The 72,089-nt window shown below is 27.5% G+C and overlaps 3 protein-coding genes across 3 annotated transcripts; 2 read left to right on the forward strand and 1 right to left on the reverse strand.

Annotated features, from left to right (window-relative positions):
- Positions 1 to 22,904: 22,904 nt before the first annotated feature.
- Positions 22,905 to 24,056, reverse strand: LOC136083015 (TNF receptor-associated factor 3-like). Its single transcript, XM_065802426.1, has 3 exons — positions 23,973 to 24,056; positions 23,665 to 23,794; positions 22,905 to 23,575 (listed from the first exon to the last, which is right to left on the reverse strand). Exons 1-3 carry the CDS (start codon positions 24,054 to 24,056, stop codon positions 22,905 to 22,907), a joined length of 885 nt encoding a protein of 294 aa, XP_065658498.1.
- A 13,796-nt stretch (positions 24,057 to 37,852) lies between these two features.
- On the forward strand, positions 37,853 to 40,118 carry LOC136083016 (ATP-dependent DNA helicase PIF1-like). The gene is made up of 4 exons (XM_065802428.1): positions 37,853 to 37,946; positions 38,360 to 38,461; positions 38,531 to 39,273; positions 39,621 to 40,118. The coding sequence occupies exons 1-4, from the start codon at positions 37,853 to 37,855 to the stop codon at positions 40,116 to 40,118; spliced, it is 1,437 nt and encodes a 478-aa protein (XP_065658500.1).
- A 1,872-nt stretch (positions 40,119 to 41,990) lies between these two features.
- Positions 41,991 to 42,584, forward strand: LOC136083017 (uncharacterized). Its single transcript, XM_065802429.1, has one exon. The coding sequence runs from the start codon at positions 41,991 to 41,993 to the stop codon at positions 42,582 to 42,584; it is 594 nt and encodes a 197-aa protein (XP_065658501.1).
- Positions 42,585 to 72,089: the final 29,505 nt, after the last annotated feature.

Genomic DNA, 72,089 nt, shown 5'->3' on the forward strand with positions numbered 1-72,089 from the left:
TCGACTTCTTTATTATTCTGATTTTCCTTTCATTGTTTAACAAAAGGGTTTTTCAGAACTCTTTTTTATACTCTTTAAGTTATTCAACAGATGCTTATTTGAATCTGGCTTTCCTGACTGCTAAATAATAACATATGTGGTTACTCTTCGACAATCAATACAGATTTTCATCTTTTTGTTCTACTGCTGACTTGTTAACGGAAAGATTATACTATACATTTGATGGAAATAGTTTATACTACACATTTGATGAAAATAGTGCAGCAGCGTTTATTGCTCTAGGTATATCAAAAGGATTTAATAAGTCTGGATTACTGGTATTTCTAAGATCTCTTTATGTGTTCTTTATGAAAAGTTTAAATTATTGAATCATTCTATTTTATATTCAGTATTAATGTTATCAACACTTTTGTTTGCAGTTTTTTTCTTGGGTATCGCTAAATTTCTTTTTTTAACTCTTGTCTTGACAAAATGTCATCACTTTTTAATAGTATAGAAATGACACCTAATCTTTTATGTGTTAAGTATGATTCCTCCACTGTGAGCTTGTGGTTTGCACTTGCAAGTTAAATTTCACCCAATCAAAACTCAGTTTGTTCACTGCTAATAATTATTGTAGCAATGCTGATATTCTTATCCTGATAAATGAGTTCTTTATATTTATAAATAAAGAGTTCTTTATATTTATACTCGGATTATCTTTCACTACTGATCTCTTATGATGCCATTTTCTTTTTTTTTATTTTCTGTCATTTTTAATCTTATATTTGTCCTTGTATGGAATACTGTTATCATATTTAGACCTCTTATGTTGGTTCTAAGACTTCGAAAACTGATTCTTATATTATCGTCTTTCCTCTTTTTGACAAGCTCTAAAAATGCATTGCAAATGTAGTTAAACCTGCCCAGCTGCTCAGCTTGAGTCTCTGTCCTTCTGTTCAATCGTATTTTTGTTTTACTTTTATTATTGTTAAAAAAGTAAATATTAACAATGTTGGTAAGTGTGAAAAATTTAATTTTATTTCAATTTGAAATTTTTACAAATGTGATCACACACATATATTCAAACCTTCTCAAGAGATGCGTGTGGTTGCATGCTTTATATGACCACCATTTAATATTTTGTTTTAACAACTTGACCACGGCTTCTTGCATGTTAACCATCAACTGGAAAGAGTAATAAAAACTAAAAAGAAATACAAAACTAAACTAAGAAAATAAAATTCTTAACAAATGATAAAATTAATAAAAAATAAGCAAGAAAAAATAAAAGCAAAAAATTAGTATATGTTTTTATTTTAATTTAGAAGCGTTTCACTACAATGAATAAAAAAAAATCGAAGTTTTAAAGTTATCTAATCCATGCTTAATTACTTCAAAACTTAATTACTTAAAAATTTGAAACTTTGATATTTCCTAATATCTGCAAAGCAAATAAACATTGAAAAGTATCAGTTATTAGGATTCAAACCCTCATCCAATGCAGATATCGTGTTTCACAAATGACTCAAATAATCAAACTACGAGCTACTTCAACATGGCGTATAGGAAAAAATATTAGCTTTAATATAATAATTTATGAGTTTTTAAATTAGATTAAGTAAGTTTGAACTAATTGAGACGCTTATAAAGTTAAAGAATATATTAATTTTATGCTTTTGTTTTCTCTGGTTTCTCTCTATGTTTTTGCATAGGTTTTTATTTGTTCATTTTGTTTTTGGTATCAATGTTATTTTTCTTTTTTAGAAATTTTTCTTTTTTGCTTTAGTAAAAGTAAAGAAACTCGAAGTTCGTTTTTCTGTCTTTCTCAACAAACGTTCGCACGTTCATCGATTTGTCGCGCCCTGAGTATATATATATATATATATATATATATATATATATATATATATATATATATATATATATATATATATATGTATATTTTTATAATTATAATAGGATGTATAATATAATTCTTATAGTATATGTAATTTTTTGATTATAATTTTATTGTATTTTAATTTTTTTAAAGTATATATTGCTAATATTTGTGACTACAGTTATTTTATTACACCACTAAAAACATTTTTAGTTTTTCACCAAGTGGATTTTATTATGTCCCCAATAAAAATGGTCTTGAGACGTGCTGAATACACAAGAGCGCTTCCAATATTGTTTAATCCTGACGTTTTCAGTCTTCATGAAAATGCTGATATTACAAATAAACAAAAGGAACTCAAATTGAAAAAAACAAACAAATTCATTCGTTTTTAAATATTCTTTTTAAAAAAATCGTTTTTTAAATTTTGAATTTAGTTGCTTGACAAAATTCTGCAAAGTTCCCACAAGAGTATAATTTAGGAAGTGTAGTGAAAATGTTTCCTGTTTGTTATAAAGAGTCAATGAATACTGCTCTCAAACAAGAGTTGATTCGAATTAATTTTTTGATAAGGGTTGTCCCCACTTCATTAGTTGATATACAGAAGTGATGATAGACCTTTTATTATCATTATTATCACTGTTATTTTCATTATAAAACTTTTTTTTTATTCAGAGTTTAATTTTTATGTCTGTATTTTCTTTTTTTACACTAATTTGTCAATAATAATATGCAATGCCAATAATGATGATAACCATTATGATGACCATCATTTTAGTGATATTTTAATTTATTTAATTTGATAAACTTTTTTTTTTTTGTAATATTTAATGAACATCATGATGATGTCCATAATGATGATGATGATGATGGCAATGATAATCATGATCATAACAATTATGATGATGATGACAATGATGATGATGATTATAATGATCATAATCATTATCATCTTGGTAGTAATTGTCATCATCATCATAATTGTTATGATTATCATTAATGGTGACAATGATGATAACGATGATAATGATCATAATGATGATGATGATGATGACAACGATAATGATGATCATAATGACCATAATCATGATGAAGATGATCACGATAAAGACAGTGATGATCATTATCATTGTGATTACCATGATGATGATCATTGCGATCATTTTTGTCATCACCATCATTTTCATCACCCTGATCATCATCATAAAGGAATTCAAATATTACAAAAACGTAATATGTAATTTGAATAAATCTGTTATGTAATTTATATAAGTATTATTGATTAAATAATACATAAATAATGTGTTCATAATTTATAGTATAGCAAAAGGGTCTTAAATGCGAGAAGACTCAGATCTAAAAGAATCACTGGCTACCTCTTGATGTAAAAATCATGAAATAAACTACTTTTGAAGACAGACGGAAAAGAGAGGATCTTATTCAACAATAAAAGCTTCTCAAAAATTTAAACCTAATTGAATGACATGTAAAACCTTGCAGCTTAGCACCCAGAGCTCAACATCGAATCAGATTTCATCGCAAAATTGTCAGAAACTGCGAAGTCAGATATAAGTTTTTAATAACCGTTTAGTCAACGACTGGAATGCTTTGCCAGATAATGTCATCGAAGCAACATCAGTTGATTAAATTTAAACAGCTACTGGACAGTTTTCAGTCATTGTAGTTACTACAGTAAATGCCAAATATACGAGTTGGATATAAACGCGGATACGCAGCTGATAATGAGTTTAACAAGGCTGTGGCTTTGTTGTAACTTAATTAACTAACTAACTAACTAACTTTCTAAGCATTGTAATTAAAAAAAGCTAAATTATTTTTCTTAGCATTATAATTTAAAATATTTTATCGGATTTTTCTATTTCATTTAAGAAATCTTTTTACACAAAATGAAAGTATCATTTTCAGATTTTCTATTGTCTTTGATACTTGATTTGCTGTTTTGAAATCGTATTTTTGTCGGTTTCTTCAAAAAAGTCCAACTTTTAGTAGTTAGTAGTACTTTTAGTAGTTAGTAGTACTTTTAGTTTTTTAAAATGACCACAATGAATAACTTTTGGTTATTCATTGTAGTCATTTTTGAAAGACAGATTTAGTCATTTCTAAGGTTAACTTTTATACAGCTTGTAGTCCAGTAAAAAAATTCCTTTCGTCTTACAGAAGAATACAGAACTGTTCTCCAGGACTCTCTTCAATTCTCTCTACTATTCTATTATTTTATATTAACTATAATCTAGACTATTATAAATACTTGACTTAATCTTGTTTTTCTGGCATCTGTAGTTATTTTCAATTTTGAAAAATCTGGAGAACACTCTGACTATTATCCAATTAGACTTCTTAGTATCTGGGAGAGTTGCTAAGATTTTTAAATCCTTTCTTTTTCTAACGGCAGTAACAATGTTATTCATAAAGACCATCACTCTTTTTAATTTCCAACAATTTTAGGGGTACTGCAAAGTTCTGATCTTCAGAAAGATAATTAATCGATTGCAAGTAATGATCTTCCTGGCATCTTTACATCTAAAGTTGCTCTACTTTTTGATAACTCAACCATACTCTTGTTTTGACAAAAGACCTTTACTTTTTAATCATTTAGAACAGAAGGTCTATTTTGAATCTGACCTCTCTTCTGTAACAGCTTGGCGCTTGTAGTGGTTTGAGAGTTTTACCTTAACCACAGTTCAGTTATTACTGCTAATAACTATTTCACTATTTTTAACATTCCTATATTGATGATTATCAACCCTCTCACTGAGTCCTCTTATTTACGTCCTCTTAGATAGATCACTACTGACCACTTATGGAAACCATTTATACAATACATTGCTAAGTTAACATCTATTAGTTTATAATTTGTTTCTCTCTATTGTGCTCACCTTTTCATTTTTTTCCGATTCTTTATCTCTATAAATCTCATATTTGTCCACGTATGGAATACTAATGTCATATTTAGGTTGGATCTCTTAATGATGCTTATATTCTTTTAGCAATTGTTCAAAAATGCATAATAAATGTAGCTGTACCTACTTTACTTTTCAATTCTAAACCACTGTCTCAATGTCAAAAGGTTGCGTTTCTGTCTCTTTTTTACAAATAATCATAAACAGTGCTCAACTGAGCTATCATCTGCAGTATCAATCCATCAAAAACTCATTCTTGCTTCACTCAATACTCAGCTAAGATGCATACTTTTACTGTATCTATCCCTTCATGTTCTAAAAACTTTCATGAATCTATTTTTTTCTTGTTTATCAATGCCTTGGAACTTACTCCTATGTTTGCTCTTTAACGTTGTTCTTTGTTTTTCATAAACACTCAATTTATTAGCGGTTGCTTGCAGCCTTGTTTTGAAGAGAATTAGTTATAAAAAAAAAAAACTCCCAAAATGAGGAGTATCTGGAAATTGAGTGCTAAAGAGACCATGAGGTTTTATGTTGTGCCAAGCAAGCAAAACTTTTTTTATGTAAGTGTATTTATTATAAAATAGCAATCTCAACCTTTCTGATATTGCGACTCCTTAATAACATTTGCCAAGTTTTAACGACCCCAACAATAAAATTAATAACTCCTAAATCAGATAATAGGGTTGCTCCTAAGTCACTGCACTTTTACAGTTGACTACTTCGTTTTATAGTTCAGTATATGAAAAAATTCTGTAATAGTTAATAATGTGTGTTTTTGTCAAACTCTCCCAAGTATAAGTTAAAATTTGCTTTATAATAAAAAACCTCTTCCTATCTACCAAAAACCTATATATCATGTAGGTTTAAATTTAGAGTGTGCTCTAAATTTAAACCTACATGAAATATATTTAAAGGTGTAGAATAAGCAAATAAATTTCTATCATCTAATCTTGAGTCAAATAACTCTCAGACAATCAATATGATTTTTATCTTCTCCCTCTACAGCTGACTTGCTAACTAATGTGACTGAAAGATTTTATCGTGCATTAGATGGAGACGGAGAGACAAAGGCTTTTGCTATTGAAATATCTAAAGCTTTTTATAAAACTTGTCATGCTGGTATTCTCTATAAGCTTGCTATATACGGTGTATCTAAAAAAGTTGTCATATCTTTTCTTTCTAACCACTTTATTAAATTCGTCCTCAAAGGCTATCACTCTTCTTCATTTCCAGTATCTTCTGGGGTACCAAAAAGTTCTATCCTCGGTCTTGTTCAGTTTCTTACCTACTTTATACGTGCTTGCCACTTTCTTACTCCTGATTCCATTCTCTATCTCTACAAACCCCTTTTTTGTCCGTGTATGGATTACTGTTTTCTTATATGGCTCTTCTAATGATTGCTCTTATACTTCTAGACAAGGTCCAAGAAAGCATTGCAAATGAAGTTAAACCATTCTCTTTGCTACATATACTATCATGATTGTTTCTCAAAAGAACTATAATTTCTAGTTCCATCTAGCAAAACTTTTTCTCGCTTGAGTTGTTATTCAGCAATGCCTTACCCTTTTACTTTATCTGTCCCTGCATGCTCCAAAAGTTTTTATTCGTCTAGGTTTTTCTCTGCACTTCAACCCTTTAGATTTCTTTCCCATCTTCATAGAATCTACAAGGTGTTGTATACAGCTTAATTGTGTTTGCTTGCAGCTTTTTGTTGTTTTTTTATTTACTTAGACATAATAATTACATTGCCTACTTAAAAAATATTTATTAAAGGATCAGTTGGTACGCATTTAAACAGCAACACAATTTATTCATACATCATCAGAATGATTCTTTTATCAAGTATTAAAACAATTAAAAACCGTAATCGAATTTAAAATTTTGGTTTTCAGGTTTGATTATTACAACATTTGTGTCATTTTATACCAGAAATTTTTTTGCATTAATTTGCCTCAAGCAGGAGTAAATAGTTTATAAAAAAAAAAGTGTTGAATCAAAAATTTAAAGTAAACTAATAGCTATCTTGTTTAAAAATAGAGAAAAAAATTCCTTGAGTTAATACTAGATAAAATAATTTAATAAAAGGCCACATTTCTTAAAAAATGAATAAATAACCAAAAAAGTTTTGTTGCAATTTTAAAAAAAACGCTTTTATTTTTTTCACAAAAAGATTTTTTATTTAAAAAATTTTAAAAACTGCTTAAGATGTAAAGTCTCTCTTTGTTATTTATCTCAAAGCTTTGCTCGGAGGTACCATTTGTCTATTGATCACGTTTGTTGTCAGTTTTTCATCATAAAAATAGATGCATGTTTAAGTAAAAAACATGATGATAGCGTTTATGCAAAGAATTCTCTTTTTGTTTAAGTTTAGTTTTTTTTTTGTGTTTACCCCCTGCAAATAGAAGAGAATAAACTCTAAGAGAATGGTGTTGATGTATTTTCAAGTATATCTTTAGTGACATGAGTTTATTACTTCTTTTTCATCGCTAATTGGATTTTGTAATAAATATTTCTATAAAATAAATATTTCTATAAACTTCTCTATTTTTTTATTATGAGAACTAAGAAAAAAAACTGGATTGTCAAGATAATTTGTTTCTTTTTAAAAAATGCCCCACAAATAAATTATTTTTTACAAAAGAAAAAAATTAAAATTACAATCGTATAAATATTTTTTACTTAATAATGTTGGATATGATATGACCTAGTCAAAACAAATTTACTAATTTTTTTTAATAAATTTTAGATTTGATAAATGCATTTTTTATATATTTTTTACTTTCTAAAATTTGTAGAAATATATTTTATAAATGTTTTACAGGGTTTATAATTAAAAACTGCACGATGGAATCATGAAAAACACAAAATAGGAGAATCGTTTTTCAATGTTTTGTACGATAAAATGCCAACTGTATCTTTCATTTTTATTTTATATATTATAAGATTTATTTGAAAATGCTCAGTTTGAAAGTGCTTTTTGTTACCAGGTTTTTAGCAACAAAAAATTTGAGGATAGTTTTACATTTTTTTGCTATGAAATATAATTTTTTATAGTTTAGCATTAACATGCATTTAAAGTATTTATTTAAGTCTATTTTTGTGTTTTTTTTTTTTTTTTAAATAAACATAAAAAAATTCTTTTTACGAATTGTGGCCATTAACCATAAATAGAGGAGGAGAAAAAGCTCACACTTTTTCTCCTCCTCTATCACTTTCTTTTGCTAAGATATTTTTTGCAAAAAATAATTTTAAATTCCTGTGTAAATAAAAAAAATTTCATGCGTGTAAGCTAATTTTTTTATTTAAATTTATAGTAATTTATTTTGCATTTTTATTTTTATACATCTTATATTTATATATCTTTTTATTTTGAACGGAATGGGTAACTTATACAATAAATATTTTTGCATACAATAGTAACAATATTGTTTGCAATATGATGGTATAAAAATCTATTTCTTTAGTTCTAGTCCACATCGCTGCATTAGTTTGTAGTTATAATACAAGAAGACCACACAGGTAAAACCACAGATGCCCACTTTTTGAAAATTTTAACTTTTAGATATTTTTTTGATATTTTAGTACTGAGCTATTTGAATAATGTTCTATGGTCGTTACAAAAAAAAGAGCAATTTTCAAACAACCACTGTTGTCCTATGTTAACCTGTAAACACAGTTGTCAAAGCTATTTATAACTTAACCAATGATAGTAAAAGGATAAGTCACACAACTTTTATTCTTAAAATAAATATGTTGGATGATGTAAACAACGTTACATTTACAGAAAAATATATTAAAAAAAAACGGTTAAAGGAGGAAAGAGAGAGAATATTTTCAAGATTTAAGATTAAAAATTTGACTGGAACTGTGTTAATTTAAAGTGTTTAAAATTACAACAGAAGATGACAGAATAAAAATAATATCTTATTTTACCAATTTAAAAATAATGATGAGCAGGATTTGGATATTTCTTCTCTTATTTTTATTATGGACGAAGCAGAAAATTAGTGACAAAACAATCTTAACTCCATAGTTATTTATATAAGTGCGACCAGAACATTTTAAAAAGTTTTATACAAAAATGTGTGTGTGTTTATATTTGATTTGACAGAAAGTTGCGTAATTTATTCATCTATAGGTATGTTAAAATCAATATTTCAATTTTAAGTAATATTTTCATATGTAATAAGGATTTTACATTAAGAGTTATTTAACCCCTACAATATATATATATATATATATATATATATATATATATATATATATATATATATATATATATATATATATATATATATATATATATATATATATGTATATATATATATATATATATATATATATATATATATATATATATATACATATATATATATATATATATATATATATATATATATATATATATATATATATATATATATATATATATATACATATATATATATATACATATATATATATATATATATATATATATATATATATATATATATATATATATATATATATATATATATATATATATATATATATATATGTATATATATAATATAGTTTTTTTTTTTATATAATGAAACAAATTTTGTTTTAAGTTATTTTAATTATTTTGTTTTTAATCATTAGGTGTACCTAGCAATTTGGATATCCTACATAGGATGCTTGCTTATTTCGTGACCTATCAAGGTAAAGGTAGACTCAATAAATAGTCTGATTCTAATACTACTAAAAGTATTTTACAAAATGAAGGGTCGTTAATAAGATACATCACGCTCTAGGAGGAGGAAGAGAATAGTCATTTGTGACGATTCACACGGGATTTGTTATTAAAGTGTTACAATGTTGTGATGAGGGGAAGAGGGATTCAAAAACAGTCAAAAATTGCGTGGCGAATTTATAGACGACCCCTAAGAATGCTTTGAATGCATCACTCTAGCTCCATCTGAGAAAAGCTGATGCAATTTATCAGAGAAAAAGAGCTGCATGTCTTCAAACTCAGCATTACTGGATTTAAAAAAAAATTTATTCAGCATTACTGGACTTTTAAAAAAACCCTGTAATGCTGAAAAAATATGTACACTGTTACTTTTAACTCAAAAAGTATATTGTTTTTGCTATGATAAAACTGTTACCAATAAATGGTCTGATGATGTATGCTCTATGCTGCATGAATTTTTAAATTATCAATAGCTTCAAATGTAAAGCATATCTAATTGGTTTGAAATTTATGTGCATCGTTAAACAATTTCATATTTGTTTAACGATGAATGATTTATAAGCAGTTAAATTTTAATTAAAAAATAATCATTTATTTTAATAAATGTTTATTTTGTGTGTGTGTGGGTTAATACATTGTGTTAGGTTGTCTGTAACAATACATTTTATTATGAAATCATTTGTTTACTTCTGTATTTATTGTTTTTACAATCAATTATTGAGAACGTGAATACTTCAATTTCCTCCATTTTCATTTTTAAAGATCAAAAAATGGACATTACCGTTCAAACAGTACTGTTCAAAATGTGTAGATGTAGAAATTATATTAAACATTGTACAAAAATTGTTCTAAATTTCATTAACTGGTTTAAAGAGCAGACATTTACAGTAATTTTAAGTTTGTTTACAAATTTTACGTATGACATTTAGTAGATTCTTCTATTTTTTGAAATATATTTGACTTTTTAAAGGGAACGTATAACTTTGCACGATGATCTCACTACATGTTTTTGTGTGACTTGCGAATGCTGTCATATTGTAAAAGCTCAACGCAATTCTGAAGTAGCGGGTTGGTAGCATATAATGTAGTTTTTATTATATTACAAATTTATCAAGGTTTTTAAAATTGTAGTCAGTTTTATTTGTTCATTCGACTTAAAAATTAGATATTATTACGACTGTTCAAAGCACAAAAGAAGTAAAAATGTTACTTCTTGACATTTTGGCAATAAATACTATTAAAAATAAATAATTAATGACATTAAAAATAAACAAAAATTATAATTTTACTTATCTTCTAAAATAATTTATAATTAGTTATTTAATTGAGGATCTCAAACTTGAAAAACGTGATTTCCTGAAACTGACAAATATGGACAATTATTTTTTGTGCTTTAAACCATTAAATTGATTAAACACAGTCTTTGAATTATTTGAACTCTTTGACTTATTTGTTTTATTACTTCTTAATGACTTGATAGATGGTTGCTTCCCAGTGAAAAAAGATCGAGTCTTATCCATGCCACAATTGCCCTCTCTGTAAAACAAGTGCAAGACGCAGAGCTTTGTCAACTACAGGACACTCTACACTCTAATTTTGTTATGTATATGAAATTGCAAAGCAACAAAGATGAAAATCATTGGGTTAATCGAGGTGTTGCATTATATCAACTAGACAACTAAAATAACTTGTTTTTTAAACCATTTTTTCAAAATTTATTTTTTACAATTAATTTAATGTAATAGTGGTTTGTTTATATATATATATATATATATATATATATATAAATATATATATGTATAAACAAACCACTATATATGCATAATTATGCACTATGGCACATTATGTACATATGCATCGAGGTGTTGCACTATTGTGTTGGCTAGATAACTACAATAGTTTGTTTTTTAAAACATTTTTTTAAATTTATTTATTATAATTAATGATTAAAATAGTGTAATAGTGGTATATATATATATATATATATATATATATATATATATATATATATATATATATATATATATATATATATATATATATATATATATATATATTAATTTTTGTTATTTAGGTGCCGCAAGAAGACCTAACGGTCTTGTCATAGAGCACTTGCCGAAGTGCATTTTACCAGGAAGTTCACACCTCCTTCCTTACCATGACGCAACAACATGTTCAGTGCTCATTTGCTAAAGCAAGCTTCCCTTGCGCAAAATTGTTAGTATGTTGTTCATTTGGCTATTTATTTAACTTATCGCTGTCTTTCGAGAGTTCTACTTGAAGAACAATGTGGTTTCAATATACAGCTTCTTGTTTTTAATATTTAAATCAAACTTCTTATATATAAATATACAGCTTATAGCTTTTAATATTTAAGTCAAACTTTTTGAGGATTGTTAAGCAAAAAATCAAGGTCAATTGTATTTTGGGTTAAAAAACTCCAAGTCCTTTTTGCTATATAGTGTATAGCCTATATAAAAAAATTACAAGATCTCATCATTCAAATATATAGCCTTTATATTATATTGCAATAAAAATGCCTTGTAAAGAGTATTTTGACTATGGTTTGTCAACTTTTTTAGTGTGTATATATATATTGTTTAACAATCTTAAACAATATATGTACATGCTAAAAAACTAATGGCATTATATCAGCATTTATGTACGCAGATTTTCGACAAACAAATGAAATGGAAGTCTGTTTGGCATTATATCAGCATTTATGTACGCAGATTTTCGACAAACAAATGAAATGGACGTCTGTTTGACACATGCGCTCTAAAACAAAAATTGATATAACACAAGAAAGAGTCAACGTTTGGCCACTGCCAAAACAACCATAAATCTTTATGGAGGAATGAATCATATTAGGCTTTTCGATACCATTAGCATAGCTAAACCCCTGCAGCCAATCATTTATTTCTTGCAAAGTAAAAAAATTGTTCTGAATGGCGTAAAACAAAAATAACTCTAACTGAAATAGAATGAGACCTTCCAACAAATCATGCATTGGATCAAATTAAAGCTGTTTTGTCACATCAAATCCTGGAATGTTTGACAGTATACTTTTTGAAAACAATGCCATGGTATTTAAACCACTTTAATTTATCAGTTTTGCTTAAACCAGAGTTTAGTTCATTTAAACGTATCATATGTTCAGGAGCATTGCGAATACTGCATTCTTCATGGTTAGAAAAATCTTTCATTTGTTGTCTGGTTGACTTCTGCAACAGCGCAATGTTATTTCACTAAAACCTTCTTTAAAACCTCCAATTGCATTAACAGAAAGAGAGTCTCCTGAGAAGTTTACTACTTCAACTGTAATTTTTTTGGAAACACCCTTAACTTTAATTACCATTCCATTTTCCATCTGACTTATCAAAGAAATAAAATCATTGAAAAGAATACTGTAAAAATTTATATCATTTACCCATTTAGTTAAAGTAAAAATTAACGGAAAGATAGACATTCTACCATTCATTCAAAATGTTTGTATTTTACTTTCAAATTTTAAACTTTCATTGTATCGCAGTTACAATGAAGGGATGTTTAAAATTTGAAAGTAAAATACAAACATATTCTGCTTTTTTACGCGCCTTTCCTAAAGGATTTGTTATTCCAAGGTTATCACAATATATTCCAATTTTTATGTGGTTTGTATCCCCATTCACTACTGCAAAGTTATTAATTTCTTGAGATTGTAATAGAAAAGACAATATTTTAATGAAAGGAATAATACAACCTTGGTTATTCAGACCAATCACTTTTGCGGTAGGAGTCTGTAAATAATTCTTGTAATACTTTTCCCGTAAATATTGTGTTGACAGTTTATCACAAGTTGCTTTTAAAGCCTCTATGTCAACATTCAATACAGAAAGCATTTTCTTTAAATTACTGAAAATTATGTTTAAAACATCCTTGTAAATGTAATGCCAAAACTCCTAAATAATCTTCGTTAATTTTTGTAGTACCAATTTGAACCACAAACTCATTTTCTACTTCATTTTCGATAGTACAGGTATTGATCTGGTTAATCGAACAATTTTTGGAATGTTTCAGGAAACCTGAAAGACTTTTAAATTTTGACAAACAAATTTCACAAAAAACGGCTGTTTGGTTGCTATGCAGTTTTAAGCAATTAAGCATAAAACTATAAGTTGTAGTTTTACAATAACAAACAAAACAGTTATAGTTTATTACCTATCGTGGTGTTGGGGGTGTTTTCAAATACGATGAAGATAGTTGTCTCACCAGAGGCTAAACAACATTTACTATACATTCTTCAGCCATATATTGGTTTTCAGAAATCAGATTTATTTTCTTTGATGGTATCACAAAATCTACGTAATCATTTAAAATGGATGAAAATTGGCATAATGGTGATGATTGAGCTGTGTCAACTTAATTTAAATTAGATAAAAAGCCAACTTGCTGAGAGTTGGAAATATTAACAAGTTGTGGAGCTTGAATCGTAAGCTCTAAATTTTGTTCGTTGAGAAGAGCAGCAAAACTACTATCAGTTACTTTACAGCCGTTCCACTTTTTCTTCAATTATGGGCAATTTCTTCATTTTCTTCAATCTTCCATTTCTTCAACCATTGGCAAATTAAAGATTTCACGAACTAAAACATAAAATAGTGTAAATATAGCTTGATATCATTGAAAATCGTCTTTTACATCTCTACTAATTCAAATTATCATACAAAAAAAGGAGTGACAAATTTTTTGGTGCTAAAGTTTTATTTTAACAGTTTCAAAAAAGTTACAAAGTATTTTTAGATTTTGATTTGAGATGATACTACGACCAGGATATTTGACTTTATAATAACATATTAACATGTTATTATAAAAGCAAGTAAAGTGTCGTAGTGCTATTATAAAATTATTTCGAATAAAAATTTAACATAACATATAATATAAAATTAGAATGTTATTTAGTTATAATAAGATGCATGAGCATTTTCTAATGACAATTTTCAATTTAAATTAAAAATTGTTAATGATACAATAAATTTAAATGATAAAATTTTCACATAATGTAAACAAAATAAAATATACCTACCAGATGCACAAAATTCTAAAAAATTACTGGTGATGGCAATAAATATTTCAGCATTTTCTTTAAAATTAACTTTAATTGCTTTCATTTTTATTTACTTTGTACTTTTATCAGCTCGTGCTAACGCTTTAGAAACTAATTTTTTATTCATTATTTAGGTGCTTCAACTGTGCTTGTCTCCTGTTGTTACTCCCCTTTTTTTATCTGATTTAAAAGCGTTAATTCAAAATCATCATCGCTTATTTTTGTATTTGTATAAGTTCATTCCAAAGTTACACTTCAATATTCACTACCCTGCTCGAGCTGAACGGTTTGGGGCTCTACGGGAACATATGTGTATGGCTTATGAAAGAAAACATCAGGTTGTGAAGAATTTTAGACACTTTAATTTCAAGAACATTCTCTTTTCAGCATGTAAAACGATGGTTATTAATACCACAAGCAATTTTTTTGATGCAGCTGAGGAAAGACGTGGTGATGTATACGGACAAGTGGATGAGTTAAAGTTTAAAAAAGTCACTTTTATTTCTGCTAAAGTAAATGGCATAATTTACAAAATTAATAACATTATTTTATGCCTGCATGAAGAAAAGTTGATATTCTACAAAATCAACTTTTGATATTCTACAAAATCAAAATGTTTCGAAAAAAAATCAAAGAAGACTTACTCTTATATTACATGTATAAACAGTTAACTTAATTTTTTAATAAAGTAATTCTTTAAATTTTTTATAAAATATTTCATTTTATATTTTATTTTTTTATGCCTAAAATTTAAGGGATATAAAGCTTTTTTGAAATTACACAAATAATAAACTGATTTTATAAACTTTTGATACGCCATTAAAAGTATGACACCTAATCCTTGGTTTAAGCTCTTACACAAATTAACCAGATTAATTAGTAGACCATTGATCTAAAATTATTTTTACAAGGTATATTTATGGGTTTTTTTTCAATTATATTAAAATGTCATTGTATTATTAAAAATATTTTATAATATATATATTATGCCTTACTAGTTATAATTGCATTGAAAGAACTCACAATGATAAATAGATCAAATAACTGCTATTAATTATATATAATTATATACTAATTATATATAAATATAGATAATGTATTAATTATTAGTTTAGATCTTACTTAGATAAAACAAAACATGTAAAAAAATATATATTACGACAGACTGTCGTTAGCTTTGTTTTTGAATATAACACCAAATATAACATAATTGGATAACGATATAACAGCATTTTGCTGTTATTTATAAAAATATAACAGCTTAAGTGAAAAAAATAACAGCATAATAACACCATAACGATACAAATGATGATATAGTAAGTTGGAATTCTTTGCGACCAAGACGCCATCCGTCCGAGGTCAAAAAAAAGCTCAAAAAAAACGAGAAACCGGTCAAAACCGATAAACTGATAAACCAATAAACCGAAAGGATCCGAGAAAAAAAAAGGTCCCGAGTAAAAAAAAGAACGACGTCACGCGTATGCGCAGAAATAAAATAAAGGATAAGGTGTAAAAAATTTTTTATATAAAAACTGTTACAATTAAAAATTATTCTGTTCCCTGAAAATAGGGTAGTGTTTTTTCACGAAATTCTCAAACGTTATGTTTGGGTGACGTTTTTTTCCAAACGTGACGAAAGAATTATATATATCGAATTCTTCAATGAATGTTTTGTTATATATTTTAGACATTTCCACAACGAATATTGCTTCTTCAACTGTCAAAACAATTTTTTTCACCAGACAATTTGAATTTTCAATCATTGTATTAGTTTGCTAAAAAAATTAAAAAATTTATTCATAATAATATTTACAAATTTATTTATAATAATATTTACAATTTAAATTAAATGGGGGGGGGGCGTCACATATCCATTCTTCTTTGAGCTCAAATGGGGGGCGTCACATATCCACTCTTCTGTTTCTTCTGGTTGTTTTTCTTCTTTTAAGTTTTTTAGTTCCAGTCTCAGGCATTTTTCATAATTAAGACCTCGGAGAGGTCTTTTTAACTTTAATTGAGGTGGTTTAAATTCGTAAGCTAGAGCGTTACATTGCCAAACATCATCATAATTATTCATTTTTTATATCTAAAAAAAAGAATGTTAGTATAAAATTGTATAAAAAAAGAGGAATAAAAAAAATAAGGAATAAAAAAAAGACAAAAGTGTGATAAAATATATATTTCTAAAATAAAAAATACAAAAGTTTTTTTTCGCAGTTCACACGACTGACATTTTCCACAATTTTGTACGCAGAAATAACGCTTATTTGTTAACTGCGAATGCATCATTGTTTCTTTTTGAAGCCGAAAAAAGTAGGGATACATTGCTAAAAAAAAAAGGATTAATAAATAAAAAAGTGTTTTTTTTTAAAAAAAGAAAAAAAGAAAAAATATACCTCTCATTTCTTGGCGGACTTTTTTTGGTATTTTTGTTTTTTTAGCGTATCCACTTGTTTTCATTTTTTTTATTTTTCTAGCTATAAATATAAAATAACATCATTTCTATTTACAAATTGATGAGATGTAATAAAATAAAATTGCTCTAAAGCCCAATGAATATAATTTTTTAATAATATATAAAAATGATCATATTGTGTATTATTTAAAAAAGGTAGAATATAATGTGAGTTGAAAATTTCAACAGTTGTATATATAAAAAAAGCTTGATCGAAAAAAAATTCTAAATGTTCTCTATATAAAAATCGATGTCCAATTTCAGTTGTCTTGTAAAAGGTTTGAGTCCAAATAATATATTTATCCGAATCGTAATATTCAATAGGAATGACTTTGCCAAGTTCTTTTAAAAATGTTTCTATTTCAACTTGTATTCTTGCTAATCCCATTTTTCTTTTGCATAATTGTTTTAACGTTGGCACTTTTTCGTATTTATAGTTAAGTCTTGTTTGTGGACAAAACCATACCCATTTGTGATAATGCATGTTGTATTCTTCAAAACTTTTTCTTTCTACTTGCATTTTTGGTTCCATTTTTTTTAATAGTTTAGCTATAAATATAAAATATTATTTTTGTAATGTATAAAATTATTTTCAATAATATAATAATATTGATCTACTGCCCATTGAGCATATTTTATAATACAATTATAAAAAAATTGAACTTCTTCATCTTTAATAAAAGGATTAAAATAGTGCGATTTAAATAATCGGTGTAAATAAAATATAATTCTTCTTTGCATCCAAAAAAATAAATTACGATCATATAAAAACGTCAATTCATAACTAATAAAAAAAAAATCCTCAGAACTGAACCGAGGATATAAAAATCGAAGCTGTTTTTTTAATAATTCTAATTCGATTTTAGTTCTTCTAATAGCTAATTTTCTTTTACATAATTCTTTTAACGATTTTATGTCTTGATCCAAGTTATTTTTTGATTCAATTATAAACCAACTGACAATGTGGTTGAACTTGTATTCGTAAATGTTTTTGCTTCTTTTGTAATTTTGCAGTTTTATTAGTTATCTAAAAAAAAATTAAAAAAATTGATTTACAATTTGAACACGAATAAAACAAGGTTCAGTAGTATAAAAATATTGTAGTTTGGCCCACTTTATATATTCCATTATTAAATGATATAGTTTTTTCATTAAATTTATTTCTAATTTTTTACGTGGATCAGCAAAATACGATATTTCTGTAAAAAGTAAATGAAATAAATTGTAAAGATAACGTCTTTGAAGATGAAAAATTAATAAATGTATTTTTTTTTGACATTCCATTCGAAAAAGATGTGTTTATGAAAGGTGTAAAACAATAATCTAATATTATCTTTATTTTTCCATTTAGAGAGTGGTAGTTTGGTTTTATCGAATACAGAAATGATTTTATTTTGTAGCTGTTCAAACTCAAAACGATTTCGTTGATGTGCTAAAGTTCTTTTACATAAATCTTTCAAGGTGAGTTTGGATTGATTTTCAAGGGTAAATTTGTTGATGTTATCTAATCTTTCGTTATCGTAATGAAAAACATAATCAGAAAAATGTCGCTCGTTTAGATAAAACCAGATGAGTGTTTCTTCTTCAAATTTTTTAATGTGAATGAATGTTTTGCAAATAAAGGCAACGATCTCTTATTCTTTTGTTGTTTTTGTCCACTTTTTCGACTTTTCTTTCTCGTTCCATTAGTCGTTCCATTTGTTTTCCACGTTTATGCAGAAAGTAGTGAAATGAAGTAAGTTCTTTTTGAAGTATGTAACTAATATTACCCAAAAAATAATGTTTGGGAAACAAGTTTTTAGAGGAATTCAGGTTCTTGACCACATTCAGGTGCTTCAGGTGGTTCACCATTAAGAAAATGATAATAATTTAAAAGTTCTTCTTGTTTGCCTTCTACGACAGCACTTGGATAAAATGTGTTGGACGGAGAGTAAACAGGTGGTAAATCTTTCACTACGCTTTCTTCATAAGTAGGTAGTTGTGGTATTTGATTTTTATATTTATTGACAATATCCATTCGATGAATAGCTTTACATAATACAAGTAAATATTCTAATTTGCTTTCTAATGATTCGTAAATATGACCTTGTTCGTTTTGTATAATGTTGTCTTTAAAATACTCTACAATATCGAAACCATTTTTTAAAGTTCTTTTGATTCCAAATGGTATTTTGAGCATGAATTTGATAGATTTCACGTTGGTAATGCACAGTAGGTGGTAATGCACAGTAGGTTGGTAATGCACCAGTAGGTGGACAAAATGGGAAAAATTTAGTTGTCTAATCTTGAAAACCTATTTAATTTTAGTATCTACATATATTAGGAGAAATCTATTGATAATTTATTTATATTAAATCCCTTAGTTACCAGGACTCTAAGCATTTGAATATTGAGATAAAATAAAATAAAAAAAAATTATAAATAAGTAATTAACGGTGACATCAACGTTGTGTTATATTTCAATTACATCTACGTTTTTGAAACAAAAAATTAGTACATGTTATTCTAGAGTATTTAGAGATAAGAAAAACCAATGTGTGAAATAAATTTGTCATAGCATGTTATCTCAGTTATACTTTGAAAATCACAGATTAAAAAAAAAATTTCTTAAGAAACTTATTTTTTACCGCACAATAACTAATAATTACCACAATTTGCCATGTGTTTTCTTATATTTATTTGAGCTATATAATGCTTCAATCGAGTTTTAATTGATTGCTCGTCCCCTTAAATCCCCGTTCAGATTTTATGTATGTTTTAACTTGGTTGCTATGGTACTAAATTTTGCATAGCAACAACTCATTTTTACATTAACGTTGTTTTAACAGTATTTTACTTGCGCTAAATACACAATATTGGGGGTATGTATTAAAATGAGATTCAGAATTCTTATGAGGTTAACTTTTTTGGTTACTATGGATACCTTACTTTGCATAACATAGCAACAACATATTTTCGGTAGTTGTTAGTAATTTAATTACTAACACTGACAGTAATTTAAGTACTTTTAATTTTAAATACTAACACTTGTAGTAACTTAATTACTAACAAGTATTAGTAGTCAAGGCGGCATATATATTATAACATTTTACTTTTAAATACAAAATACTTGTTACAATAATTATTTAGATATGGTTTTGTTAAACTTAGACATTCATAATTTTCTCCAAAAAAACAATCTTAGTATTTCAAAACAAAATATTACTGAAGATATATTAAAATTTATTCAGCCAAAATTTGCTGATTTTAAAGACATTGATTTTAGGCATGCTGTTCAACGATTTGTTTACTTGTATAAAAAAAAGTGGAAATCTGCAAACTATACTGTGAAAAATTTTGAAAAGAAGTTTGTGAACTGGCTTAATGAATATTTAATTGTCAGAAAAAAAGACAATGAACCAACTGCAAGTAGACGTGGTCGAAAACCAGTTGCATTTGGTAATAGTTCTAATAAAACTGAAAAACGGCGTGTATCTTGTTTAATTGAATCTCATTCATCCAATGAATTATTTTTTGCTGCTAATAAAAAATTTAGGGATGAATATGTTGTTATTGCTGCCAAGAATGTTTTAAATATATCAAATACAGATAAAGCAACTAAATATTCAGCAGACGAAGCACTGGCTTTAATAATTGATGCAAGTCTGACAAAAGCTTCCTATCAATTGATTAGAAGCGGAGCCTTGGAGAAAGAATATAACATCTACCCCGCTTACAATGATGTCAGAGATGCAAAATTGAAATGTTATCCTGCAAACATAACAGTGGAGGACTATTCAGCTTCAGTTCCTTTAAAAGATTTAATGACTCATACTTTGCAAAGAATCTGTGCAGTTCAGGAACCTGTGCTAAGGCACTTGATATTGAACGACAAAGCAATAAAAACAATGACACTAACGTGTAAGGCTGGTTTTGATGGTGCTACTGGCCAAAGCATTTATAAACAAGTTTTATCAGAACCCGACATTAACAGAGATTTAAAGCGTGAAGAATCATTATTTATTACTTGTCTTGTCCCATTGGATTTGACTGGATTTAACAACAGCAACGAAAAGGTGCCTATTTGGAGAAATCAAAAGTTGTCCTCCACAGCCTATTGTAGACCCATAAGATTTGCATACAAAATGGAATCCAAGGAATCTGTGATTGAAGAAGATCAGTACATTAAAAGTGAGATAGAAATCTTGGGTATAATTTTATTAGAGGTTTGCGGATCTTCTGTTGAAGTGAATTGTATTATTGAACTTACAATGATTGATGGGAAGGTTCAAACAATATTATCTGAAAAAAATAACTCATACCAATGCTGTTCAGTGTGTGGTGTCTCTCCAAAAAATATGAATAGTCTTGATATCCTTAATATAGATTATACTAACAGAGAGTTCAAATATGGTCACTCCAGTCTTCATGCATGGATTCGATTTTTTGAGATGTTATTGCACATTGCATATAAAAAAGAAACAAGAAAGTGGCAAGCAAGATCTAAAGAACACAAAGAAAAGGCATCTGTAGCTAAACAAAAGATTCAGACTGATTTTATGAACAAAATAGGACTTGTTGTTGATTTCCCTAAAAGTGGTGGTTCTGGAACAAGTAATGATGGCAATACCTCAAGGCGTGCTTTTGCAGCATATGAACAAACAGCTGAAATTCTGGGTATTGACCAAAACCTTATGTTCAGATTTTACATTATCTTGGTAACGCTCTCTTCAGGATATAAAACAGACTGCTTAAAGTTTAAGGATTATTGTTTTGACACTTTTAGACTATATATGTCTCTTTATCCATGGTATTACATGGCTCAATCAGTTCACAAAGTATTGATACATGGACATGACATAATTAAAAGCCTTACATTACCCATCGGACTTATGTCAGAGGAAGCTCAAGAGGCTAGAAATAAAGACTTTAAATCTTATCGCGAAAATTTCAGCCGAAAAACATCCAGAAAAGCAACAAATACTGATCTTATCAATAGACTCCTAGTTTCCAGTGATCCTGTTATTTCATCATTGCGTAAATCAACATCACACCAAACAAATCATAAAGCATTTCCTTCAGATGTTTTACAATTACTTAAACAATCTTCAAACGATATTATTGTTTTATAATTTTTTGATGTAATTTAAAATTAATAACGTTTTCTTGCACTATTTTTTGCTTTTATTATTCCTAAAACATTATTTACCTAAATACTCAATTTTTATTCAATATAGGTGGGTCAAAAATCCGATAAGATATTCAAATATCAGTTTACCACTTTGTAACTAAGGAAAGTATCCGGTAACTAAGCAATATAAGTATCCATAACAACTAAATTTAAAAAATTATCACTTTTGTAAGAAGTGTGATCTCATATTGGTACTCATGCCAAATTTAGTGAATATAGCACTTATAAAATATCTGCAGATAACAAAAGTAGGTTGTTGCTGAGCAAAATAAAGGTATCCATAGCAACGAAATAAAAAAATATTACCTTTATAAAAAGCGCAGACATCATATTAGTACTCTTACTAATTTTAGTGAATATAGCTCTAATATTAAATTAGTTATGAATTTTGTCTAGTAAAAGTGCATTCTGGCCCACTGTGCAATGGTGAGTTCCAGACTAATTTCTCTGAATATTTCTATTGCATTCATTTTTATTAGTTAATCTAAAAAATAAGGTATAACAATGATAGATAAAAAAGTAGAAATACATATCAAAAAAAAATTTTTTCTACATAAAATATATTATTGAATAGTAATCGTAATAAATAAATTATTATTAATAATAAATTGTTTTAGTTCTTCGTGCGAAATGAAATTGTTAAATCCAACAGCTACATTTTATTCTTCGGTAGGTTTATCAAAAGAACTAGCGTCTAAACTTTGGAGATAATTATCATTCGTAATAGTGCGAGCAAAAATCGATCTTTATCTCTCAAGGTACAAATGATTTTTTTGGTAAAAGGCCATTTTAAAGCATCATCAAGTTCTCCTCGTAACAATTTAAAGTAAATGGCTAGATTGTTTACGTTGGTACTTCGAGTATAAATTTTTATACAATAACGATAACCTTCTGATGTGAAAATGGGTTCTAAATAAAATGCTTCATCTGATAGTACTCTGAGATTCATTTGATCCAGTTTGATGATTTGCATGTCTTTAAAGATGTGTTGTATTACCTTTACTTCTTTGGGTTGTTGAATTGTTTTTTTTAGTACTAAGAATTCTGTGCTGCTTTCTTCTACGATTTGATTGAGTTTTGTTATTTCTTGTTTGAGATTTTGTACATCTTCTTGATTTGTTAACATGTCATAGGTAAGTTTTTTTAATTCTAGCATTTCGTTGTTGGTTTCTTCCAAGGTTTGTTGTAATTTAGCATCCTCTTCTTTTAGATTTTTAATGCTATTCATGTTGTAGTTGAATGCAAGATTTAAATAGTTTAAGTTTGTTTTACCATCTTGAATAATTTGCTCCATATGTTGATGTTGTTGATCTTTATATTGACAAAAACAAATAACAGAGTGTTCGTAGTAATCTTTATCATCTACTTTGGTATTACAAAAAAGCATATTTTTTGTATGTCTAGAAATTCATAATCACATTCGTGGTTTAACAAATCTTGTACCTTTTTCTTACAAGTAAAACATTCGTGTGAGAATTGCTCTGTAGAACAATCTTTTTGATGATCCATAAGTTTTTTTGCAGTAAATTGTTTGTCACAAAAACAGCATGGATATACGTTGTCTGCCATTTTTTTAATTAGTTGCTGAAAAAAACATTTATATAAAAAAAAGCACAATAATAAAAAAAAATACACTAGCCTTTTTTTAATATAAAAGAATGAATAAATAAATAAAATGACTCAATAGAATAGACAAAAGAATTAAAATTAAAAAAATGTTCATTTCGTTGTCTTTCTGTTCGTTTAAATCGCAAAAAGTCACATGTTCTACTTTTAACTCGTTTTCATCTAATAGATCTCCAAAACCAGGAAACATATCATCGAAATTTTCATCATTATTATTCATTTTTTTTATTTATCTAAAAAGTAAGATATATTTACAAAAAAATAATTAAAAATTGAGTTCAGGCAAATCGTCCATTTTATTCATAACATCAAGGATATATTGTTCCAAGTGTATTTCATTTCAAATTTCGTGCATTTTATTTTCTATTTGATCTACTTCTTCTTCTATCATTTGCTTTTTCAGTTCATCAATGTAATCTGTTTCTTCCATATCTTCTGCTAGTAATTGTTCCAAGTATATTTCGTATTCTTCCTCTGTCATTTCTTCCCATTCCATTAATTTTTCCCATTCCTTTTCTTCTTGCTCTGTGAATAACAACTCGTGGTAACAAATACTCTCCTCGTTGATATATTCTCCATAACTAAGAGAAATAAAAATGTATAAAAAAAATATATAAAAATAAAAAGAAAATAAAGTGAATATGCTTACCATCCACACTTTTTGATGCATTGTTTCATTTTTATTAGTTAGCTAAAAAAAGTACAATAAAAAGTTACAAAAAAATTATTGCAATATAAAGTGTGTAGTTATTTCCATAGTTTCTTTATATTTTTTATTAGTTCTGGATTATTTTCTTTTGTTGAAATGTCAATAGTCCAATTCCATAAAACATCATATAAAGCAAGAGCTGCTTCGACTTCGGTTCCTTTTTTTGATATATTAAAGTTAAAAGTCTCATCATTCTTTCGTTGGTATTATGATAATCACATTGATACATTCAATTTCACGCTTTTTGTAGCCAAGATATTCTGCTAAAGTTTGCCATTGTGTTTGCAAATGTGCTGCTGTTTTTAGTTTTATTTGCAAAAATTCATTTTTTTTATTCTTGCTAAAAAATATTACAAAAAAATAATTAATATAAATAATTGAATATAAATAATTTACATTGATATATTTTGTATAAAAGTTCTTTATCTTCCCATGTTGATAAAAAAAATACAAATGTTTTATTGCCAACTTTTTGTTTAGTTGTCTTAGTATAAATATAGTTAAAACGTTTTTTATTTTATCAAATGTTTTAATGTAATTCTTTTTGATTTTTTTTATTTCGCTTCTTTTAAAATTTAACAAAAACGTCAATTGTTTCCATTTGGGATAGAGTTGTTTTGTGGTATGATTTATAATTTCTTTAATCATTTTTTTCTATTATATATAAAATAGTAATATAGTTGTATATAAAAATATTAATGTATATAAAAAATATAAAAATAAAAAGACAACTATAAATTTTATTTTCTAAAAAAAATATTTATAAAATAATATAAAATCTATAAGTTTTCTGGATCTGGACTCTCTAAAAAAAGACCTATTTCTCTATTCGGTAGTGGATACGGGCTTTTTAAAAAAAAGTGAGAGGGAAATATTAAAAAAAATGTATTTATTTCTTATTATTAAAAAAAGGAGTAAAGTTAAACTTACGACGAGTGTGGGAAGGTCTATTGTCCATTACATTTCTTAAAACTTGGCGAATATTAGTTAGTGTTAATAATTTTTGATCTATAAGAAAAAAATAGTATTATAAAAAAATAATATTTTTAATTTTATACGTAAACTATAAAACAATTACCTCTTTTTGCATTGTAGGGGAAGTCTTGGTTAATCATTTTTTTGGTACCATTTTGTATGATATAGAGTTGATCAGAGAGGCTATCATTAAATACTTCGTATTCAATTTTGTTTATAGTAATATAATTCATTATAACTAAAAAAATAGTTTATTTAATAGTTGTTTTATTTTCTGTAGTTGTTTTATTTTCGTTAGTTTTATTTTTTATTTCAAAATGAGCTTCTTCTTTGTCGTATATTTTAAAGCATTCATCATTATCGTCTATCAGGATGATTTCATTTTTGCTAAATTCCAACTCTTGTTCGCTCATTTTAGTTGCACGTTTTGTAAAGCGTGTTCTTGCCATTTGATTTTGTTAATAAAATAACACGCTTTTTATGTATAAAATTTAATCTCTACAGATTAACGCGAAATAAAAGCTAAAGTGATGTAACTTTATGCAATGAAAAGAAAATGCCGTGTCATGCTAGTTAAATTTAGAAAGTTTTAATACCGCTTTTATGAACAAGATTTAAAGAGATTAAAATACGGAGTAAACAACTTTTTAAAAACTCTGCGAAGAAAAAATCTCTGTGTAAAGTGTTAAAATAACAATTTAAATAAATTCAAAACTCAATGAACCAACACATCGACGTAGCATAGTGCATTCGCTCGTCGCACTATGTTTCTAACGCCATGACATTAGACCGTTGAGGGTTCGATTCTTGTTGAAGGTAGTAGAAAATTTAGAGAGTTTAGAAAGTTCAATGTAAACAGGGGGCTGTAAATAGAGGTCATAGATCTGCTAAAAGATATTTTTTTGTTCATCAAAAATCGAGAGCTTATCCTAGACCTTATCATTCTTTAATTGGTAAAGGACGAAAACGTATACTTAGAAAACGTGGTAAAGGTATCCTTGGTAACCTATTAGGAGGTATTCCCTTAATTGGTGGTGTATTTAAAACTATATTTTAATCGGATTAAAAAACATGTACAAAAATGCTCAACTCTGTAAAAACGTTTATTTACAAAAATGAATTCAAAAGTGTGTAAACATGTAAAAAAAAAGACGCATATAAAAAAGTATTGCGAAAAATGTTTCGTTCAAAAATTTCGAGAACACGTGCAAGAAAATTTAAAACGGTATCAATGGTTGTTTGAAGACATGAAAAGCACAAGAACGATGAGTTAAAAAATTTACGAACTGATAATAGTGCGTTTGGCGATTATATTCTGACTTATGAGTATAAAAATGGCATTATCGAAATCATATCCGGCGACAAAAAAAATGGACACACGAAAACATCCACTTTTTTTGGCGGTTTTAATTTAGATTTTGAAGTTTCATGTCGGTAATAAAATACCGAAAATGTAATGATAAAAAAAATATTTAATGGTGTTTTTTCTGTTTTTTCTAAAAAAAAATACTATAAATTTGGTTTTTTCGAAATAAAAAATACAATTGAAATAAAAAATTTATTTAAAATAAACAAAAAAAAATGGAGTTTAAAACTTATTTAAACGATTTTTATAAATCGATTAATAATTTAGAAACTTCTTCCTTTACAACGGATGATAGTTTAAAACAAGTTCAGGGTAATTTTGAATTATTTTTTCGTTTGGATGGAAGTAAACAAATCAAAGTAACTCGTGTTAATAATAAAGCACATATTGATTTTATTTATGGTGAAAACAAACACGAATTTGAAATGGTATATGAAGACTTTGTTGATGTTATTAAAGAGTCATTTAGCATTTGGTTACTCGAAGAAGCAGACATAAAAAATGAGTTTTGAGACTTATGCAGCGATTTGTTATCCATTTCCGCAATTAAAGCAAAGGGAGATTTTTCATTGTCACATTGTTTAAAACAGGGACAAATTATTAAAGTAACTCGTTCCAATGAAAGTCTCACTATTGTGTTTATATATGAAGATGGAAAAGAACATTCTTTTAAAATTCCTTTGAAAAATTTTTTATTGTATGTTATCGAATCTCAAGAACAATGGTTTATCGAAAAAGGCAGAAGAGACAGTATTGACGTTGGATACGTCGTAAGAGAAATAGGATACGCAGATTGGTAAGAGGAAGGGGATTAGCTGATTTTATAACCCCTAAAAATGTAACCAACGCATTGCAAGTGGGTTCGCTGTTATACGGTATAAAAAAAGCGTGGAAAGGCAAAAAAACAAAAACGGCTCCTGTTCCTGTTGTTACAAAACCCGCCAACCCTTATATGCCTCCGGATAAAGTGTTTGAAGTATATTAAAAAAACAGTTGTAAAAAAATATTATATTCATTCTTTTAAAGAATAAAGATTTAAAAATAAAAAATTGTTTTGTTTTTCTTAGATTTTTTTCTTTTTATATCGTTTGATAGTCAATGTTTTTTTTCCTTTGCAAGTCGAGCAACACGTTTTGTGAAGATGTATTTTTGCTGCTCTTTTAGTTACGGTGTTAAAAATCCATACTTCGTTATTTAATAGATGTATCGTACAATTTTTTAATAAAGCGACATTTTTTTTATCTTTTAAGACCAGGAAATAAAGTTCGCCATAACCATTAAACGTAGCACATTTCTCTTCTATAATGTCTTCAAGCAGTTTGTGTGCTGTTCTCTTCATGTTGCATTATATTAAATTCAGAGCAATCTGCCTTTTTATTTCTTTTTTAGTCATGACATCATCAATGGGTACATCTAAAAATTGATTGGCAGTCTTTAAACGAGTGTATTTGTTTGCATAAATTCTATCCATTTCATTTTGGATCATATAATAAATATTTTCCTCGTTCATCACAGATGGAATAGCTTGAATATCTAATAGTGATAATTTATCCCACGTAGCTTTATAATTTGTTCTTAAGAATCCTGCATCTTTTAAAAATCTTTTAATAGCATTTTGAGCTAATATTTGTTTTTCATAAATATCATAATGCAAAGGAATTTGTTTTGTTTTCATAGACAATAGATCACGTTCCAGATTTTCCTGTTTTTTCATATATAAATGCAACTGCATGTCTTTTTCAAACAGTTGTTTAGCAGTAACATCAAGGTATTGAAAGAGCTCTTTTTTGATAAATTGGAAAAATGAATAGAGATTTTTTTGAACTTGTACAGAAGCATGAAGCGGTGTTACTTCATAAAAATAATGGTTTAACAGTCTGCACAATGAAGGAAAATAGATTTGATCAGTATATAATACATTTTCACTGCGAAAGACTAGAGCTACAAAATAAGCGGCAAATGCTCCACATAAACTACTATCATTCCATTGAAAAGGAAATTTATTGTATGAAAAAAATACGTTTTAATTGCCACTCATTTCGCTGTATTTTAAAATAAATTTAGTAAACCAATAAAATTCGCGACTTTCTGCTGTCCATTCTGTAGGAAAATGATTCGATTATCGTAAATAAGAATTAATTTCAATTTCGTTGTAGTTAATGTTAATAGTGTTGATTTGTATATTGCTATTGACTTCTTCTACTGCTTCAAACAAATATTTATTAAATCTTAAATGTTTTGGAATTTATTGCAATACACTTTCTTCTCCTAAACTATCAAAACAAAAAAAATGACCCTTGTCTATTTTCATCAACACTCCCAATGTTGACCTGCTTCTTTTGTTGTTTCGTTGTTGTAAATGATAAAGGAGCCGTTGTTTTTCATTTGATGAATAATATGAATATGAGTTTTCGTTTGACTTAGCTCGTCAAAAGCATATAATCCTATAAAATAATTTTTAAATTCTGAATTTTTAAAAAAACGAGACAAAGATTCATCAGTAGCCATTTTTATTCTTCTTCTTTTTCTAAATTAAAAAAACTCGTAATAAATAGTGTTACAATAGCGTGTAATATATTAACAAATAAAGTTTTTTTATCGCTGGTTCCTTCCTTTATAATTCCTTCAATGTTTCTTTTAACAGATTTCTTTTTTAAAGCACCATCTAGTTTTTCTATCAAAGAAGAGAGGGTAGGTATTACTTTTGTAGTAAACGTATCCACAAAACCGTCCGTTTGATCACCATCTGTTAGATCCATTGTAGGTTTGATATCTCTGTCTAGTAGCAAAACAGTAAGCTTGGCTTTATAAAGTTCGGCTACATAGTTATCGCCGTGTAGTTCTTTCACATCATCAAAGTGGTTGAGATGAATAGGACAAAGTTGAGGATTTTCGAGTAAGTTATTAAATTGACTGTTTTTAAAACATTTTGCCATACTGTAAGAATTTAATGTTATCCTCTTAGAATCGAGTACATTTTGTAAAAAATCAAATGAATTTTTATCTGTAAAATGTTCTTCTTCTACGCGATCAGATGAAGGTGAAGAATTTCCAGACTTGTGTTCATAATGTTTGTATCTTTTAGACACTTCATCAAGCGCGCACACTGCGCAATTGTTGCGAATTTTTTTAATGATGCTATCAACGCGATTGATTTTTTAATTAAAAAAAATGTAAAAAAATGTTTTAAAATTTGATTTTTTATACTTTTTTATTCATTTTATTAAAAGAATACGCTTCTTTTTTTAATAAAAAAGCTTTTTTTTTTCTAGTTGTGGTTGTTAGATTTAGAATTTATAACAAATCGAGAGATTCATAAGTGGGGAAGAAACTGTATTAGAGAGTTATGTTTACGTTCACTTAGTGATAAAAAGTTTTATCACGTGCAAGTCATACCGTGCGAAAAGTTCGAAAACTTGGAGGAAAAAGATAAAAAAAGTATTTTTTTATTGTCGAAACAACATACATGGGTTAGAGTACTATCCTAGTTTTAAACACACAAGTGAAATCATATTTTGTACTTCCGTAAACGACTATTTAAAAGAACAATTAAATAAATATAAATGGAATCTTGTATTTTACAAAGGGGGCGAAATCGAAAGAAATGTTTTAAAATCAATAAAGACAGAAAGCAACATTTTTAGTTTTGATTTGAATTGTTTACTATTTCCTAAAGTATGCAAGCTGCCTACCTATGTCATCAGTGAACCGTTGTGTATGGAACCTTTCAGACATTCTTTTACAAAAACACACAATTTAGAGCATTGTCCTCGCTACGAAACATATATGTTTTCTTTATATTTAGAAGACTATGTTAACGAATTCGTGTATACAGAAACAAGTGTTGAAGAGTATGCAGGACTTATCAAATTGATAAAAGATAATATACAGTGTATGAGACTTTTGAAAAAAGACACTTGTGAATGTTTTGAAAATATATTTAAAATAAATAATCTTGTATATCAACTTTTTGATATGGAAAAAAAAATTCAAAAATAAAAAAAATTGTCTTGTTTATAATCCTTCTTTCGCAGTCACATAATATTTGGTATAATTAGTGTTTTTATGTATAGGTTGTTTCGATACTATTTCGTTAGTATTGTAATTATAAACTTCGTCCTCTTTTCTGTATAATACCATTGAAATGTTAAAGTTCCTTTTAAAGAAAAAAAACCATTGAGCAGTGGGGAACATTTCTATTAAGCTTTTTTCGTGAAAATTGCAACGTTCAAAGGCTTTGTAAATGTAAACTTTATCTCCTTCTTTATGTACTTTTTTTGTATAAAATATTCATAAATTGGAACTGGTGTATAAATGGTGAAATAGGCATTATGAAAAACTTTATCGTCGAACAAAAACCAAGGCAATTGGTCCATGCAAGCTGGATAAACGTGATTTAATATTTTACAATTTTTCTTCAAGTTATCATACTCCCATTTGTTAGATAGATAAGGAAACAAAAAATATTACTTTAAAGTCGGTTTAAGTTTGCTTTTCCACGAAGTACATTTCTTTTCCATGTTTTTTGATTTGTAATAAAGTTTATATACTTTAATAAACTCTTCTAGTTGTCTTTTTAATTCTTCGTGTTGTTTTTCTACTGTTGTTTTGGTTACATTTAAAAAATCATCGTTTTTCATGCGACATACTTCTAGCATGCTCGTTCTCCATGATGGTGATTGTTCTGCAAAATTCATATAACGACGAGAAGGCCATTTTCATAGTCTATAGCTATAAAGATATAATATAAATCCTTGTATTTTTCTTCTTCCAAGTTTAACTTCAAGTTAAAATTTTTTAAATAAGTAAATATAATGTCTTGCCATTCTTCATACGAGTTATTTAAATCGTGAAATTCAAACAACATAGGATGTAATTCATTATCTGGATAAAAAAGTTGAACAGCTTTGATGAGACTTTCGTCGAGTTGTTTGCTAATCATTTTCTCTTTCAAAAATGAACTAGAATTTATTTTTTTACCCTTTACATAGGAAATAGAGATAAGAAAAAACAAGTTTTTTATTAATAAAACAGGTTTTTTTAATTCAATTGAAAAAATTACAAAAAAAAATTATTCTTCGTCTTCATCTGGTACTTCTGGTACTTCTGGTTCGAAGCTCACCACAAGCTCTCTTCAAATTTTGATTCAAATTTCTTGGAACACCATTTTTAATCAACGTGTTGTTGAAGTTCGGTTCTACAGCCAAAAATCTTTCGTATTCTGTAACATGAATTTCGTCCTCTTCTTTTGCTACTCGTATACCATAATTGTTAAACTCGACCGTTTTTAATATGTGAGTTTTAGGGTACGCCACTGTCATATAGGCTTTGTTTTGAGCAGTTTGTATACTATTCATCAAACTTTCCAATACTTTTTTGGTCATTTTGTTATGATTAAATTTAAACACTACATTATTAGTAACTTCGCCTTTGTTCATTTTAAATTTGTTGTCGTCCTTAGTTATTTTCAGTTTGGATCTAAACAAATAATTTGTTTTGTTGAGATCGCATATTTCTCTATATCTCCATGGTAACAAGATTTCACAGCCCTCATTTTTTGGTTTGTAAACCAATTCTTTATTAATATAGTTAAATTATGCCAATGGTTTGAGGGGAACAGTGGAATATTGTTTATCTTTTATATTTTTTTCTTCTTTAAATTCAATAAGCCACAAAGTAGCAGCTGCTAAATCTGCAAATTTCACATAGGTGTTATCGTTGCAGTAAACAGTTTCAAACTCTGCCATTTTGTTTCGTTGTGTTGTGAATAAATTTTTAAATGAAAATGAACTCCTTTTATACTGTTTGAGTTGAAAAGAGAGATTAAAAAAACAAGTACTAAACAAGTTTTTTTTAAAAATGTTAATTCTTGATCTAGAGTCTAAAGTTCAATGTGGTGTGATGTACTTTAAACTTTGTACTTTGATACTTTTAATTCTATTTTAATGATAGAGATAATGTTGTTATGACTACCATTTTATATAAATGGGTGAAAAAAAACTTGTTCAAATCATCTCTGGTCAAGTCAGCGAGATATATAAAAAATGTGTTTGGATTGTAAAATAATGGAAAATGAAGAAAATAGTTATTATGAAAACACAAGACTAAAAATTGTAAAATTAAAATACAAACACTTTAACGGTAATATTCAATTAGAAAAGTCTTTAGTTGTAGAAGGGCACGATAGAGAACTAGTAAAAAAAATAGATGATTTTTTTTTAAATATGTGGATAGATACTGAGTGTAATACAGGTGTAACGTTATTACCTTATATTAATGAACTTTCTAATAGACCTTCAAACAAAAACGATTTGGAACAATTTGAAGTTTATTATTATTGGTTTGGTCATTGTGAACTTTGTGAAAAAAATATTTGTTTTGTTTTAATTGTTTTTTTTTGTAAATTAAGTTTTTGTAAAAATTGTATTGTTGCTCATAAGGAAAAAAGAGAACATGTAGTTTATTCTTGAAAAAAAGCACAATGTATGTATTTAAATTTTTTTTAGATAATTAAAATAAAAGATGATCAATGGTCTCTTTATGAAGTAAAAGAGTTTAAAACACTCAAAATTACAGATATTCAGGAATGGTCTTTTTATGAAACAAAAGAGAGTGCTTGTTTTGATCTAAGAAGCAGAAAGGATTATATACTTCTACTACAACAACGTATTTTAGTAAGTACTGGAGTGTATATCGATAAAATAGATTCAAATTTAGCAGGACATGTATATTCAAAATCAGGTATAGCTTATAAAGATGGTGTGGTGGTGTTCAATGCTCCAGGAATAATAGACGCCGATTATAAAGACGAAATTAAAGTGCTATTGATTAATCATTCTGAAAAAAATTATGTTATTAAACGTGGAGATGCTGTTGCTCAAATGGGATTTGTGAAAATGTTTAAAGCTGTAAAAAATGTAACAGAATTCGATGGGTGTTGTTGTCGTAAAGTTAAAAATGACAATGATTAAAGACGTAGAAAGAAAGGGCGGTTTTGGCTCTAATTGGAAAATAATTTTTTTTTTGTAATATTTTTTTATTTTTTATTTTAGATTAGTGTATACAGAAACAAGTGTTGAAGAGTATGCAGGACTTATCAAATTGATAAAAGATAATATACAGTGTATGAGACTTTTGAAAAAAAACACTTGTGAATGTTTTGAAAATATATTTAAAATAAATAATCTTGTATATCAACTTTTTGATATGGAAAAAAAAATACAAAAATAAAAAAAATAAAAGATGAAAGCAAGGCTTATTATAGTGTACCCTTTTATTTTAAAAATTATCAATTTTTAATGAAATTGAGTATCAATATGAAATGCGATAGTCATTAGAAAGAAGAAATTGGTTTATATATAATGATGCGATCTACACCTTATGATGAAGTATGAAAATGGCCTTTTATAAATCGTGTTGATACTTTTAAATTATGTGGTCCTCATGGTAAACAAATAAAAAAATGTTTTATGACTGAAAACAATGTGTCTTTTCAACGTCCAGTCAAAGATCAAGAAAATGTTGGTTATGGATATTGCAATTTTATAAAAACAGCAGACATTAGCGATTATTTAATTGAAAATAATTTGTATATTAAATGTAAAATTAAGTAATTTTTCAGCTTATTTTCATCGTTTATTAAGAAGAACAATGTTAACAAGTATTAATTTTGATGATAGTGTTTTGATTTTCTAATTTTTTTATTGTAACTTTTTTTAGACAACTAATTAAAAATGAATAATGAAAAATGGTCTGAAGATCGTATTGAATGGATTACCAAATATTACAAACTACATCATTCTGAACAAGAGTTGTGGAATATTTTGGAAGAATTATCATCCGTTTTGTATTTTCATTTTGTTATCGTTAAAGAATTTTTAACCAATGATGATCATCAAGATGGAATATTGGGAGAGTTTGAAAAAATAACAGAAATTATAAATAAAAATAACGAACAGATAAAAAATAATCTCAATATACGTCATTTTTTAATGGAATTATTAAATTTCATGATTGTCATTTGCAATGTTGCAATTGAAGAAGACAAACTTATCGTAACAAAAGAAAAAGAGGAATTTGCAAGAAGAGATGAAGTCATGTTCTCTTATATGAAATCAAACGTGGACATGAAAGATTTTCATTATATTTCAAAGCACGAAGAAAGATTATTGTTAAAAAAAACAATTAAAAATTATTTTATGAGTACTTTAATAAATATTTTTAACGAGTAAAATTTTTTTTTAACTTTGTCTTTTTTTAAATTTTTTTGTACTGTAAACTTTGTATTTTTCAGGTTAACTAATTAAAAAAATGGAATGGTTTCACAAACATGGAAAATTTGCGGAATATTGCGGAATGCAGAATATTTACATTAAGCTCGATAAATACAATCCTGATATGGCTGATGAATATCGAAAAGTAAAATATTTTATTAAATATGGTAATCATGCTGGTCATTTTGATAAAAGTTTGGATATAAATAAAGATGGAGTAAAAGAAGCCAATGAGTAAATGCATAAAATAATTCGAAAAGATTCTGAGAAATATGTAAAAAGAAAAAACTTTACACATTTATATTCAGTTCATTTTTAAAAACAATGGAATATTTGAGTACTTTTTTTGATTAAATTTTTTGTTATTTTTTTCTTTAGATTACATAATAAAAAAAATGTAAAAATAACAGTACGAGCCACCAATAGTTTTATGACACCTGTTGTAACCACAACACGTTATATAGAACTATGTGCAAATTGTCAAAAAACTAAAATTGTTTATGTAATGAACGAACCAAAGAAAAAAATTTTATAATTATATTTTTTTAGATTACATAATAAAAAATGTCTTTTAAATTTCATGTCAATAATCTCATCACACAACTTTTACTAACAACAGCTGCTATTCATGATCAAACTCAAACGATAGGAAGGTTATTGGGAGAAGCAGAATCTTGTCCAAATGAAACTTGTACTGGCTTTAGTCGTTGCGAATCTTGCAAAGGAACATATGATTTTATTCAACGATATATTCATAAAGAAAATGTTAAAGAAACTGTACTTGAAATGTTTGAAAATTATACTTTATTATAAATTTTTTTTGTAATTATTTTTTTATCCATTTTTTTAGGTTACATAATAAAAAAATGGATGTGGTTTACAAATGTGAAATTGTTAAAAACAAAGATGGAAGCTTTGGCGTTGTTGAAGATATTGATAATGACAACAATGTTACTAAAGAATTTACAAGACTAACTTCTTTGAATTCTAAAATTTTTTTAAGATTGTCGATGATAAAACTGTAAACATGGGTCTTAATGTACTGGGAGAAGATTATCATCATAAAGAAATGTGTCAAGAAGAATTTGACGAATTTGTAAATCAAGTGCGACAAATCAAACCTGAAAAACTACGAGTTGCCAAATATTCAGAAGAAAAAACTTTTAAAAGGGAAAAAGAACATTTATTAGAATGTTTTGATGCATTGTTATTTTTAGATTGGCGCATGAGTGAACAGGCTTCTGAAATGTGTGAAAAAGTAGCAAAAAAAATAGGGATTACAAAAACATTACTCCAATTTGTTTGTAAAAAACCTAATTTTGTTTATGAAGCTCTATGTAAAATAGCTCAATGTGATTGTTCCCCTAATTGTGTATTTTGTAATTTAAATGCTTTTTTTATTTTCAAGAAAAATTTGACAAACCCAAAAGATTTATATTTGTCAATGATCTAGTGAAGAAATATCAAATGGAAAAAAACAAATAAATTGTAAATTTTTTTATTTTTTAAAATACATATTTTTTTAGATTACATAAAAAATGGAAATAAATATAATGTTGTCATCCAAAAAATTGGGATTGTCTAAAGAATTGTTGAGAAAGACTTATACATATCATAAAGATGAAATTATCTGTTTTGCTTCGTGTCCTTGTGAACCGATCCATATGTGTTTGAAATGTAAAAAGATCAAATTCGAAATTATACGTTCGGAACATAACGATTACAAAAAAATTATTTTTTATATATCGACTAAAGTCAAATTACGTTCAAAAATTAAAGACTTTAAATTTTCTTAACAATGATATCTTATCTATTTTGTTGATTTGTTTCCGTTTTCTCTAGTTTTTTCTTTAATTTTTTTGTATATATTGTAATATATGTTGTTGTTTTTTGATTTTTTAAAAAATGCTTTTTTTTGAAATTTTTTAAAAAAATTTAAAAAATAGGGATTACAAAAACATTACTCCAATTTGTTTGTAAAAAACCTAATTTTGTTTATGAAGCTCTATGTAAAATAGCTCAATGTGATTGTTCCCCTAATTGTGTATTTTGTAATTTAAATGTTTTTTTTATATATATTGAGTTAAGAAGAATTTTAAGAATATAATTTTTTGTTAGAATTTTTTAATATGTATTTTAATATGTAATTTTTTAATATGTTTTTAAATATGTATTTTTTTAGATTACATAAAAAATGAAAAATAATATAATGTTGGCAGCAAAAATATTTGGATTACCAGAACATTTGTTAATAGACAATTTAGGATGGGCTAAAAGTCAAATTTTGAGTTTGGCATCGTGTCCATGTAAAAAGAACAATATGTATTTAAATTGTAAAACGATTGAAGATGTTATTGGATTGCATCGCTCTTTTTTTGATAAATGAGAAAAGTTTTGAAAATTTTTTATTGTAATTTTTATATTTTTTAAATTTTTTTAGATTACATAATAAAAAAATGGAAATGAAATTAAATGACATTATATTGAAAGCTTCAAAAAAAATGGATTTAACTAAAGAACAACTCTTGGAAATTTATGAAAATCAAAAAAAAAGAATTGATTTTTTGGCCGAATGTCAATGTCAAGAATAAGACTATTATAATTTTCTTTGTTTGTGTTGTGGTTATTCTGTGGATACAGTGAAAAAATTTTACAATACGATAGTAAAAGCTTCTAACAAGTTTGGTTTATCGATGGATTTATTAAACAAAACTTTTTATATTCATAAATACGAAATACGTGATTTAGCTAGTTGTAATTGTGTTTTGGAACAAATGTGTGATGATTGTAAATTTAAAAAATCTTTGGTTTATCGATGGATTCATTAAAGTAACTACAACAAAAGACATTTTTTATAAACGTGAAATAAAGATAACGTGATTACTTTAAACGTGTTTAAAGTAATCACGTTAGTATATTGGTTGTAATTTTTTTTAGATGAATAAAATAAGAGAAAACGATAATAAAAAAATGCTCAAGTTGTTAATCAAACAAAACCTATTGACAGAAGATGAAATATTAACTGCAAAGTTTTTTTTGACGAAACATCATCTTTGAAATTTTTGTTGAATTAGAATGATAGTGACTTTTTATTTAAAATACGAACAAATTTAAATTTTAAATTTATTTTTTTGATCTTTTTTATCAAGTATACTTATATGTACTTTTATTCAAAATAAAAAATGTTTTGTTTTTTTCAGTAAATAATAAAAAAATGTTATCTTTGCAACAACAAAAAGCACTTCAATGGCTTGATGAAGGAAAAACATTTTTTATTACTGGTGGTGCTGGTTGTGGAAAAAGTTATATTGTCAACCAAATTGCTTAAAGTGTACAAATTTATAAAACAATACATATTACTGCGAGTACAGGAAAAGCAGCTTATTTGATCAATGGTGTCACAATACATGCTTTTGCTGGTATAGAAACTGGTGTTAAAAGTGTAGATTATTATAAACGTCATATGCATCCAGACATTAAAAAAACGTGGCTGGAAACTGATGTTTTAATTATTGATGAAATTTCAATGATTAACGCTCCAACATTTGATTTATTACATTTAATAGCTTGTGAAATTAGACAATGTTACGATGAATTATTTGGTGGTGTACAAGTTATTGCTTGTGGTGATTTTTTTCAATTGCCACCTGTCACAGGAGAATTTGTTTTTAAATCAAAAATATGGCAACACTACATGACGGAAGTGTTGGTTTTAACTCAATGCTTTAGACAAAAAGAAGATGCACAATGTTTTGGTGCATTAAATGAAATACGTTTTGGTCAAGTTTCAGACCAAACTATTGATTATTTTATGACGCGTTGTTTTGAAAAAGATGAAAATTTAAACTCTAAATATACAAAATTATTTTTTAGAAATATTGAAGTCGATTGTTATAACAAGGAAAAAATGCAGACTATAAAACAAGAAGGGTATTGGTTTTATGCTAAAGATGATGTTAAAAATCCGAATATTCCATGTACGTTTCAAATTCCTGCAGCTGTTTATCTTAAAATAGGTGCTATTGTTATGCTTGTAAGAAATATTAATGTGGAAGAAGGTTTGTGCAATGGTACTATTAGTACCGTCATTTTAATAGAAAATAATGCAGTTTGGGTGATTATGAATAAAAAAGAAGTTTAAATAGAATGTGTCAAAGAAGAAATACATTAGATTGCTCTCATGCTGCGTAGGCTCAAGATTTGGTTTACCTTTAAAATTAGCTTTTTCTTTTTCTGTTCATAAAGCTCAAGGAAGTACAATGAATAAAGCCGTTGTTCAATTTGATTCAAAGGCTTTTATTAATAGTCTTTTTTATGTTTCTTTATCACGAGTTTGTAATATTAATGATATATTTATAATTATTTATAATAAATTAGAATTGCAAAAAATATTTAAAAGTATTACTTTTGATTCTGATGTTTTGGAATTTTATAAAAAATACATGTAAATTTTCTTTTTAGATAAAAAAAATGAAATTTGAATATCAAACTGAGGAAACTATATTTAGTAATAACAGTATATACACTGAACATTTTTTTTTCATCAAAGACGATTATAAAGATGAAGATATTGTGGAAGAATTACAACTTTATTCAGAAACTCAGAGTCCTGATGAAATTGTTTATCACGTCGAACAAAAAACAATGGAAGGATTTGAAACACAAATGAAAAACAGTATTTATTTCGCAGACTTGTTTCAAAATTTCTTTATGGGTTATAATCGTTTTATTCAAGATGCCAATGTGCGAGCTGTTTTTAATATTTTAGAAAATGATAGTGGATGGAGGTTGATACGAATATGTAATATTAAAATTAAAACTCTATCCAATTTAACAGAAAGATCCATGATGAAATTACAAGATTTTGAATTGTCTGGTTTTAAAAGAAAAATGTTCATGACAGATGAAGAAATTGAAAAAAAGAAAAAACGCAACAAAACCTATTACGAAAAAAATTAAAAAATATTAAAACAACGAAGCAAAAGCAAAGATGTACAAATTCGCAAAAAACACCGCACATATCACGAAAATAAACTACAAAAGAGGAGAGAAATTGACGAATGGTTTGGTGAATGGTATGGCTTGAAAATTTTAAACTGTTCCTTAGAACAAGCCAGTAGTATGTTATCACGAAAAGCTCAAAATCAAATTGTCAACACCATGTTGCATTATTTACGACCTTTTCATCCTAAAGTGAATCGTTTAACCGACAATCAAGAGTTTAAAAACTGTTTTATTAAAAAAACATTATTTTCTTACTCGCAAATAACAAACGAACTATTAAACATTGAATATAAAATTTTTCAACCTATTGAATTATTTGCTCAAAACGATTTAATGAAGTCTAAAAACCTACAAGAAGAAATTAAAAAAATCAAAGAAGCTTATGAAGGTGTTCAAAAATTGTGTAACTTTTTAAATTTAAAAACTTTAACATCCTTATTGCATATCTATACTGTGCTCGACACGGTCGTATTAGGTTCTGTTATGATTGACTTTGACGAAAGAACATTTGAATTTACAAAACTTAATATTCTTAATCATGTTAGCATTTTTAGCTATACAAGCAAATTAAATACTGCCATCAGTTTAAGTCCTATTCGTTTTCCTCCGACCAACGAACATCAAAAAATGATTGAAAAGAGTATTCGAGGTGGCATGTCAACCAACGGTACACAAAAATTCGCCATTGATACAGGTTACTTTGAACCTAAAATAAAAGAACTCAAATTAAACAGCGAGTTGAGAGGATGTTTAATTTTTATGGACGAAAATGGACAATACGGAGGAGCTCAATTAAAACCTTTACCTTTTCACATGAAATATTCTTTTGATTTGGAATGTATTACTTTAGACGATGTGATTCCAGGGCCGGTCTTAGGCCGATTTGACCGATTGCTCCAATAGGGCCCCGCGCTTGGTAGGGGCAACGCAATTTATAGCATATCATTATAAATGGCAGTAATTTTTTTTATAAATTTCTATCAATCTTAATATAATTCGTACAGTTAACGTTGAACGTTTAATTCGCATGGTAATGTCTATTGTTATTTTTAGTTTATCTTAGTTATTGCGGTATATAGTATAAAATATATTAGTTTCCAATCTACTTTCAAAAGTTCCAGAAGTACTTATTTCCGAAAATTCACGTTGATACATTAAATGAAAAATTATCAAGACAGGAAACAAAACGCTGGAATCAAGTCTTTGAGCGACTTGTTGCTTCTGTACAGTTTTTGGCAGAAAGGAACTTGGCATTTCGTGGGTCTGAAGAACAAATTGGAAATCCACATAATGGCAATTTTCTAGGCGTCATTGAATTGCTAGGAAAATTTGATACAGTTATGCAAGATCATATACAGAAAATTATTAACAAAGACATTCATGATCATTATTTAGGCAAGACCATACAAGATGAAATTATTGATACTATAGGCCAAGCTGTTCTACAGGAAATTATTGGTAGAATTAAGTCGGCAAAGTATTTTGCAGTGGTTCTTGACTGCACTCCTGATATCAGCCATCAGGAACAGATGTCAATGGTGCTAAGATATGTCGCTGATGGCACACACTCAGATGTCCCAGCTGGAATTTATGAACATTTTATAAAGTTTATTATAGTTGAGAGCAGCACTGGTGAAAAATTATTTAACACTCTTGTGAAAGAAATTGAAATGCTAGGAATAGATGTTGAAAACATCAGAGGACAAGGGTATGACAATGGAGCTAATATGAAAGGGCACAATTCTGGAGTGCAAGCACGACTTTTGAAATTCACGAGCTTTCTATACTCCTTGTGTGTGCCATAATTATAATCTTGTTCTAGGAGATATGGCTAAAACATGTTCAGACGCCATGACATTTTTTGGAACCCTGCAGCGTATTTACACTCTTTTTGCTTCATCTACAAAAAGATGGACTGTTTTTAAAAAGCATGTGAAATGCCTGTCTATTAAACCATTATCAGAAACGAGATGGGAATGTAGAATGGAAAGTGTTAAAGCTGTACGATTTCAATCCGCAGAAGTGTGTGATGCTTTAGAAGAACTAGCAAAAAGCACAAATGATGCTCAAGGGAAAAGTGAGGCTGAATCATTAGTAAGCCAAATGACAAATTATAGGTTTCTGGTTGCACTATGTTTTTGGCACTCTTTATTGTTTCAAGTAAATTTTACTAGCAAGGAACTTCAAAGCAATACCATTGACATTGCCGCGGGGCTGACATCTTTTGAAAAATTGTTTGATTGGTTGAAGACATACCGAGAGACAGGCTTTGTAGCAGCATTGATTGATGCCAAAGAGCTTGCAAATGAGTTAGAAGTTGAACCCATATTTCAACAGAAGCCCTGTTACAAGAAAAAGAAAATGTTTCTTTATGAATCTTCTAACGAACCAATTATAGACCCCAAGACAGAATTCGGGTAAATTTTTTCAATCAAGTTGTAGACAAAGCATTGCAATCTCTTCAACCACGGTTTATGCAGCTGAAAGAACACCATAAACTTTTTGGATTTCTATATAATTTTCAAAATATGTCTAAAGAAGATCTCAGAAAAAATTCAGCCGACCTAGAAATTGCTTTGACAGACAATACAAAAGATACAGAAGGGTTCATGCTTTTCGAAGAAATGGAGGCAATTAAGCCAATACTGCCCGTTCAACAACAAAAACCCAAAGAACTCTTTAAATATTTGGCTTGTAATGATAGGTTTGTTCATAGCCCTAAAAATACTGATGATAATTCCAGTTACAGTCGCTTCCGCTGAAAGAAGTTTTTCAAAACTAAAATTAATTAAAACCTACCTTAGGTCAGTAATTAACCAAGAACAACTAAATAATTTGGCACTAATATCAATTGAATCTCCTATAAGTAGAGAAATTAATTATGAAAAAATTCTAAAAGATTTCGCAAGCAAAAAAGCAAGAAAGATCCACTTTGACTTATAGATTATTTGTTTATTATGACAATAACAAGAACTGTTTTGTTTAAATTCATTGTAATATTTTTATTATTGTTTATTGATTCGTTTGTGGAGTTATGTTTTTTTGTATAATAAATGTGTTTCAATAATTTTGTTAATAGTAGTTATTGTGAAAAAAAAATCAGGTGGGCCCCGCAAGCATTCGTTAAATTGGGCCCCGCAATTCGTAAGGCCGGCCCTGATTTTAAAAATGTATCAACCTATTGGAAACAATCCTATGCCTTATACTTTACTTTTACAAAGAGATCAATACAGTTTAACTCAACAAATCAATCCTTTTGTTATGCAAGTCGATCAAAATATGACCAACGCCATGTCACTAGATTTTAAAATTCAAAAAAAAAGACTAGCTTTTTTAAGATGTGCTCTCGTTCAAATTAGTAACTTTAATAACAACATTTCCAATTTTCCTTCAACTACAGACACTTACATTTTTATTAAATGTGATCAAGCTGTGCAATGTGGAATGTATATGAACAAAATTTATGTTCCTGGAATTGTTGCATTTTTTAATTTATTACACTATACTAATTCTACTCAAGTCACCACCAATATTGATTTTACAAAAGATCGTAGTACTTCTATTCAAGGACAATTGACCATCTTTGATATCAACGATGTTGAAGATTGGAAACAAACAAGATGGTCGTTTCTCAATTCAAAATCTTAACACCTCACCTTTAATAATCTCAGTTCTACTGTTTTTTTTTAATCCTACGTTAAAGATTCAAATGGTTCCGTTTTACAATTAGCTAGTTTGATTAGTATAAAATAATGTCTTTTATTTTTTATTATGATTAAGAAAATATAAAAAGGAAAAAAAGTTGTTATTTTTTTTCTCTTTCTATTTTACAAAAAATGAGTCTCTTTTGTGCTAAAGGAAGATATCATAAAAATTTAGTCAATTTAGAAGAAAAAATGATGCAAGAATCAAAAATAAATCCTAAAGATCAAATGAATCAAATTAAAAATCACATGCAACAATTACAAAATCAACTTACTCAATACTCTACTAAATCTGAATTACGAAACATGAAATCCGAATTGGATGAAATTAAAAAAATGAAAAATAAAAAAGAAGAAATACAAGAAGAAAAACCTCCCAAAAAAATGAAAAAAAATGTACAAATCAAAACCAAACCTAAAAAACGAAAATATTCAGAATCTGAAACCGAAAGTTCAGAAGATGAAGAAATTGTTGAAAAAAAACCTAAAATTAAATCAACTCCTTTACACATCTGTTCACAATGCTTTCAAGAAGTCAATGCAGTCGACAAAATAGACGGATTATGTAGAAACTGCATTATTCAACAAAGAGCCATTTTATCAATTCCACTCATGCAGAATAACGAAAATAAGAAAAAAAAATTAAATAAAAAAAGTTTAATTGAACTTGGTTACACTCGCGCTTTAAAAGACGTTAAAAATAAAAAATTACCATTTAAAAAAAGCACTTCAGAATCAGAAGAAGAATAAATAAAAAAAAATTATTTTTTTCTTTTTTTAAAAAAAAATGGGTTCATTAGCTAAATATATGAGAGATGGTGACGGCAATCATTATACGCCCAATACAAACGGTCATGTTACTATTAAAGATGTTTTGGCACAAGCCGACCACGAAAATCGTTTAATGCAAGAAGCAACAAGTGGTAATATTAGCGCAGAATATAAAGCTATATTAAATGAAAAATATCCTAGTTTTCAAGCAGCTCAAGCTCAAGATGAAGTCATTGCTGTTAATAATCAAAAATTTTCTTATGATCTTACTTCCGACATGGTTATTTTAATTTCCTTTACCACTATACTTAACGAATGGACGTACCCACAAGATTGGTATTTGGATTTTGATTTATTTCTTTATAAAAATTTGAGCACACAAACAAGCTTTACACCTACAACAGACGATGAATTAGAAAAAAAAGTGTCTTTGCAACAACTTTATACATGCTTTAATTAAAACTGTCAAATTTTATCCCAATTATCAAAAAAATAATACTACTTGTGCAAACAACGTTATCTTTAATCGTTCTTATGATCGTTTTGGAGGAATGCTAATTAAAAAAAGTTATATGAAACCTTTTAGAGAGTTGATGATTAATCCTAATTTAGGTTTAACAGAAGACACTGAAAATGCTACAAACCCTATAAATTATACTGAAACCAAAACGATTATACAATCCGTCCGCTCAACACAGCAAGCGGAGCTGCTCCTGCACCTGCTGGTTATCAAACAGCGCTAAGAGATAGATATAATGCTTTCATGACTGGAGAAAAAGGTTGTAAATTTAGAGTGCCTTTGAGTTTATTATGTGAAGTTTTTCAAATGAAGGAATATTTTGGAAAAAATAAACAAATTAGATTGGAGCTTTATATTGAAAATGATATGAATCAACTATTAGAATGAGTAAGACCTATTACAGACGCTGACATAACAGCGCTTGCTAATGTGGGAGTGGCTATAAAAAACCCAATGATTTATTGCAATACGTATAGATTCAAACCCAGCTTACCCTTGGATATATCTCAACAGTAAAAAAGACGAAATGTATACTTTACTACGTATCGCTCACTACGAACAAGTTGTAACCAATGTAGAAAATGTCGCAGAAGTGACTGTCAATTTAGGAAGTATAAAAACAGCAGATCTTGTACCCCACAGCATTATATTTTTCGTTAATTCGAAAAAAAAAAGTGATCATTTAAACAAAAATTGTTGTACACCCGTTGAAATGGCATGCAACATGATTAAAAAAGTCACCCTTTATAATTACAGAAGAACATTTGTTAATTCGTCGGGTGATACTACCGAATACGATATGAGAAAGCAAGACGATCAATGGTCGATTTGGAGAAGTTATGCTTCCTGGTGTAAAGGAAATACACCCTCTACTTTTAATATTAACAATTTTGCAGATTTTTATACTGCAGACGATGACAGTTTTTTGAGACATCCTAGTCGATATTTTAGTACTACTAACACTAACCTTTAGTCATTGACACCACCAGCGATTATAATTTTATCAACGATAAACCTCCTGCTACCATTGCTGGAAATAATTCGTTTCAAATCAATGTTCAATTTACAGAACAATTTAGAGGAATACTTACTATGTATTTGCAATATCCAGCTCAACTTGTAGAAAGCGGGTCAGGAGACGACACTGAAATCAACTATATTCCTACCAAATTTAAATCGTCTTAATTTGTTATAAAAAACATTTTTAATTTTATTAAACGAACCCTATTTGTATTCATTATTTTATAAGCAAACGACTATTTATTTCTAAAAAAAATCTTAAAAATATAAATCTTGCTTTTTTTTATTTCTTGTGTTAATGGCTCGCAGGCGTACAAGAAGAAGCGGTCACCGTCGTCGACATCATAGAGGTAGCGCACGACATCATAGAGGGAATGGAAAATTTTTTACCAAAGTTAAAAATTTTATAAAACGTCTACTAAAATCAAACGTAGGAGGTTACGCTTTGGATTATCTTTAAAAACAACGCAATGCGTAAAAAGTTTTGTTGCACCGCTTGTAAAATAAAAAAAATTCATGTAAAAAAAGACGAAAAGGTAGAGTTTATTTATCTCCTTTAAAAGGCGCAGGTAGAAAGCGATTCAGAAGACATAGAAAAATAATTCGAGGTGGAGAACTGTTTTATCGTGTTATTTGTTAAGCATATTGATGTTCGTTGCCGTAGCAAGTTTTTTTTAAGAATAAACATTATTTGCACCCCCATCCTTAAGTTGGATGGCGCATTTGTCAATATTTATTAAATTTGCCTACAAATTACTGAAAACAGTAAAGTTGTATATAATATATATTATCTGTAAAAGTATATATAATGAAATGATAAGTTATATAAAATACAAAAAATTGTATATAAAAAGATTTGATTGAATATTTAAATATTTTTACAATTTTTTATTGAGTCAAAGATGTTATTGATTAATTTAAGACAAAAAGTAAAGAAAAATTATTTTAGCAAAATTTAAACTATTTAAAAATATAGCTAACAATAAAAAAAAACTAATGATTTTGAGATCATAAATTCCACAGTTATGTTTCAATAAGTGCTTTTAAGACTTAAGTCTCACTTGCCACAACCGCGCTAGGGCACTTTTGACTTTGCGTCAAATAGCCGAAATCACCTTCTTTGTAAGGGAAAAGCACCCCCTCCCCACAAACCTTCGCCCTAAAATCGTCTTTGCATGCGATCTTTACAAAAAAAAAAATTTGTTTCTTTATAACACTCGTAAAAAATAATACACCATAAAATTTGTTAATCTTAAAGAGATTTTATTTTTTGTATTTGGTGAATATTTTACATCGTAGTTCCAAGAAATAAAAGCTAGAAGTATGTTAAACACAATGTCAAAATACAAAAACTCGGAAATATCTACTTTTTGTAAAAGTAAAAGTAACATATAACAACTTGAGGGTTTTATTGCTTTTTTAAAAAATTGACTACAAAAATTTGACTAAAAAAAGGGCATTTTTCGCTTGTGGGTCTTTATTATTTTATATTTTTTATTAAAATATTTAAAGAATATCCAAATACTATGATGATAAAACGCATATTTTTAAAACAAAGTAATGAATTTTATAAAAGTATATAACAACTATAAGTTTATTGTAATAAAAAAGTTTTAAAAATTTCAAGGAAAATTTCCGGAAATTTTCAACCCTAATTTAATAAGATCTCCTCATGCTCGTCGTTTGGTTAGCATTGTCAGGTTTAGTCTTGATAGTCGATAAGTGTTGGGTAAGTGCTTTATGATAGAGATGTGTTTTGTGACTTGTAATGAAGTTGCTCGAGTTTATCTTGAGCTAAACTGAAATAGGTTGAAGGAACGACAGAATATTCATAAGACTACACAATACCTACGATTTTAACCACTATGGCCTCGGTTGAAGTTTTACTAGATTGAATTTAATCAAAATCTATTTGAGAATGAATTTGAAGCAATGATATCTATCAGACGAGATAATTATAAAAAAACACAAATAATTTAACAGTTCTATTTGTGTTAATCCGCGTACATTTATTAGGTAACCTTATCAACAGTATGTGTTGCACATTCTAACATCGCGTGCAATTTCTTTCCGCTTTCTTTATGCTATATTTCTAACTCGACTTCTTCTATCTTTCACTCTATGATATCTTTGTTCTTCCGAAAATCCTTTTAATTTTGGTCCGTAGAGCGGGTAATAATGCTCTTTAGCAAGCTGAACTCGTCTTTGCGGGCCTTGGTAATGTGGTCTCTATATGGCAACTAGCTGAAGGAGTATAAACCACAATACCTATCAGACTAGATATTGTCCAGTCTTTGAATTGTTCGCAACTAATTCAAGACTTTGCTGCCATCTAAGCACGAATAGTTTACTTTTGTTGAACGTTTATGAAACAAACTAGTAGATTTTATTTTTTATTTTCAGGGCCTCTAATTACCAAAGGTTGACTTTGCGGAGTATAAAAGATGGCCATTAAAAAGACGTATGTCAATATCGTATATGGTGATGTTGACATACGTCCTTTTAATGATGTATGATGTTTATTAATACTTGAAATTGTTATTCCGTCAAGAGTCGAATACTAGTTGAACGTTGCGATATGAGTAGAGATTAAGTTGTAGTCGGCTTTAAGAAGTTTTTTTCGAAACCCGTGTCGTCGGCCCCGAAGAAAACTATCTTTTGACAAACATCATTTGACATCAAATGACAAAAATTATTTTAAAAAAATATCGATTCATATCGAATATATCGAAATAACTTTTATATATTCTTAAATTAGATTTCAATTAAACAGTTTATTACGTTGGTTAAATCTAAAATGTGAGATTTTAAAAATACTAAACATGTTTCTAAAATAAAAAAGAACTATTTGCGAGTGAAAAAAAACTAAAGTGAATTCCCGTTATGTCAAACTTTGACTAATATAATTTATTTGTTCGAGTTAAGAAAATTTTTCTTTATTTAATGCTAATCTATTTACATTATGTTTACACTAGTATACTAATGTCTCATTAAAAATAGTAACGAATTACATTTACGCAGTATTGACAAAAGATAACATTTGAAAAAGTTTAGCGGCACAATAATAAACACAATGTTATTACCATATAACTTTCTTATTTATATGCTAATAAAATTGCATCTAAAAAATCTTTTATAATCAAATGTAAAATATAAAAACTATTTTTTTAATGGTTTTATCATGATTCATCTTAAAGCAGTTTTATTATAGCATTATTTTCGTCAGGTAACAATTTATTTTATTTAAATCTAAATCCAATGAAAAAATAAACAAAATATTAGGCAATAGTTATTTATATTTTATATGGAATTTCTTTGTTAGAAAAAATTTTAATAATGTCAATATCTCAAATTCCAATACAAAAAAATCAAAAAGTTATTCGAAGAAATGTACTAAATTTTGACGAAAAACTATCGACTTAACGAAGTTCGAGTTATCAGAAGTTCGACTTGAGCGGAGAATTTTTATATTAATTGGTTCGACGATTTCAAGGGACCGCGTGAAATAGTTCGAGATAATAAAAGTTAACCGGTGATCGACTTACCGAGAATTAACGGTAATAAAATTTTGAAACGAAATTGGTTATGAAACAAAATAACTCAATTAATTTTTTTTCTTTCAATTGACAACTCTGATTAAAAAAAAATTATTAAAAAGCAAATTTTATTTTTAGCAAACATATTAATAATAATAAATATAATATAAACATAAAAATAGTATAAAGATATGAAATTAGTATATAGCATTAGTATATTCGAAAATATACTAATACTAACTTTTAACTTTAATTAAAATTGCCTTCAGAGTTAGTTTATTTAAAATTTTATTAATATGCACCATTTTGAAATTTTTAAATGGAGACTAATTTCAGCGCTTTTTTTCGTAATTGGTTCGTTTTTAATTTTTTTTTAACAACAAACGTTTCACGACATATTTGTTATCATTTTTATCGTTTGGTGACGCGTTGCTGCATAATCCATAAGCGACTGAATTTAGAGTATTTAAAATTTTCACTAATTTTCAAGAAAAAGAGTACTTAATATTTAAAAATAAACAAATTTCAAATATTATTAATATGATAACACTTTATAATTATAAAAAATAATAAATATTAATAAATATACAAATAAATTGTATAAACTAGTGCTAAATTTGATAATTTTCATGATTTCAAAACTCTTGTTTGTGCAAACGATTTTTTCAGCAGATTCCAAATAAACATTATCATTTTTCTATGATTCTTATGCAAGACGTAATAACAAATATTATCAAAGAAAACTTAACTTAAAAATTAATAAAGTTGCAAAAAACATTGAATACCAAGTTTTGGAATAATGTCCCTAAAATTAAATCAAACTCAAGTACTTGTATTTTAATTATTAATAAGAAAATGAGATAGAAAAGAAATTGTAGAAGAAATTCGACAAAACTTTAATACGACTCTTAACAATTATTAACATCAACTACGAACACAAATTCCACAACTCATAAATGAATCTAATGAAACACTCATATCAACATCCGACATCAAAGCTTGTTTTCTTTGGATTAAGTCTAATAGATCGCATAATTCCTGTGAAATTAATGCAGAGCATCTTAAATACGTTTTTAGTAACAACTTTCTATTATGGCTTTCAAAGTTTTATAATAGTATTTTTAGTAAAGGGGCAGAGTACTTATCAACTGCCAGAATACTTCCAAGTGTACTTATCAACTTCCAGAGTACTTTCCAGAGTACTTATCAGAGTATTTCCCAGAGTACTTATCAACTTCTATAATTGCTCTAATAGTCAAATCTTATAAGAAATCTCTTGATATCTAGACAACGATTGCGGTATTAGTATCATACGCATTTTGATAAAACTCTTTGAATATAACACCATGCAAGTCCACTTTCATCAAATTTGTATCAAGCAAAATAGCTCAACACTTCATGCAGAATTCCATTTGTGTAAAACAATAAAACACTACAATAATTATAACTCATAAGTATATATCTATAGTTTAGATGCAAATAAGCCTTCGTTAGCGTCTATAGGCGTGGATTTTAACGCCTTTACTAAGAGAAATTAATGCCTGACGAACTTAATATTTATGAAAAATTATTGTTTGTGTTTAAAATTCGCTATAAAATGCTTCCATCACATTTTCAGTCATATTCCTTTTTAATTAACCACAGATACTTAACAAGACATTCCATTAATAACTTTTATATTCCGTCAATATCACTAATAATTGGACTACTCGATTATTTGTCGGGGTTCACGTCTGTTGAACTCAATACTGAATAATGACATAAAATCTATAAACAAAATTAAAGCATTTGAAAAAACTGTGAAAAAAAAATTATTAAATCTAACCAATAAAAATATTTTATTTCTATTTTTAACTCGCTTTTGTTAGGTATTTAGTAATGTATGCGTATTTTTAACTGATAAGTATGTAAGAACTAATTTTATATATAAATACTTTATGAGTTTAAACGTGTAAATAAAGTAAACTATTTCGGTATCAAAGGAGCAAAATGATAAGATGTATTGTCTTCTGCTTGCTCCTGTCAGCATTTAAAAAATATCTTTATTTTTCCAAATTCATTGTAAAGTTATTTGTATATTGACGAAATATACATTTTAAAAAAGCAAAAAACAAACAACACTTTATCACTTTAACAAAGTAATGCAAACTTTGAATAGACTAGAGCTATTATATGTCCAGTGATTGATGGAGACTGAGAAAACCATAATCAAACGTCCTAACGTTGATGTAGAAGATAGTATAGCGGCAACATAAATCAGTCATTAGATTTTTGGAATATCAGAGAGCAAAAAATGATATTTATAAACTTGATGGAAGAAGGTAATTTAAAAAAAATCTCAATTAGACTTCAGACTAATTGAATTATTAGTTTTGAACTATTAGTTTTATACACTTTGTTCTTTACCTTTGGGTGGTTCAAACAATTTGGGTGCTAAAAAGAATAAATAAATAATATTAATTTTACTCATTTGAAAAACTTCATTTTTGATCAGATATCAAATTGACATCAAATGTGTGTTGGGGCGTATTTATAATTTACTGGGCCCGGTTTAAAAATATATTTTCTATGTTCATGCCAAATTTCATTGAAAAACATTTTGTAGCAGATACCTAATTGTTTGGAACAAAACATGCCCCTAAATTAAAATAATATAAATAAAACAAAGTGTTGCGCAAATAACAACAAAGTTCTGTAACAAAACTACCGTTAGCCGAATGTAAAATAAGTCATGTTTGGCTACCCGTAAAATTGGTTGCATTTTTATTAAGCAGTCCTTGTTCAGTTACTCCACAATAATGGATCACTTAAGCTTTTTTTATAGTTTGAATGCATTTTTAAAGGACATTTAAGAAGCATATATTATTTTGTAAAAACAATAAACATGCAAAATGTTATAAAAAACACAATTACGAATCGAGAACAACAGAGACTATAATTAGGTTCAGAATTGACACAATTATGAAACAAAAAGTTTAAACAAACTTCTTATTTTTTATTTCAGTTTTAAACTATAAAACAGTGAAAACTTAGTTTTAAGCAAATTTCTTTCATTTTTTTTTTTGCCTTTTCTTATTCTCTTTGAAGTTTTGATACCTCTCGTTCAATTTTTCAATTCTGTTTTTCTTCTTCTTTCAGTTTTTTCTTTTGATCCTTTTTCTGAAACCATTCCAAACACTTATCGCTTGTTGCAACAGTTAGAACATGGTCATGATTTACGTTTTCGCGAGTTTTGCGTTAATTTTCGTGAATTTTGCGTTCCAAACAATTTTGCTGAATTATTTTGTCACACTGTGTCGATTTATCATCACATTATTTCCTGATATGAGCTTTTTTGAACTCATGGCTGATTTCTGCAATTTATTGCAAAATGGGGTCCGAGGAACTTTAGGCACAGTGTCTATAGTTTCCAAAACCGGTTTTTCTTTATGGAAGTAGGCTGGAATAGGTGTAAAATCTATTGCATTAAAACTCATTGTTAGCAATCCACATTTTTAAAGCCATTTTTGTTACAATTTGATGAATTTGTGAAACGACTTGAGGACGATTTCAGAAGTTGTCAAAAATTTTGTTTCCACTATTGCTTGTGGGTCCAAAATCTTAAAACTCTTCAACACTTTGTACCCAATTTGTTTTAATGCTCCAAAAAAAGAAAATGAATACAAGTCAATGCCTTAAAAACTCTGGTTGCGTTTGGTAGGAGAGAGAGATGAGAATAAAAACGTTTATCTTGCAATATTCGGCTGTCTCAATGTTTAAATGGCTTTTATAACCATCAACAAAAACTATGACGGGTCTTTTAACATTGTTTCTGTCAAGCCAATTGACAAATACTCATAAAATGTTTTAGAGGTTTGCCAGCCCTCATCGACAATTCCTACAACCCATTACGATGGTGTATACATGGCTAGATCTCTCGTAATTTTGGAATTTGGATTTTGGAAACAGATTTTCCCAAATATATTGTTATTCGCTTTCCCAAATATATTGTTATTGTCAATGATTGGACGTTGTGCTAAACTCCTTGAAGTCCATTTTGAAGAAAATGTTTCGAGAATGCGCCTTTAATGCCTTATTATAGCTACATAAATAGAAACCATTATAGCCAATCTTGTCTCGGTGACAGGAAACTCAGATTTTGCAAGGTAAGTTACTGTGTCTTCAATTTTCTGTTCTACTTTGGTGGTCAAAATGGTCTCAGGACTAGGTAGATTATTCTTCCTAATACGAAAAAATATTATTTCGCAAAGTTGAGTAAGGTAGGTTTCTCTGATTTTTTCAGTTCTCATCGCAGTTACAATTGCTTTAGAAAGTTGATTCAAAGTGTAATTCCTCCCTAAAGTTTTTTTTGCTTATTAGATAACATTTGATGTGTGGGAGGGGGGAGGCTTAAGAAACTTGGAGTAGGTGAGAAATTTTTTTAAAGTTAATAAACGTCCCCTTCCGTGTAATAAGCACCGAAGAGTACTCAAGTTACCACCTCCAATTACCGCCGACCTACAATGTATGAACTATTTTCCAGGTTTATTATTTATTATTTATGAACTTCAATCATCTGATTTTAAATATTTTTTTTAAAAGGTCAAATAAACATGAATTAATTTAATTATAGTAATGTTATTTACAATAACTTTTTCAAGATTTTTTGTTATACTTTATAGAACCTTTGCTCAAGAATTTTGTTTAACATTTTATATATATTTGTTACGATTTTGTAAAAGTACAATTTTTTATCTACAGCCTGAACTGAAACAACAATTAATTGAAATCCTAATAAAAAAACAATGAACACTTTTTTTTTACTCAGCTGAAGAACTAAGATTTATTTGAAAAACAGAAAAAAAGTTTATTAAAGTTTTTAAAATTATTAAATCCAATTATTAACAATAGCGTTAAAGAAGCAGTCGCGGTGTTGATTAGTTTGCGGACACAGTTACATCTTTTTATTTTTTGCTTACAACTATCATCAAAGCCTGAGCGACATGCGCAGAAGTTTTATTTTCTTAATTTTTTTTCTTAATTTTTTTTCTTGATTGATTTGCTTTTAGATATTGTGATAATATTTCTTTACACTAAGTCAAAAACGAACTCTGGCATAGTAAATCATTTACTTTTGATTATTTTGAAATGTGATATTTACAGCTTGTAATTGAAATATCATATTTTGCTGTTTTTTATCATAAACTTTTCACAATTTATGGTATAATAATCACCTTTTGTTTAATAAAAAGTTAAACATATTTTGTTATATCGTGATCAAACATAAACAACAAAGTAAACAAAGTTTTGTTCGCAGAAACTAAAAACTTGATATCTTTCTTTTTATTTAAGTAAAAGACGTACGCTGCAAATAAGTTCAAGTGATGAAAAAATGTTTTGAAAATATATTTTTCTACACCTTTTTACTTGTGAAGAAGAAAAACTGACCTTTCATCTTGTTCGTTTCAATATAGGTAATTTTTATATATTAAATACTTTGAATTTAATTTCAATTTTTAGAATAATTAAAATTTGTTTTAAAATTTGATGCGAAGATTAGTTTTAATTTTGTTTGCCTGGTTGTTTTTTACTCTTCATGTGGATAAAAAACCAACTCGATATAGCGGAATAAGTTTCCATACGAATAAAAATATCAATAAAGAATATAACCAAATACTTCAAAGAATAAAAAACCTCTTGTTTAATCGAGACGCTAAGCGATAAGCATATTCAACATAAAATCAAATCAAATTTCTTGAAACGCCCGGTTTAGACGTCTTTAATGGAAGATTAATGCATGCATCATTTTATGACAGAGAGTAAAGGTAGTTTATATATATATATATAGTTCGAGATAATTTAATTGCTTTGAAAACACCACATTCTGTTTATAGCATCTTTTTATTTCAGTAATACAAAAAGCTCTAATATTACACTATAATCGAAAACATAGCATATTATTTATAAAATGCACTATATGAGTAAACAATTTTCAAAAAACACAAAAAAAGACAAATCTGCATCCAGGGCCGTCGAGAAGTGGATTTAAGGGATAGTTTGTTCCGGGCAACAAATATTCAAAGGGCGCCAAATGAAAAGAAGGTACTTAAATAAAAGAAGGTCCTTCATCTAAAATATAGGGAAGTTTTGATAAGTATGGGCGCCAATCAGCGTAGAACTATTTTGTTCTATCTTCACATTTTTGAGTTTTGAGATAAAACGATTTAAAAGATAAAACCTTTAGGAAACGGTAGAGTTCGGACTGTTGTAATGTTTGATTGTAAAGTTTTTCTTATAAACAATAACAAAACCTGTGATATACAATTTTTGTAATACGGTAATACAATAACAATAAAATATTGTATCACAGTTCATCTTCATAGTACAATAACAACATTTAAAAAAAAAAGTATAGTAATGACCCACTACAATAACAATTAACATTGTATTGTAATTCATCTTTATAATACAATAACAGTTTATTGTCATTGTAATGAAAAAAGTTATTGTAATGTCTAAACTTTGTCATTTGATCTGAAAAGAATCAATAATTGTATACTATTCGTACCTTATTTCAATGGGTTACAACTAATATATGATTATTGATTCTATTTAATTTTTTAAATATCACTTATCATAGTTACAAACTTTATATAGCTACATAAAAGTGAGTTTTATTTGACCTATTTTTCTTTTACTGCTGGGGATAGATATGTATACATAATCAATTCCTATCATTTCTTCCATATAGTCTTTTGCTTTTACAACAGACACCAAGTGTTTCGATAACACTTTTTCTAGTCTGAGAAGTGATGAGTAACCTAAAAATGTAGAAAAAATTGTTGCGAAATAAAAGTTCATATGTTTAGACAATATAATATATAATTACCCAGGTCAATGGTTCCCTGATTCCATAATGCTGTAGTTTATTACTCATTAGCGGTTATTTATAATAATAAAAATAAATGATTTTCACGCGCTTTATGTTGTTAATCAATTAGTTTAGACGTCATCATCCGGTAAAACATTTCAATACCAGTGAAGACAAAATTTTAGAAAATCAAGTTTCACTTCACATAGTAAACATTTATATTATTAAAGTCAAAATAAATAAATAAATTATATGTAAATGGTTGCTCAAATATTGGTGCCGAGCGTCCCTGAACTTTTGTTAAATATACGTAGAATATATACTTCTTTAGCAAAAAAAAAATTATTAAAATTGTATATGTAAATGACTGCAAAAAACAATTTTCACATGCCCACTGAATTTTCTTGTGCCAAATTAATAATAAATGCGTGTGAAAATGAATCTAAATACTTTAAAATTCAATAACTCTTGGACTTTGAAATAGTAATACAATACACCACAATATTTGTTGCAACTGTTTTTCATCAAAACAATACAATAGTTATTGTAATTGTTTACATCACAGCAATACAATATAAAAGTTTTAGGCTTTCAATGTATTGTCTGAACAAAAACAATACAATAGTTTTTGTCACTGTTTTTCATCACAGCGATATAATATCAATAATCAATGTTTTAATTACATCTATAGTATTACAGTGCAATGTTATTGTATTGTAATACAATGTCATTGTATTGTAATACAATGTCATTGTATTGTAATACAATGTCATTGTATTGTAATACAATAACATTGTATTGTAATACAATAATATTGTATTGTAACACAATAACATTGTATTATAACACAATAACATTGTATTGTAATATATTATTGTATTTAATTTTTACAATTACAATTACAATACTCCGAACCATAGTAAACGGCATATAAAAAGAGCTTTTTATCATAAGTTTTCTCCGCAGCTTTTTTACTTATAACTTAGCTTTCAATACAATAGGAAAACATAACACTATTATTAACTCAATTTTATAAAAAAAGGAGATAAAACAAGATAACTCTAACGTCGCGATTTGGAATAAATGTTTAGAGAAATTTCTTACTAAAGGCCGTAAATCTTTTTTAATAAAATTCAGGATTTATAGCAACTTGAAGTTTATTTGATTCTTACTGAAAAAAAAAGTTTCAGCGTGCTGCGAGGCTGAAACTTGGTACCAAAAGAGTTGTAACCTGCTAAATCCGAAAACTTTAGTTTGTATATCTCCAAAAAAAGGCCATGTATTTTATTTCAAGATCCTTAAAAAAAATTTAGTAATAATAATATAAAAAAGCAATAAAAATAATCTTTTTGTTCTAAAAAAAAAGTTTCATTTTTTTAAAGATAAGATGTCTTTCAACTTTACAAACCAATTTTTTTTTGCTTTACATTTGTTTCAGGAGTTATTGAGGTTTGATATGAATACAAGGGTTTGTGATATTTTAAAAATCAGACACTCAATCTATCCCAACTTTTTACCAATCGATCAAATTAGAAATTAACTGTTTTGTGATTATATTATTTTTTTATTTTCATTTGTTAATACAACAAATTAAAAGGTATACAATAATCTTTTCAAAATAAATACTCAATTTTAGTGAGTTTGTATATACTTTTCATTCACATTATTTATAAATTGTACAAAAAACAAAAGGGTCAAAACAAGTATGGATAAGACATATCAGACTCAGCAAACTTGAAATTTGCTTAAATATAAAAATCTCAATTTTATAAGGAAGACAATTTTTTCAAGCTGTCTTTGACTAAATAGTAGCAAAGTCCTGCTTTGGATGTTGATACTTTAACTTTGCAAATGAAATCGACATCTGGAATCCAGCATTGACTATATACTGATGGTCATTTAAACGGTTGCGCAGGACCAGTTGGACACATGAGTTTGACAAGCACATCTTTTTCTTCCAGATTAATGTCTCAATGACTCCTATCAACCACTTTTTCTCATAGGAAACACAGGCTTAATCACCTGGTACCAAGTTTAAAGTTGTTATCATCTTTTTCTTCTAGATTAATGTTTTCAATGATTTCTATCAATCACTTTTGCTCATAGGAAACGCAGGCTTAATCACCTGGTACTAAGTTTACAGTTGTTTTCTGTATGTTTCCAAAGCAAAATTTTCATCAACACCGCGTAGCGTTGTGTCATTTTAAACAAAGTAGCAGCGTATGTATTTATTTTATTTTACTTATTTTGTTAAACATGTTTTAATAAAGGTATTAAAAGGTAACTGCGAGCCTAAAATAAAAAATAAATATTTTTGACAAAGATTCCATACAAATAAAAAATCTATTTGCGTTTATCTATAAAAATTTTATATGCTTTTTAAAGATAAAGAAGTTATATTAAATGCATTTTTTTTTTACGTTGGATAGCTACATAGTACAAACTCATGGTAACTATGTGTTCCAATTACAGTAGTTTTAGTATCTAATCGTTTCGTAGTATCTAATCGTTTCGTTAGAGTTTTTCTCACCAAATTAAATCTTCTGATGATATATAAATGAAATCTACACCTTCAATGTTTTGATTGCAATACTTGTACTTGTAAAGATAAAATATGCTTTTAGAGATTAAAAATGATTACCTATACCTCTTTGCAAGCTTGCTAGTACTGTTAAACGTTTGACTGTACCACTTATCTAATCACAAGGCTGCTTACAGGGCAGAGCCGTGACAAGGCTCCTCCACACACCTTAATTAGGGTGCCTCGACAATTTAGGTGCCCATTTGCAAATTTTGGCCTTTTTTAAATGTAAGGATGATTTTTTTTTTGTAATACCCAATGGAAATATTTTTAAGGTTTTGGTGCCTTTATGATTTAGATTATGTTTTAGGAGGGTCTTGGACATAATAGCCACGATACTGTTATCTTGACTAGTTGCAAAAAAGTTCCATTTAGAAGAATGACCAAAATTTTCAAGGTCAAAATGGAAACAAAGATTTAAAATACTTTTGAAATTCTTTTTTATTATTTATTATTATTCAAAATTTTTTATTGAGGTAGGTTTTTTTTAAATCATTGGTGACAACCTCAATAATTTTATACACAATGTTCACATCATGCAGCATATCATCTGAAACAATGCAATAAGATTTGTGCTTGAAAACTCCTTCATTTTTGGAATAAATAATCACAGGATAGTGCACATTGTAAATTTGTTCAATGTAAGCTTTGTAATTTGTCCTAAACTACAACTTTGTAGTTTTCTGAAAAACCACCTAGAAATAATATTGTTACCTCATATCAGTCATATCATCCTTTTTCGATCTCAGGTATGATGCTTGACTCTTATGTAAATAAGAGTGTTGTGCAAGTTTTGTCAGTTTTTTACATACTAATTCAATGTATTTAAACACTTGCTTTTTATTATGTGTTAAATTTGAGCTATCTCTTGCTGTCCACTGGTCAAATTTTACCTTATTATCATCTTCAAACTCTCTAATTGAATTATAAAGCTTTTTAACCAATGCCTTCATAGTTGCTGGGCATCTTTCACATTTCTGCATCAAATAGTCTTTTTTAGTCATGTCATATACAATATAAGGTAATAATTCTACTTATGTCACACCAAGAAGATGTAAAAGCAATTTTAAATTCTGATGAATAGCACAGACGCATTTGGAATGTGTTCCTGAAGCATTAGCACCAATACACCAGTTTTGTCGCTAAACCTGTACAAAACCATGAAAACCCTGTTTTTACTCTTCATTTTGAAGGCAATAAATAATTCCTTTAAATTACATTAGAGCAAAAGTTTTTGCATGTGAATATTTTTCTTTATGCTTACACAGTGTAAGCTATGTAGGCATAAAGAAAAATATTCACATGCAAAACTCATCATGAAAAAACATCATGAAGAATGAACTGTTACATCAGGAAGAGATTTTCCTAATTTAACGGAAACTTGTTGCAAGCGTAGTGAAACAAATGCCCAATTTGAACTAATTAATTACTCATCAGTTCATCAACCACATGGTTTTGGTGTTGGTGGCGGCGTATGTATTTTTGTTCACAAATCAGTTAGTTATAAATTACGTCACGATCTCTGTGTAAATAAAAAATATTGTTAGTCATTATGCATTGAGTTAATAAATAAAACCACAAAAAAAATAATTATAAATGCCACATATAGACCTCCATCTTCAGCTTTAAAATATTTAAAACTCATCTTAAACCATTCTTAACAAATATAAATAAAACCCGAAGTCGTGTCTACTTAGTTGGGGATTTTAACATAAACCTAATAAACCATGCTTCCAATAATAATGTTAACAATTTTATAAATACTCTTCTTCAAAATAATTTAATTCCGTCAATAAATAAGCCAACGAGAGTAACTAATAACTCTTCTACACTTCTTGATAATATAATAACTAATAACCATCTTAATAACCGCCTTTACACTGGCATAATCAAAACTGACATTTCCCAAAATTTCTTGTTACTAACAATATATTATTTACCAATATTCCTTCTCAATCCATCATATTTAGGCGACAGATCAATGAAAACTCGGTAAAAAATCTTTTAAAAGACAACGTTGATTGGAATTTGGTATTGCAGTCACATGACGTTAACAACGTATATAATCTATTTTTAAATCAATTCTGCAAGCAATATGATCAAGCATTTCCTGAAAAAAAATTATTATAAAAACCAAAACTGTTTAAACTCCATGGATGTCTAACAGGTTACTAAAATCTTCAAAGAAAACAAAAGTTATATGATAAGTACTTGAAAAAAAAACTTATAAAAACGAAATAACATATAACAATTATAAAAATATATTTGAAAAAACAAAAAAGAACTCAAAAAAGCTTTATTACGCAAAGCTATTAAGTAAAGCCACCGGAAACACTAAAAAAACATGGAGTGTAATTAAAGAAATAGTAGGAAAAAATAATTATGGGAGAAACATTCTGCCAAAAAGAATAATAATCGATAAAAATACTATTTATGATAAATCAATTATTGCTGAAAAACTAAATAGCTTTTTTACTAATACTGGTCCGAATTTGGCATTAAAAATTCCTATAAATTCAACACCATTACTTTATCGTATCGTAAAATTACTTTATCGTAATTTTTTAAATCTTATTTAAAAAATTACGATAAAGTTATGGATGAACCTAATTTAAAACTAATTGAATTGCAAACCGCCTTTTTTACCGTAAAACTAACAAAAGTGCTGGATTTGATAAAATTGACGTTAATGTTGTAAAATCAGTATATAATATAATAGAACCCTCGTTATTTCACATGTATAATCTTTCACTTGAAACATGTATCGTGACTGAAAAGCTAAAAATTGAACGAATCACGCCGATATTTAAGTCCGGAGATGACTCAAATATCTCTAATTATAGGCCAATATCTATTTTACCTTGTTTTTCAAAATTACTTGAGAGAATAATGTACTATAGACTTTTTAATCACTTATCAGAAAACGACATGCTGTGTTCAAAACAATTTGGTTTCAAAAAAAAAAATTCAACGGAGCATGCAGTGATTGAATTACGAGTTTTCATTGATCTCTTAAAAGCTATCGATACCGTTAATCATAATATACTAATAAAAAAACTTGAACACTATGGTGTAAAAAATAATAATTTACTTTGGTTCAAAAGTTATTTGACCAACAGAAAACAATTTATAGTTTATGAACAAAAAAAAAACATTTCCGATTGCCGTAACTTGTGGGGTTCCCCAGAGCTCTATTTTAGGACCATTGTTGTTCCTCGTGTATATTAATGATTTAAATTAAGCAAAAATCTATTAAATTGTATTCTTTTTGCAGATGACTCCAATCTTTTTTATTCCCACAGTATTATTAGTACACTATTTGAAATAACAAACAAGTAATTATTGAAGTTAATGAGTTGTTTAAAAGTAATAAACTTTCTCTAAATGTGGATAAAACCAAATTTATTTTGTTTAACAAAGTTAATAAATCAAAAAATATTCACATCAAATTGCCTAATCTAATAATCAATAACACTAACATTAAAAGAGAAAGCTCATTAAACTTACTAGGCGTAATCTTAGATGAACATTTACGTTGGAGTTTACATATAAAAAGTATTGAAAATAAAATATCAAAAAATTTATCAGTTTATATATAGAGCTGAACCATTTTTAAATAATAGTTCTTTAAAAAGTTAATATTTCTTTTTTATTCATTGTTATTTAATTTATTGCAATATTGCATGGGCAAGTACAAACCATACAAAATTGAAGAAATTGTATTGTAAACAAAAACACGCGTGCAGAATAATTTTTGGAGCTAATAGAACTCTACCTTGTGAGCCTCTTCTGCGTATACTTGGAGCATTAAATATATATAAAATCAACTTACACCAAGTTTTAATGTTCATGTATAAAACAAATATAGAATTATCTACTAAAATATTTCAATCCTATTTTGACAAAATAGTTCATAAATATCCGACAAAATTTTCAAGTAACAAAATTGTTGTCCCAAAATATAATTCAAAACTAACTTCATATTCAGTTCTTTATCGTGGACCTTACTTGTGGAAATTGTTTACCAAAATTGTAAATACACAAAACTAGTATAGAGCATTTTAAAAATAAATCAAAACAGGCATTCTTACTAATGGATTTTAATATATCCGATTTTAAATGTTTTTTTTAATTAAAACTCAAATACAAAAAATAATTATAAATTACAAAAATTATGTCACTGAGTGTATAAACATTTTTTTTTGTTTTTTTTTTTGTTTTTTTTTTTATTACCGTAATTATGGTATTACCTCTATGGCGTTTGCTAATTTATTTACGTTAATTTTATGAAGAATACTAATTTATTTATGTTATTTCTATCGTGTATATTAATTAATTTACTTTTTATTTTTAAATCTTACTTTAAATTTTTAAGTTTCAAGCAAATGATAATATCTTATTTACTGTTTCTTATTCACTTTATCTTACTCTTTCCTTATATTTTTATTCTTTAAGTTTTTCTTTAAAAGACAACGAATTGTTATCTATTTTACTTTTATATTTTAATTTTTTTTTTTTAAATAATTTGTTAGCTATAGATATTAAAATATTACGGTTTTTGTAAATACGTGAGAATAGGGCTCGGTGATAAAGCTAAATTAGTCTTCTTCTTGCCCCGCCAATATATTAATTTTTATTTATGTGCTTCGAAACTGTATATATTATTCAACGGCAAAAAAAAATTTATGTTTTAGGTTTAGACATGGCCAGTACCTTTACAATAGCAATACCTTTTTTTAATCCTAACTTACGTGCAGTTTAAGCTACATAGTTTGTTACATGCAATGTACAGTTGAGTATTTGATAAAAAAGTCGATCGAAATTATTTCAATAAGATTACCGCAACAACAAAATTTTCTTTAAATTTATCGCAAAAATTTTGTTTTAATATGGAGAAGTATTTCAAAAATATAGATTTAAAAATTATATTTATGAACATCAAATATATATTTATAAAAATAAAAAAATATATACTTCGTCACAGTGAAATATTTCAATAAATTTTATTTAGGAAATTTAAACGTTTCATAATCGCTTCGTCAAAGTTACCGCAAAACCTTTTTTTTTTTTTTGTATATTCATCGTTTGTTTACATTCCTTAAAAGTACATTCATGGTTTTTTTTGGCAGTTGTGTTTTTAATCGTATTTAGAATATAGACCAAACCACTAATGTTGAAAAAATTACCTAGATGAAACGTGGTGAAGTAAAACAAAAGATCTTTTAAACAATAAGATTGGTGAGTCGTATTGTGAGGTTTTTTATTACTATGAAATGATCGTATGAAAATTTGGTTTCAAAAATATATTATTTTTTCAATGAGTTTAAGTAAAGTTTAGACTTTTAAAGCAATAAAATTGCTGCCAAAAAGTGCCAAAAACATATTTTTATAAACAGGCTCTTTCAGAGGTTTGGATAGGCCTAAATTTAAAGAAATTCACTAAATGTATATAAAACAGAATGAGTCAATTTTATTTAATTTTCAAAATGCCTTTCTTGCTTTTTATACTAAAAATGCAGCAATTATATTTGAAAAATCCAGTTTTCGTGCAATATCATAATTTATATTCAGCATAGCAAGTCCATTCAACTGTTCCTGCCCCATAGTTAAACAATGATAACTATTATTCTGCTTTAATATATTAAACGTGCGTTCGCCAGAAGCCGTTGATGCAGGTAAACTACTAAAAAAGCGTAATGCAATTGTAATGCTTGGAAGGATACCAATTTTTTTGGTTTGCAATCTAGTTTAAAATTAACACCAGAGATTCTTTTAAGAAATATAACCTCATTTTAAAGTTCTTGTAAGATTTCTTTGTCATATTTGTGCTGAAAATGTTTAGTAGCCAATATAAGATCTTCGTTATTCAAATTTTTAATCTGCCATAGAAATCCAAAAAGTTTACAAATTTCTTGTAACGACTGAAATCATCGCATGAGGCCAGAATGAATCGAGTCAATGATGACAAAATATACATTGATTTTAAAATACAGCTCGGCATCATCTTGACTAGGCAAATGAAAATTAGTTAAAAACTCACATGAAACACCAATTTTTCATGCAACAAATCTTGACTCGGTAAAAATCTTATCAAATTGTTCACGCAACCTTTGAATATCCTTACATAGATTTTCTATGTTATCCTTTAAACGTCAAGAGTAGCATTGCGTGCTTCGATGATTACATTAGTCTGATAAATCCTTGTGAGTAGCTTCATCCAGGTAGACGACATCAAAATGCAATCAAATTTAGAAATATACCTTTGAATAGCATGGAGTTCCATTTTAGACTGCGTTGTTAAATGTAGCACCCAAAACTCATTTAAAGCACTTCTTAATAAATTCTAATGTTGTGCGACTGGTTTAACACCATCAATCAGTGCTGACCATCTTGTTTTGGATATTCCATGCAACAAAGGAGGAAGATGTTGTTTTAGAATTTCTTACCCTTGAGGACTGCTACTGAATAAATTGTACGTTTGCTAAATTGTTCCGAAATACGTTACTGCTTCTTTGCATGATTCAGCGCAATCAACACCAACTAAATTTAATGTGTGATTTCTGCAGCTAGAAAACATACAGTTTTGATTTTGTTCTAACAAAACCGCTTGCACACCGTTTTACTTTCCAGCCATATTAGCTTCGTTATCGTAAGCTTGACCTATGCAAGCTTCGAAATCCAGCTTCAAAGTTTTCAATATTTCTAGAGTACGAGCAGAAATTTCTCTTCCAGTTTTTTTTTAAAAAATTTTAAAAAAACAAATCTTTTTTCAACTGAAAAGTTTGAATTTTCTATAATTTTACCATAACGAATAGTTAGAGTATTTTGCTCCTTGTACGAGCAATATGCAGCAGCATCAACTATTATTGAAAAATATTTTGCTTTCACAATTTCATGAAGGATTGCTGTTTGAATATGTGAACCGCAAATATTAATAAATTCGTTCTTAACTCGTGTTGAAAGACAATGAGCTCGCATTCGTTGCTTACACTTTTGTTGTTCTCGAACACTTTTAACATGGTGAGCTAAAGGTCATATTTGCTGAGAAGTTCAATAATACAATAAGTTTTAGAAATTTGTAATTATGAAAATGAAATTAATTTAATAATACCTGAAAAGTTCCCATTCGCTCGATCACCTATTTGTTAATTTGAACCAAAAATGGCTAATCCACGTTCAGAAAGAAAAAGAATAACATATGAAAGAAAATTATCAACTAAAGTTTTGCATAATGCAAAAAGACGTCAATTGACTAGAATTGTTCTTGCTGATCATCCTATTGTCAATAAAATTGAACAGATTATACGGATAAGTCTGATTTATTGTCTCCGGTTCCATCTCCCGAACTTTATTTGCACTTTCATCTTCCTGTAACGAGTTTTTGGGTTCAACCTGTTCCTGGTTTACAATACTTAATTTTTCTGCTGGTTGTGGTTCCGAATTTGGAACAACTGGAGCAATTGGAACAACTTCATTTTCAATATTATTACTGTTACTCACACTTTGAAACTGGTTTGCTGGTTCAATATGAACTGTATTTTGAGATTTTTTAAAAACTAATGTATTTTCTTTGAGTTGGTACATGCTTCTTGTTGTTTCGAGTTATTGCATGCTAAATTTTTTCTCCGCCACCTTTTACTGTAGCACTATCAAATTTTCTCTTAATTTTAATGTTACCCGAAAATATTGAAAATTGCAAACATAATAAATTTATGCATCTATCAAACTTATACAAATTTATATATTGAATTATGTTTAAAAAATTGAAAAATTATTTACTAAAACAAATAATATTACTTTTCTCAAAGTTACAAAATGTAACGTACAAAAGTTAAGGTACAAAGGCGCAATATATCAGTTTAAACATTATGACAAAAAACAGTTCAAAACATATTGATTTAATCCCGTTTGATGAAATACAACTTAAAAAAAAGAGAAAAAATTAAGCTACTAAAAAGAAGAACAATAAGTCATAACTCAAAAACTCGTACGAGATAAAAATGATTGACTTGTTTCAATTTGATCAAGCGCGCCCGACGGAGGGTTAATTGCATCATTACACGACGTATTATTTATCATGTCAGATTTAGGTTTAGAAATTTGTAATTATGAAAAAGAAATTAATTTAATAATTTAAGTAAACTTTAAGTTAAATTATTTAAAGTAATTTCGAAATATTATTTTGATGTTTATTTTGGTGTTTAAAAAATAAGGCCCAACAAAATTGGAGGCGAAGGCCCTATGGCCCATATGGCTCCCCTCTGATAGGGCCTGTTTATAAAATGTACAGAAACGGTGAACTTTAGCAGAAACTTTGGTAAAGCTTTTTCAAAACATTTATTAAAAAATTGAATTGAAATGTTTTATTTTAATGAAACATATTTATTTCAATATTTATAAATATACTTTTGATAGTAGCAGTAGTAGTAGTAGTAGTAGTAGTAGTAGTAGTAGTAGTAGTAGTAGTAGTAGTAGTAGTAGTAGTAGTAGTAGTAGTAGTAGTAGTAGTAGTAGTAGTAGTAGTAACAGCACTAGTAATATGCAAGTAAAAGCAATAGGTTAAAATTTACACGCTTGAAATTTACAAATACTTTGTATTACTTTTAGTACCAGTTTATTTTAAAACTAAGTGAAACCAAATCAAGAACGTTGTCATAAATCTGACTTTTTTAAAGGTAACTTTTCATTTTCACGCCAAATATTTTTTATTCTTCGTTTCAATAATTACAATATTTATTTAATATATTTTAGTTGCAGATTTTTTCACATTTTAGTTCCGGAAAATTAAAAGGTTTTAAAAACATTAAAAAATTAATATTAATATATATAAATAAAAAACTTAATACTAGCTTTTAGGGGTCATGCAAGACGTTATTTATATGCAAGATATCAGTAAATGTATATATATGCATATATGTATATATATGCATATATATACGCTTGATACAAAACATTATATCGCAAGTATATATATATATATATATATATATATATATATATATATATATATATATATATATATATATATATATATATATATATATATATATATAGCATGTTTTTGTTTACTCGGCAATTTTTTTACTTTCATTGAGTTAGTGCTGCATCAAGCAATGTTTGCTTAATTTAAGTAGCAGTGAATTAAAGAAAAGTATAGGTTTTTCAAACAAGATAAATTTAAAAACTATTTGGCTTTGTACAATATAATCAAAATTTCTGATATTTTATTTTCAATTAGTCCTATGTGGTCTTTCCAGGTTACATTTTCATCTAGTAACACGCCTAAAAACGTTATTGATTGTTCTCTTTTTATTAGTTTGTTATCAATAAACAGATCCCGTAGTTTTAGGGGAATATATGCTTTTTTATGAAGACGATGGAACAAAGTGTAGTTAGTTTTATTGATGTTTAAAACAGTTTGTTTGACTTAAACCATTGGGTTAATTTTTCAAGTTCCTTTTTTACATTTTGAAACAATAAACTTATATCTTTACTAGAATAAAACAAGTTGGTATCATCAGCAAACAAAATGAAGCTTAAGATTTTAGAGAATTTATTTAAATTGTTTATACAAACAAGAAATAAAAGTGGTCCTAAAATTGATTCTTGAGGGACACCACAGGTAATTATTTGATTATCAGTTTTTCCTCCGTCATATAATATGTACTGCTTCCTATTAGTGGAATTGTGATATGTTTTATTAATTTGATAATGACATTACTATTTATATCATCAAATCCTAAACTTTCATCAGGCTTTAATAAAGAGACTGCGTCTAATAATTCTTTTTCTGTAAGTTTATAATTAGACATAGATCTAGTGTTGGTTGAGGTTAAGTATGAATCGAAACTTACTTGAGTAGTTTCTATATTTTATGATAAAGTAGGCCCTATATTTACAAAAAACTGATTTAGAGCTTCAGCTACTAAAGATTTATTTATAATACGATTATTATTTATTTTAAGATTTTCGGGAAGTAAATTACTTTATAATTTTTTTTTTCCGATTACGTCATTAATAATATTCCACGTTTTTTTGGAATCATTTTTGTGTTTTAATAATTGATCAGAGTAGTAATGTTTTTTTGAGCGCTTTAAAATTGATTCAAACAGCTGTTTATAATTTTTATAACTGTTTTCATTTTTAAGAGTTCTTTTTTCAAGAAACTTATTATATAAACGTTGTTTTTTTAAGAAGATTTAAGAATACCCCTCGTTATCCAGGGGTTTAGAAGTGTTTTAGTTTTGATTACTTTAGTAACTACTGGAAATGCCTTGTTACAAAAATTCAGTGAGAAATATATTATACGCTTTATTAGTGTTTAGATTAAGTTGAAGGGTATCCCAGTTAACACAGGATAGAAGATTATGAAAACGACTAATGGATGCTTCGTTTACTAAACGTGTTTTAATTATTTTTTTTCTTTTATTTTGATCATCATTTCTGCTTTTTTGGGATAAAATATAAATCGGAAAGTGATCAGAAATCTCAGACTTAAATATTCCCGTCCTTATTTTTGTATTTATAAATTCATTTGTTATAATTTGATCTAAATAAGTTGCACTTTCCCTAGTTATTCGTGTTTATTGATTAGTGGAATATAGTTATTTTGAAAAATGACGTTAAAGAAATTTTTAATGTTTTTTTTTTTCGTAATCTAATATATTAAGATTGATATCACCAACAATATAAACCGCTTTATTTATATATGATTTGTTTTTAATTATATTTTTGATGTGATTTTCAAATACCTTGATGTTTCCTAAGAGCGGTTGGTATAAAGCATGGACGACAATGTTTTTTGAGGTTTTATTAATGATTTCAATGCATAACGATTCGTAATCATTTGTGGTTAAACTTAAATCTGTTTTAACTTTGAATAGTATTAAATTTTTTATGCATATACATAAACCCCGACCTTCCTTATTCGATGCTCTTATTTGATGAAACACTTTATAATTAGGTAAATGAAAATTAGAATTTTTTTCAGTTTTTTTATCGTCTCACTTATACAAATTATTTGAAATTTAATATCAATGTTATATAAAAACTGTTTAACCAACTCAAAATTATTTTGAATACTTCTAATATTAATATGAAGTATTGAAAATAAATTTTTCTCCGTACTTTTCTCCAAATAACAAAAAAAACAAATTTTTCTCCATGTTGATGATGTTTTAGTACAATAATATCAAAAAATGTTTCAATTCTTAAAATATCTGATTGATTATTCAAAGTAGAACAACAGTAAAGTAAAAACCATATTTTACTAGATTAAAAGATAAATTAGTGGTGCACCCATGGCTATAAGAAAGCGTTCCCCCCCCCCTTTTCCCCCTCCCCCCTTCCTCCTTACCCATCATCCTCCTCCTAACCTGAATAAGTGTAACGAATTTTTATTTGAAAGAAACATTTTTGCTAATTAGAGACTAAGTTACTACATTCTCCTAATACGGAGGGACTTCATTTATCAGTTAATAGTGATAAAAAAAAAAAGATAATTAAAACAAAGTATGTAGCAAACATTATAAATCTTTCAATTCCTTTTTTTTTTAAAAAATTAATTCGTCATTTATAAACATTTTACAACGTTCTTGTTTGACAATTTTTTATCAATAAAATTTAAATAAAAAAATCATTAATAACAGGAGCAAGTAGATGACAGAAGTCTTGTCATCAAGCCCCTACACACTAAAAAAAAAGGTAGAAATCTCAACCTTAGGGTAGGATATGTGGTATACCCTTAGTAAGGTATAATTTTCTACCTTTTAGGGTAGAAAATTATATTAAAAACAATTATTTGTCATACAATTTTCTAACTTAAAGGTATAATTTTCTACCTTATAATGTATAATTTTCTACCTTATAATGTATAATTTTCTACTTTATAAGGTAGAAAATTATACCTCACTAAGGGTATATCACATATCCTACCTTAACTAAAAATTTTTATTGTGTATAGTAAGCGGAAAATATTTTTTACAAATTTCTCATTATATAAACTTACAAATACTCTTTATTTAAAACAAGTTAATGCAAAGTTACAACAAAAATACGACAAATCTAAAAAAATTAAATATATACATACAGTAAGAAATACTAAAATTTTTTTTTTTACTTAAAAGTACAAAAATATGTTTGTGTCAGTTAATTCAAGTAAATACTGTTTAACTATATTTTTAAAAAAATTTATTTAAGTTATACTTTTCATATTTTCATTAAAATCTATGTTCCACAGACGAGGTCCTCTATATGAAATTGAGCAATCAAATGTTTTAAGAGTTGACTTAGATAAATTAAAATTATGAATAGAGCACGTCGTTAAGTATTTATGATTAATTTTTAGAAATTGGTTATTAAAGGATTTTGGAAGCATGTCATTTTGATATTTAAACATGAATAACAAGTTTTGGAACACGTTTAACTCAAAGACATTAGGAGCTTTAAATTCCCGAATTAACGGCTTGGAATGGGCGTATTTATGCACATTACATATAATTCTACTGGCGTTTTTTTGCTTAATATATATCCCAGCCAACATTGACAAAAGGGTATCGTATGGTTTTTGACTGGGCTTACGGGAACGGGATTTTGAAGGGTAATTTTCTTGGTTTCCAGACGGGTAACCAAAACCCATCTCGTAAAAAAAACAAGCAAATACGCTTTATTGTGTTTTATCTGGTTTTTATTAGGGCCGAAGTATCTGGGGATTTGACGGTTTTGCCATAAGGTTCCCAAAAGGTCTCAACTGATAATTAAAAAATCATTACAAAACTTACTTGATGGTTGCCATTTATAATTCGTATTGTGCGTGGAATAAATTTAACTTTTATGCATTATATTTTTTGTAAACATTATATTTACATTTTAATTATTGAGAAATTGTTTTTTAGGTGTTTTTTTTACTGTGAAACTCCATTAAAAAGTTATCGTTTTAAAATTTC

Source organism: Hydra vulgaris, chromosome 08, assembly GCF_038396675.1.
Source record: "Hydra vulgaris chromosome 08, alternate assembly HydraT2T_AEP".
NCBI classification, from domain to species: domain Eukaryota; kingdom Metazoa; phylum Cnidaria; class Hydrozoa; order Anthoathecata; family Hydridae; genus Hydra; species Hydra vulgaris.

Coding starts and splice junctions, on each gene's coding strand:
- LOC136083015 (XM_065802426.1), bottom strand. CDS start 24,056: ATGAATAATAATGATGAAAATTTCGATGATATGTTTCCTGGTTTTGGA. Junction 23,795..23,972: donor ACGAGTTAAAAGTAGAACAT/GTGACTTTTTGC, acceptor TGTTTTTTTCAG/CAACTAATTAAAAAAATGGC. Junction 23,576..23,664: donor CTCACACGAATGTTTTACTT/GTAAGAAAAAGG, acceptor GTAATACCAAAG/TAGATGATAAAGATTACTAC.
- LOC136083016 (XM_065802428.1), top strand. CDS start 37,853: ATGGATTTATTAAACAAAACTTTTTATATTCATAAATACGAAATACGT. Junction 38,462..38,530: donor TGGTGCTGGTTGTGGAAAAA/GTTATATTGTCA, acceptor CTGCGAGTACAG/GAAAAGCAGCTTATTTGATC. Junction 39,274..39,620: donor TAGAAAATAATGCAGTTTGG/GTGATTATGAAT, acceptor TTTTCTTTTTAG/ATAAAAAAAATGAAATTTGA.
- LOC136083017 (XM_065802429.1), top strand. CDS start 41,991: ATGGCTAAAACATGTTCAGACGCCATGACATTTTTTGGAACCCTGCAG.